General features: G+C 37.0%; 1 protein-coding gene across 1 annotated transcript; it reads right to left on the reverse strand.

Moving 5' to 3' along the window:
- Window positions 1-25976: 25976 nt before the first annotated feature.
- Window positions 25977-29877, reverse strand: RNR2A (ribonucleotide reductase 2A). Its single transcript, XM_079001427.1, has 9 exons — window positions 29610-29877; window positions 28877-29037; window positions 28348-28396; window positions 28130-28256; window positions 27700-27765; window positions 27373-27489; window positions 27127-27289; window positions 26450-26520; window positions 25977-26196 (listed from the first exon to the last, which is right to left on the reverse strand). The coding sequence occupies exons 1-9, from the start codon at window positions 29761-29763 to the stop codon at window positions 26082-26084; spliced, it is 1023 nt and encodes a 340-aa protein (XP_078857553.1). The 5' UTR covers window positions 29764-29877; the 3' UTR covers window positions 25977-26081.
- Window positions 29878-72089: the final 42212 nt, after the last annotated feature.

The following is a 72089-nucleotide window of genomic DNA, read 5'->3' on the forward strand; positions in this document are numbered from 1 at the left end:
TATAACTCTAAGAATTGTTTTGGAACGAAGTATGACTCATCTTCTTGATTTAACCACTTCAACAATTCAAGTTCCTCTTCTTAGTCATAAGAATGCACTAAGATTTTCCTTAGAGAACTAATTTTGATATGGTTTCTTAATCATTAAGATGATCACAAAACTGATACTAAAGTACTCTCCCATCTTTTCAGATTTGAGAAACTTTTATCCTTCTGCCTAATTTGATTCTTCTTATTCGTTCTGCCTTACATTGAACATCTTCCAATGTTTCAGAATTATACTTAAACTTGTAAGTATAACCATATTTACTGAGCTTCAGTAAACCATGATGAATAGTCTTATCGATCTTTTGTGGTGGACTTAATCAGTGCACAAGAATGTGTACTCAATCCCTTAGTCCTTTACTTGACTCACACATCCATGTGACCGAGTAATTAGTCTTAACTTTTCCAATACTTGAAAGTTCTCATTCATCATGCTATACAACTTGGATGATTCCAAGTTCCGGTCCAATTGCAACTTGGGTGATGAGAATCTTTCCTTATTTGGTAAATTTAGACATTACCACAAATGAAAGAATCAATTTCATATTTCCACTCTTGCTATTAATGGAATCATATAAGCAACAATTCTTCCTCAAATGCCATTGTAAGGATATTTTAAAACAAATAAAATCAAAAATTTCCTTTTATTTTAAAACTTTTCGGAAAAACTTATCCTTACAATCCATATGAAATCTTGTTGTTATCTATTCCTAAGCAATATCTCATAACTCCTAAGAAGCAGCTCAAGAATCCGATCTTCAAACTACGCGATCAGATTCAGCATATTCTTTCTTTAAGTTCCTTTACTTTTCTTTGATTCTTAAAACATCAACATGTGGCCCAGTCACATCATGTAATAAGAATCTCAGAATAGAAACTTAGCAGAGTTAGATAGTGGACTTTACCTAAAGTAGAGTCAAAGTTATTGACTTTAACACCCTTAGGTAAATTTGGCATATTCGTAACCAATGCCCCTTCCTTTGGCAATATAAACATATGGACCCTTTGGTAATGGTACACGGGACTATCACAGACTTAGCTTTACTCTTCACCATTTGGTCAACCCAGTTGACTATGGCCGATCCCTTTCCATTGGGAAGAGAGAGCTTTACTAGATATCCAATGTCATCATTGTCAATGTCCATAAAGTTTTAGGAAGTTGATCTTATCAAATAGATAAGATCATTAAGGGTCTTTTCATAGTCTATTTCATAGGTGTTCCAAAAGAACTCACTATGTGACTTAGAAAGTAGTTGAACCACCAACTTTCTCAAGACTTTGACACCCAACTCTCCCGGCTTGTCAATATGTGACTACATCTTCAAGATGTGATCACACCTAGACCTTGCCTTGCCAATAGGGCTTGAGTGACCTTGAACTTGTGGGTTAGGGAGAATAATTGGAGGAGGTGAAAGAAGTATGATTTCCAAGGGACATCATCTTCATTTAGGAAAGCTTGTTTCAAGAGATTTGGGAAGATCATAACTGTCTAAACCAGACATCTTTTGGGAGATATTCAAGATAGTTGATCTTAAGTCCTTAATATGACACCCAATATGAAATATTAAGGCTAGGACCCAACAAACTATTTTATAACTTAGAAGAGGTATGCTGTAATCAGAGCTATAAAATATTTGAAGGTAGGTGAATGACGATTCACCAATTTCCACCAAGATAAACGAAATGTATTATAAGGTTTTAATTGGTTTTGAAACTCCTAGATCTTTGAGATTCATTGAACCGTTCAATGGCATGTTTCAATCTCGAGTGTGCCCTTCAGGTTTTGTGACTGGGATGCCGAGGATCACAAAACAAGGTGTGAAGTAACCATGCAAATTACTTGGTACCCTTAAGTGTTTACCCCTCAATCGATGTGCCGGTTAACCACACACGCTCCATCGATACTATGATAAACATTAAGTTACCCTTTACCTACCTTGTTAAATACGAGTTAGTGTGCCGGTTAACCACACATGCTCCACTAACCGACTTAAACAAAGTGCAAAGTGTAATTTCATGGATTAGCACCTTATTCACAATTTCCTAAGTAACTAAGATTGGGTATTATTAAGAGTTTAGTTACTTAGTATTTATCATTAATACTTTTAATGAAGGGAGAATTCTAGTCATGTCAAACCCGTTCGGCTAACGACCCTCCACCAGTCAAGCAAGAGGTGGGTGAGAGTGGACACCCATTAAGTTTCCATTTTATAGGCAACAACCTTATACCCACCTTATAGACCGGCTTCGTGAATGAGGCGTACTAGCGGTAAGACTGACTTTACTCTTATACATATATATATTATTAACTTATAATATTATAAAGTATAAGGGTTGAATTTTAACTCTTTAAAATTCTAAGGGCTAACTTTGAATTAAAGTATTCATAAGTGAAAACTTTTCAAATTCCAAAACTTGAGGGCAAGTTTTGAAACTATTCAAAAACTAATTAATTCCATAACTTATGTGTTTAAAGTAGTTTTAATCCAAAAACTCTTCAAGTTCCATAACTTGTGGACAAGTTATGGAAGACTTTAAACTAATAAAAGAATTAACTTTTCTTTATTTTATAACTTATGGAATTAATTAAGGTTACACTCTTTTTTTTTATTATTATTTAATGAAGAGACTCTTGGTCCTCCATAACTTGAGGACAAGTTATGGAGTCATAAACCCATTTAATTAGAACTAGACTCTTCATTTTTGTAACCTTTGCCAACTATTATGAGTTTTATGAAACTTAAATGTGACTTTTCATATAACTTGAGGACAAGTTACAAAAACACATTTTAGAATCAACTCTTAGATTAATTTGGATTGAAAACAACTATTTCACTCACCTTTTCTATTAATCTAAGCAACTCATAAGAACAAGATAATTCAAATCAAACTTTTTCATGTAATTAGTATAAACCTTAAACTAATACAAAACATGAATCTATTGACAATTATCTTTGAAATTGGATTAGCATGAACATTACCACATCAAAAACAAGTTTATAAGTCCAAAAACATCTTAGGGTAATGTTCATAGTCCAATTCCAGCCAAAAAAGTCGAATTTATGCTGTCTGGGGGTCCAACTCGTCAAGTGCGCGAACCAGCTTGGCGAGTTGGATGCTTTTTGCCTTGGAGTCGGCGAGTCCATTCATGGACTCGATGAGTCTGCTGGGCAGACAGCATCAAAACTCGATTTTCCAGCTTCTTTTGCAAGTATAACAATAAAACAAGCCTAGGCTCTGATACCACTATTGGGTTATGTGCATTCTAACACTCCTAAGTGTACATGCAACCCTAAATACCTTGGATCTATGTTTTCTCTATTATACATGCAAATAAGAACTTCCAAGGTATTATCCTAATCTAGCATACAAAACAATGAGTGTAACAAGATAGAATACATACCTCTTTGATGTAGAAAGTCTTCATGAAGCTTGAGTGCCTAGTGCCCCAAGTGTGACACCTCAAATGGTTCACACAACACCAAATACACTTGGAATAACTTGAGAGAAATCTACACTTCATGAAATCGGCTAGCCCTTCTATTACTCACACTAGTCGCCGATTTTGTCAAGAATAAGATCTTTATATAGTGTTACAGTTAGGGTAAACCCTAATTGTCATGACTTTCCATTTCCTTGGATCCATGGGTTCAAATACACCATGGAGCATCCATGGACCATCCTATGGGTTTTAGCCCAACTTGATTATCCACGGAGCATTAGCCCACTATACAAGTATGGATGATTTACACAATCAACCCATATATTTAATTAGTCTTCTTTTGATCACTTAATTAATCCTAGATTAATTCTTGATCAATACTAATTAAATAATCTTATTATTCTTATTATTAATATACTAGAACTTATAATATATTAATAACCATAAGTGTCTTATTTCTCTCATTTTAGTCTATCCAAATGCATGATGCCATCCAACCTAAATGGACCATGCCGGGTCGGGTCAAGTCTTACCAATTATAGTTATGGACTTAGACATTAATCCAAAAATGTTCCACCACGTCATGAACACCCTATCTAAAGCAAATACATAACAGTTGATTCATACCTTGATCGGATGTTTCAATGAAAATTCAGTTTCATGTAGTGTTTAGGAAGAATGAGAAAGAAGTGTGATCATTAGTGAAGATTATCAAGCTTGTATCAATAACTCCAAATGTTTTGTTTGAAGGAGTTTGGCAAAACGTTCGATTCAATGTTCTGAGGGTGAACAATGTGTTATTTGACTTGACCATTGCGGATTTTCCTATAATGAATGTTAATAATATAATCACAACTACAAAGCATATGGGTGATTTGATCAAAAGCCAAATTCCAAACAAATCCACATAAATCATTGGATATGGGCATATCAAATCTTTTTTGGATGCTTAATTTTAACACTTAGCCTTGAACGATATTGATCTCTTCACAATTTTCAACAAAAAATTTAAAGTTCCCAATGCTTTGTTTAAAGGAAAAATGAGCATTGAAGATTTTGAAGACGGAGAAATCACTCACGATCCATTGGGTGTTGTGTTTCTAGGAAGAGGAAGGAAAGAAGGAAGAAATATGATTTTGTTTCATACTAATTATGTGGAAAGATACTCAAACCAACATCTTTCCAATATCATGCTTCACATCAAAAACTATCATAAGAATGAGAATGAAGATAGAGGGGAGACTAAAAAGATCATCTTATGGTACATGGAGGTTTGGAAAGTGTTGCTACAGACTGTAGATATACTACTCACAGTTGGATTATTCATAATTAATCACAAAGGGGGAGAATTTAGAGTCAATATATGTTGTTAGATGACGAACCATAAGTAGTGTCTTTGAAGTCGAATTGTCTGTAAATAGTGATTGTCATCTTGACTTTGTTATGTAATGTATTTACTAGGCCCTTTAGTGGTTCACATTGTAATGTCAAGTCCTAGTATTTTTTGTTTCTATGAGTACCCTATAAGTAAGGTGAGTACATTAGGGAGTCATAACTTTTTGGGCATTTATACGCATGATGTTTCTCTCACTGTGATTCTCTTGTACTCGTTTTGGAAAGTAATTGAGTTGAAACTAGATCTTATTTACATCATCTTGTTCAATCTTACTCTGATTTTCACTTCAATTGATTAAAACATAATTTAAACATCTTTACAGTAATGGAAACACGTATGTGTATGGAATTTGATTTTCTGTTTTTGATAATATGTTAGCGAGATTTGAGACAATTTGGAGATCGCATTTTTCTTCCATTTTAGAGATTAATATTGAATCTAATTTTTAATTTAGTATTTTCATACTCAGTTTCCCACATGAATTATGTGCTTCCATTTTCTTGAGTTTCGATCCATCAAGTTCTTTAACATTCAATAGGATTTCAAAATCATGAACATAGATGAAGAGAAATGCAGGCTCTGTAGGTATAATTCAGAATATGGAAAGTACACAGCGTAAGGAAAGTTTGATGTTTAGTCAAATTTGGAAGTTATATATATATATATATATATATATGTGTGTGTGTGTGTGTGTGTGTGTATACATATATATATATATATATATATATATATATATATTTTTGTGTGTATGTTTAATTGTTTTATTCTTCGAATAATAAGCTTGAAAGTTAAGAAAAAAGTTCTTTTCCTCACTTTTAAATATTCCTTCCCCTGTATGTTTTTTCTATTACTGTTTCTTTTTTCTTATTGTTAACTCATAACAGAGGACTAAAAGATATGAAACTTTCATTATTTAAGAAGACTAAACCAGCATTTGGTATCAAAGTGAATCTGGTGTGATATTGAACAAAGAAGGATCTATTACTCTTCAATAGCCAATGTTATCTAAGATAAATTACGCAACATGGTCAATTAAGATGAAGATTTTTATGCATGCTCAAGAGCTGTGGGAAGCCATAGAGCCAAAGTACCCACAAAATCTGGTGAGTGTGAAGAAAGATAGGATGGCAATGGCTGCCATCTACCAAGCCATTCCTATAGAGGTTCAGTTGATGATTGTGGTGAAGAAAATATCAAAGGAAGCTTGGGAAACACTCAACATGATGTAATTGGGAGAAAATCAATTCAAATTAGCCAAAGTTCAAACTCTCATAGCCGAATTTGAGATGATGAACATGAATGAATTGAGATTGTAGATGATTTTTCTGCAAAGATCGGAGCTATTGTGAGAAATATTTATGCTCTTGATCAAACCACTAAATAATCTTATATTTTAAAGAAGATTTTACGAGCCGTACCATCCAAATTTTGTTAAATTACGTCAACAATTGAAAATTTTGGAGATCTCAACGAGATGGATTTTGAAGAGGTGGTTGGAAGATTAAAAGCTCATGAGATTCATATTAGGGTTCATAATGAACCCGAGGAAAAGAAGCTCTTGTTAACGCATGAAGAGTAGACAAAACAGACAAAGAAGAAAAATAATGAAGATCATTCAAAATAATGGAAAAACAATTATAACAATAATCGAGGTAGAAAAGGACAAGGATAAGTAAAAGGTGGTTATAACAATTCCAATGACTCCAACAAAGGACCAGGTGGTGGCAAACAACAAAATAAAATTAAGAATGAATCGTGTCAACCTCATGATAAATCTAAAGTTTAATGTTATAATTGTCAAGAATTTGGTCATTACGTTGTTGAGTGCAAAAACCCACGTCGTGAGAGGAAGCACGAAGCCAGCCTAACTCAAGGATTGAATGATCATGAGTTGTCACTTCTGCTTGCAGAGCAAGTAAACGATGAAGCTCACTTGAATGAGGAAAAAGTAACTCCAATGCTAAGATCCATTGAACAAAGTCCAACCCAATCAAAAGTGTGGTATCTTGACAATGGAGCAAGCAACCACATGATTGGCAGAAAAGAAAATTTCAAACCCTTGATCTATCTACTACAGGTTATGTGAAATTTGGTAATGGGTCTAGAGTTTGAATGGAGGGGAACGGTTCAATTATTTTCAAACAAAAGAATGGTGAAAGTAGATTACTGAAAGAGGCATACTATATACCAAGGTTGTGTAGTAATATTATTTGCTTGGGACAATTAGCTCAACATGGAGATCGAATTGTGATCCTTGGATTGTATTTATGGATTCAATACTACAAGGAACACCATTATTAAAATTTCAAGAATCAAGCAATCGTTTGTAGAAGGAGATACTTGATGAAGAAGTTTTGATGTGATTACTTGCTGAACAAGAATGGTGGAAGGATTACCCAAAATTGAAGTTCCTACAAGCTTGTGTGAAGCTTGATTGATCTCCAAGAAAGCTCGAAAATCATATACAAAGCACGCCAACTTTAAAGCAAAATAACCACTAGAAGTCGTGCATGGAGATCTCTGTGGTCTGATCACACCACCGACACTGTTACTTGTTGATGATTATACACGATTTATGTGGGTTTATACATTGAAAATCAAGGATGGTGCTTTAATTGTTTTTAATAAATTTAGAGCACATGTTGAAGTTGAAACATGTTTAAAATTAAAAGTATTTTGTACTGATTAGGGTGTGAATTTTTATCGACACAATTCACTACATATTGTGATGAAACCAGATTAAAATGCCACTATACATCAACTTATTTCCCACAACAAAATGGTGTTGTTGAAAGATGCAACTGGACAATAGTAGAGATGGCGAGAAGCAATATAAAAGGAATGAACATTCTATAAGTCTCATAGGGTGAAGCTGCAAGTCACTCAGTCTACATCCTAAATCGAAGAACCACAAAACATTGAAAGAGTCAACACCTTATGAGCTATGGATTGGTCGAAAGCCAAACATTGATCATGTGAGAGTTTTTAGGTGTGTTTCTTATGAAAAAATAGTAGGCACACATCTAAAAAACTCGATGATAGAAGTAAGAAGCTAGTACACTTGAGAGTCGAAAAGGATATAAAAGGTTATCTACTACTTGATCAGGAAACTAGAGAAATTCGAGTGGGAAGAGATGTGATTTCCAAAGAAGATGTTACGTAGGAGTAGGGTCCTACAACAAAGTTCAAAGCCATGAAGAATGGAACATTCAATTTTGATATCATGCTTGATATTAAAGATGAACAGGAATAAGATATCCATCCGAATTTTGATGAAGAATATACACAACAAGGTAGCCTGGTTACACCTCAATCATCACTTGATAGTTCATCTGAAAGTGAAGCTCCACAAAGATATCGAAGTTTGGCCGATATTTATGAAGAAATTGATGAACTTTTGTTTTTACAAGATGAAGAGGAGCCGGTAAATTTATCAAGTGCAAGTGAAAGTGAAAAATGGATGGAAGCTATGAAAAGTGAGTTAAGTGCAATTGAGAAAAAAAAACATGGAGTTTAGTCGAGGATCCAAAAGATACAAGACCCATAAGTTTAAAATGGGTATACAAGATTAAACGAGACCCAAATGGAAAAATATTGAAGTATAAAGCAAGGCTAGTTGCTAAAGGCTATGTACAAAAATATAGCATAGATTTTGATGAAGTGTCCATACCGATTGCTTGTTTGAAAACCATTCGAATCATACTAGATCTTGTTGCTTCAAATGGATGGAATGTACATCACCTTGATGTAAAATTAGCTTTATTACATGCCAAGTTAGAAGAAGAAGTTTACGTGACACAACCGAAGGTATCGTGAAGAAAGATAAACTAAAAATGGTGTACAATTTTGCAAAAGCATTGTATGGTTTGCGCCAAGCTCCACGAGCTTGGAAAATTTTCATATACCAATGTATGAAAGATACGGGGTTTGAAAGGTGTCCATAACAATATGTATTTTACACGAAGAAAAAGAAGTGAGAATACTAACAATAGTGTCTATATTGATGATCTCATTGTAACTAGAGAGACAAGGATGAAATAATGAAGTTCAAACAACAAATGAGCAAAGATTTTGAAATAGGATGACCTTAGGATGCTAGATTACTATTTAGGCATCAAGGTTAATCAACATAAAAATGGTCTCACATTGAGGCAAACGAATTATGATAACACCACCTAAGGAAAGCTAGAATGTTTGATTATAATCCTTGTAGGTACCTCATAGAGTCAAAGCTGCAATTGACTAAGGTTGAAGAAGGTGAAATCGTGAACCCTACCTCATATCGAAGCATCACAAGAGGGATAATATATCTTACTCACACTCGACCTGACATAGCTTACTCTATAGGTATTGTGAGTTACTTCATGGAGAAACCAACCAAGCAACACCAAGTAGCTATGAAACACATACTAATGTATGTTAATTGAACTGTGGACCATGGATTATCATATACAAAAGGTAGTAAGAATGGCATGATTGGATACATTGATAGTAATCTAGCAAGAGATGTTAAAGACAGAAGAAGTAAAACCGAAATGGCCTTTTACTTGGACAACAATCTAGGTACTTAGATTTCACAAAATCAAAAATGTATTGCATTGTCACCATGAAAGGCGAAATTTATTGCAGCTAATAATGCAACATCTCAAGGGATATGGATAACTTAGTTGCGTGGTGTGTTGACTGGTAGAAAATTTGATCCATTCGAGTTAAATGTGGATAACAAGTCAGCTTTGCATTTGATGAAAAATATGGTCTTTCATGGAAGAAGTAAACATATTGACACAAGGTTCCATTTCATTCATGAATGCATAGAAGGACGCGACGTTATAGTAAAGCATGTAAGTACCAATGAGAAAAAAAATTGATATCTTAACCAAACCTATGAGCAAATTGAAGTTTGAAAGCATGAGAAAGTTTCTTGGAGTTGAAGAGATAAGAGTTTCTGTATTACATGGGAGAATGTAGGTGTAATTCAGAATATGGAAAGTACACAGCGTAACAAAAGTTGGATGTTTAGTCAAATTAGGAAGTTTACTTGGTCAACAAGTCTAGGTACAGTTTACTTGTATATATATATATATATATATATATATATATATATATATATATATATACACACCTTAAAAAGCATTACTAGATTTTGCTGAATTTTAAGAGGTACAAGCTTTTAAGCATCATATACAATAATGTTATGCATCGGAGAATAATAAATCTTATCCGGTCAAAGACAGATTTTGAATAGGTCTTCTAAGCTTATCTTCAAATTTAATGGATTAAATATGAAAAAGTCAAATAAGATGATGATGATAAGATTTTGAATGGGTCAAAGTTTGACCAAGTGTTCCTCATATCCAATTGAATCGGTAAATACTAAATCTTATCCGGTCAACACTTATGAAAAAGTCAAATAAGATGATGATGATAAGATTTTGAATGGGTCAAAGTTTGACCAAGTGTTCCTTATATCCAATTGAATCGGTAAATACTAAATCTTATCCGGTCAACATTTATGAAAAAGTCAAATAAGATGATGATGATAAGATTTTGAATGGGTCAAAGTTTGACCAAGTGTTCCTTATATCCAATTGAATCGGTAAATACTAAATCTTATCCGGTCAACATTTATGAAAAAGTCAAATAAGATGATGATGATAAGATTTTGAATGGGTCAAAGTTTTACCAAGTGTTCCTCATATACAATTGAATTGCTAAATACTGAATCTGTCAATAATAATGAAAAAGTCAAATAAGATGATGATAAGATTTTGAATGGGTCAAAGTTTGACCAAGTGTTCTTCATATCTATTTGAATCGGTCTAATACGATGTACACGTTATAAAGCATTTCATATAAACTGGAAGAGGCGTATCGATCTAGCATCCGTCTATCATGAATGCCTTGCCATTGACCGCAAAACCTTGGTTCTCTCTCATGCTCGCTGCCTCCTCCTTTTGTTTTTCTTTCTATTAAAATCGAATAAGCCCAAAAATGTCTTACGTTTAATCCTAGCCCAGGTATAAGAAATCTCTATCTGTTCATCATTTTGTTTAACAAATTTTTTATGTCATTTTGTTGATCCACACCCGTCGCTTTGCACGGGTAAACGGTTAGTACTTTAATAAGTATTTAGCATGTTTTGCTGAATTTTAAGAGGTATAACCCTCAAAGCATCATATACAACACTTTATGCATTCCAAAAATCATCAAGCTTATTCTGTGGACACTTGATAAGATCAAAAAAAATATATTGATATAAGGAGATATCGTTAAATCTTATCCGGTGGTCAATCAGCCTTTGAATTGGTATTCCTCGCTCTCAGCCAAATTAATCGGTCAACACTCAACCCTAACTATACTTTATATAACATCTCCTCTCTTCGGTCACAAGCGCACACCAGAAACCAGTCGCCACCTTCATCGGATCATTCACCACCTCCACTATCTCCACCTTCGGTCCTTGCAGGAAAAGAAAAGTAATGTGGTCTTTTTCAATTGCATTCCTACTTAAGCCACCCTTATGCAAAAGAGATCACTCATATTTTTTCTTGAGGGGCCTTTTCTTTCTCTCTTATTTTATCCTGATTTCAAATCTGAAAGACATCAGTCTCCCTTCTCTCGCTAGAAAACGCTAGTGGGCCACCTGCATAATGGATCACCATCATTGCCGTGGTTGCGGTTTCACACTATCTTCGGTTACATCTCTTTGGTTGTTACCAACGTTCTAACCCATCTTCGTTCCAAGTTCTATGGCTGGAGATTGCCTATTTCATACTCAGAAGCCGTTCGTTACCGCAACCACAGAAACCCTATCGACTCATTCCTCACAAAAGCTTCTCCCTTCACCGCATTTGCCTCCATCTCTCTCGATCTAGAAATCATACAGAAAACCCTAGAACCGCAGTTGCTTACTACCGACATCGCCATTATCTATCGGTATTACCACAGCCGGAGCACCTCACCATCATCTCTCGATTTGAAAAAAGTAAGTGACAAATATAAGTTTTTTATTTTTATTTTTCTTCCTTACTAAAAAAAATTTGTGTAAACGTGTGTGTGAATGTTTTTGTTCACAAGGATCAATAACGAATCATATCTCTCTTTGATCTCTAGATTTACTAACCCATTAAACAATCACCACCAATGTCCTCTTCCTTTCTCTCTCTCTCTCTCTATTCATAAGAAAAACACTAGCTTTGTATGTGTGTCTATATATTTATGGGCTGGTGTTCTTCACGGCCATTCTCACCCTAGATTAATCAAAAGCAAAAATATTTGCTAATCGATTTTGATTTTTTGTCTGTCTCCCCTGTTTTGATAAACAAGCATGTTTGTAAAATTTGATTTGTGTGTTTATGTTGGCATTGCAGCTGCTAGGTGTAATGATCCATCAGCTAAAAATTTACTTGCTTTAATGCTAAATCAGCTTCATCATTTTTTGAAGTAGACTCGATGAAAGCATAAATAAATTGCAATGATGTTCTTGATGGCACTGATGTAAACTCCAAAACTTCTTCAATATCATACATTATATCCTCTTACATTTTATCAGTATATTACTAATATATACATCTATTAATCTCGATTACAACTCTGATGGTTTTTTGTTCTTTTATCTAGGGTAGGATCTAGATCAAATAGAGATAAACCAGCTGGAAAACCACATCAGACCAATGCCATTGTGATGTGCCCTTCACTGTATCATATAATTGACTAACTTGCAAGCGAGGTATCTAAAAGTGTAATAATATATTTTTATCTATTGTATAAAAAAATATAAATTCTCAGGTGAAGTTAAACTTCTTAGCGGTTATAGATAAACCGGATAAAAAAGCACATACAACAACTATAATCAGATTGGACCAAGATTTTTTTAAAACTCAAAGGGATAAGACTGAACCGAGCTTTTTTTGATTGTTTATTTTCATTTAATGATTAAATAAATTATGCTAAATAGCAACATACTTTGTCTTTTTGAAAAATATAGGCAATGTGCCCAACTAACCAAACGCTTTTTAGTTTTGCTCCTTAGTTCAAGGTTACATATTGATTTTTATTAGTACTAATTGTAAAACCAGTACTTTAATCAAAATGTTAGTTTTGTATTTTCACATGGTGTGGGATCTTTTACTACCGGTCCCAACTTTTTTTATATTTATATGTTTGGTTTTGTAGTGTCTATGTTGATCAATTATATTACTGAATAAAGTGGCAGTAAAGTTAAACGGATTCTCAAAGTGGAAACAGTGGATTCAGTGATTGTGAAGTCCAACGAACAGGTTGAAGCTTCTTAATAAACTAGATGGATTTGAAGTATCAAGCAAGTAATGCCTTATGTGATGGAGTACTTTTGAGTATTGAGGCTTAATGGTCTGAAATTCGAAATTCAATGTAAAATAGAGTGCTTCTGAGATTCTGCAAGGAATACCTTGGGTCATTATTGAAATCCCTCCAAGATGGATAGTATGCATAATAATGGGCCAGTATATCACCCTATGCTAAAGTTGTAAACAATATCTAAAAGTCTAGAGATGTTTTAGTTTGTGTATACAATGATATAATGTTTAGCAACTGTCTTATATGACCTATTTTAAAGTAGTTTCATTTAAGCATTTGAATTGTATATAGTTGGTATTTGTAAGATAAAAGTGGTAATTATATCCATAAGAGTTTTGATTGTAGGTTTTCACCTAATTAAAAGTTGTACGTAACCACTCCAACTGAGATAATAAAAGTTGTTTGTAACTACTCAAATTGATATTCTTAAAGGCTTTTAGATTTTTTTTTTTGACTAACCTAATTTGATTTTTAATTCTCAAGATTGTTTTATAGTTATGAATTATGTATAATAGTTTTTTTTTAAGAAAATAGGAAACGGTATTTAAAAATATATTACTTTTTTTAAGTTTCTTGATTAATCGACTTCATATAAAATTCCATACTAACAATATATTATTGTTTTATATTGATAAAAAATATATCGAATTATTTAACTTTAACTTCGTAAATTATACATGTAGTAAACTATAATTAGATATTTTTATATATTTGTTTTTTCCACAATATCTTATTTTATTATGGTCCAACATTATATTATAAAAATCCATTTACAAAGAACAATACCATAAAAATATATAAGAAAAAATAAAAATTGATGCTATATATCCACACATTAATTGAAAATACAATGTTTTTTAAATATCATAATCATGGAAGAAGATTAATGATCAAAGAAACTTTTATTTTTATTAAATTTTCACATAAAAGGTCTTCATAGTTTTAAAAGCAACATTTTAATCCAAAAATTTAACAATTACGTTCCTAACTCCATAAGTTTAAGCAATGTTGTAGTTTTGGTGTCTATGTATCATATCCAAGTATTATATGAAAAAAATTATTTTTTCGTTTATTATAATTTGGTTGTTGTTTAAAAATAAACAATTATAACATTATATTATTGTGGATGGGTCTCATTTGAATGGATTGAGTCATATATTTAATTATTGTTAGTGAACATTTAACATATATCCAAGTGGGTTTTGTGTATGAGAGATTAAGAGTTTTAAGATTGTCTTGAATCGATTTTTTAACACACACTGATTTATTTCATGTAGTAAATAATTTGTGCAAAAGAACTCATCATCTCTAGAAAACTAATCTATAAAAATAATTATCAGCATCCGTCGTTTGGCACGGGTAAACGGCTATATATATATATATATATATATATATATATATATATATATATATATATATATATATATATATATATATATATATATATATGTGTGTGTGTGTGTGTGTGTGTGTTTTATAAGCTTGAAAGTTAAGCAAAAAGTTCTTCTCCAATCTTTTCAATATTCCTTCCCATGTACGTTTTTTTGTTATTGTTTCTTTTTTCTTCCTATTAACTCATATGAAAGGATTAAAAGAGAGTAAACTTTGATTGTTTAAGAAGACTAAACCAAGAGGCTCTAATAGGTCAAACATTCAAACATCGCTTTAAATCAATGTTCAATCAATCATCACCATAAAAATCCTTCAACTAACCTAAAGATTGAATCAAATCATATGAAAAGGATCTTTATGGTTTCAAATTTATGGTTCGAAAGATCAGTACTTGAGAGCTCAACAAAAAATATAGGTTACCGAAAGCCAAAAGGGCAAATAAAATACTTTGCAGGCCCAGATGGAGTTATAAAACAATGAGATTAGTTGATGATTTGGATTTTAATTTAAGAATTATGAGTTACGTTTGTAACCCTATTGAAATTATTTTGCTGTTTAATTTTTTCAAAGAACTTTATACATAATTAATTACCTAATATTATATTTATAGTATTCATAGTGAAAGTGACATTTAGGAAAATTATAAGAACATATGAATACTTAAATTATTCATAAAGAAATATTAGAAAAATAAAGCATGCCGTTTAATATGAGTTTTTTTAAGAACGGAAAAAATTAATTAATTCCATTTTTTTTTTAGTAATGTATACAGATGATTAAACTTTTGATTTTTAACTATATACCGAATTAATTAATTTAGCCATCCAAACTAACGTGGTTCACGATAAATCATTTATTTTTTTTTATCATATTATTTTGGATTTTATAAAATTATTAATTATTCCAACTAGTTCAACTAGTTGAAGGTTTTCGATTTGTGTAGGTTTAAATTATATAGTTATTTACATTAACTATGAAATGATAATTTTTATATTATGTTCATATATATAAAGTTATAAGTTTTTTGACCGGTAAGAAAAAATCAACATATATTGTAATCAAATTTCCAATAACCTCTACACATGGTTTATGAATAAATAAAATAAAATTATTGATTTAGTGTTACTTTTAATTATTATTATGGTTAATTAACTTAAAAATTACTTTTTTTGATTTAGTATCATCTTTAACTATTGTTATGATCAACAAACTTTAGAACTTAAGGAAACACATTACATGAATTATTTAAAAATCTAAAGTGTAAGAGAAAACAAAACATATAACATAAAAGTTAATGTTTGAAACATATTGTTATGAAATATTATTTTGTAGGTCTCGTCGGGTGTATTTTTTTTTTTTTTTTTTTTTTAAATTCCGTTAGGTAATTTGAATGGTAATATAATTTGAAATAAATATTTATTTTAAAATACTTTCAACAAATGGCTCATGACTATTTTTGATAAATATTAAATAAAATAAAAAATCATTTTCATAAATTAAATCATTTTTAATGATAGTTTTTTTTTTTTTTTTTGTATTATCACTATCCTATCTAGCATTCAATATCATGAATCAATTATTTTGTTAGTATTCATTGACCGTTTAAAATGTAGTATTTAGACAGATTTTTTTTGAAGTATATATGTTACATTTTTATTTATGTTATGAATTTAATATAATATTTAAATTAATAAGTTAATTATATAAGATTAATAACTATTAAGTGATAGTACTAATGAGAAATATGTTTAAAAAGACAAAAGTTTTAAATGAATATGATGCAAAAATGAAACTTATCTTGAATTATATTTATTTGGATGACCACAATTATAAGATATTAAACTGCATATTTAGTCCTTGTGGTTTTCAAAAACCTTTGGATGAGGTTCAAAAAGTTTTCAACTTGCATCTAAGATCCAAAATCAAAGTTTTTCTGAGTTTTTGGTCCCTGATACACTTGAAAAGACGATTTTACCCTTTTCATTTTATTTTTCTATTTTCTTTATTTATTTTGGTATTTAAATAATTAAAAAAAAACTAAAATCTCTCTCTCTGGTTTGCATCTTACCATACAAATACTACCCCTCCTCCTTCTTCATTCACGACCAAGAAAATCCACCGGAGATGGAGCCGTTTTCCCGACCACCAACACAACAACAATCCAAACACCCCCTCCTTTATATCTCCTTCCCTACTTCGACCCCCTGTCACCTTCCCATATACGCTTCTCGTCATTCTCGTCAAGCAGAAACCTGGACACAACAGCAGGAGGTTGTCGAAGCAACCTCTGCCACCCACGGCCACCACTGCTTGTGGTCGTCATTACCCTCCTACCACTACAGTTTTTGACCACCACCAAACTCTCCCATCCTCGCTCGCCATCCTCGTCGTGTGCTGCCAGACACAAAGGGAATGAGGCAACGGAACTGCTATCGCTAGCCACCCGTCACCGACCATCACCTCGTTGCTGCCACTGTTGTGAACCATCGCCACCTTTGAATGTTGCTTCCGTCAACCCTCTCTGTCCAGCCACCACTCTAATTTGAATGTGATTGCCTTCCCCCTCTTATTTGTTTCGTTCGATCGAGACAATAGACTCACTGTGATGAGATTGTTTCCAATCGATGTGGCCGCTTTGCGTTAGAATATATGTGTCTGTGTGTTTGGGTTTCAATTTCTTTCTATTGCTTGATTTTGGCTTTTGTTCATCAATTTGGGGATGTCAAAGATGAAGTCCATGAGATTTTTGAGAAGACGAAGAGAGAGAGAGAGAGAGAGAGAGAGAGAGAGAGAGAGAGAGAAGAGAGAAGAGAGAAGAGAGAAGAGAGAGAGAGAGAGAGAACAGTGGGTGGGGTGGGGATACTTTTTTTTTTCCTTTTTCTTTAATTTTTAATTAAAACAGCATTAGAATAATTATAAAAAATACAAAAAAGAAAATAAAATGACATAATCGTCTTTTTAAGTTTTTTGGACCAAAAACCCAGAAAAACTTTGATTTTGGATCTTCCATGCATGTTGGAAACTTTTTGGACCCCATCAAAAGGTTTTTGATAACCCCAAGGACCAAATTTGTAGTTTTGTCATATATATATATATATATATATATATATATATATATATATATATATATATATATATATAACATTTTCAATTAGTTCATACTTATGGTATGATTATTCATTATTAAATAATAGGTAGTTAAATTTGTTTTAAAAAAATTATTTAATCAAATAGCTAATAAAAGTTGAAACTTTCATAACTTTTTAAATTTATATTTAAAACTATAGTCAAATTATTTAGTTTTACTATATTTACTTGAATATTTAAAATTATTAATTATTACAAATTAATATTAATATTTTCTATTATTTTATATTTAAGGTGTGATTATTGATTATTAAATAATAGGTAGTTGAATATATTTTACAAAAAATATGTTAATTAGTTAGGTAGTTAATAAAAGTTGAAATTCTCATAACTCTTCAAATTTCTATCGAAAACTATAATTAAGGATCTTTATTATTTTCTCATTTTTTTGAATGGCTGATATAAATATATACTAAACTACTTTTAAATTATTCCATCTATGTCCACAGTGGGACTTGAACCCTCAACCCCAAGGAGGGTGGACAACACCGGATACCGTTGGGTTAAGTGCAATAATTATTTTTTAAATGTTATTATTAGTTTGCGAATGACCATTGGATTCCCCATTCTCCCATAACTCTCTATCATTATTTAGCATTAGTAGCAACTATTTCAATATCTTTTATGATTGTAATAATGCACCATCATAATGTCCATTCATTTTTCATCTTATTTTGTTTGTATAAATAGTGAGTCATATGTATTAGAAAGTTGATGATTTCATCACAAGTATTAGAATAAAAGTTCTCTCCACTCTCATATCTTTCTTTACTCTATAATTTATCTGTAACGCTCGTTTTAGGTATCAATTACTTTCAGAATTTTAGGATTTTAGACTGGAACTCGACGAGTTGGGGAGCTCCAACTCGTCGAGTAGAAATCATTTTGGGACGCGGGATTTAGGATCTACTCGAGGAGTTGGAAGGCCCAACTCAAAGAGTAGACGCTGTAAAGTAAAACCCTAACTTTCAGGGCTCTGTGCCCTTTATAAAGAACTTATGGCTCATTGTGGGCGTCCCTCGTCGTATTTACAGCCCAAAGAAACCCTAATTTGAGTCTTATACCTTATTTAGTGTGTGAGAGAGCTTTAAAGAGTGATTTTGGTGTGGTTGTGAAGGAATTTGGAGATTGAAGAGTTTGTAGTAAAGAAGGAGTCAGTAGATCCAGCATTTACTCTGTTTTAGCAACCATCTTGAGGTATGAAGTTGCTACCTTGACCACTATTTGCTTAGATCTCATCTTGTGAAAATATATTGTAACTTTTGGTGCATAATGGTGTCATTCTCGAGTTTGAACTTTTCAGGAAGATATGGTTTCAGATCTGGACACCTCTAGGCCTCCATGGACATAAAGTTGCTTACTTTATCTAGTCTAGGCCCTTTTCCATTCACTAAACCTTATATCAACCTTAGTTTGGTGTTTTAGCCTCTTGAGGCCTTGCATGGAGTCGAACACCTGGAGTTCGAGAGTTCCTTTCTTGGAGTCAAACTTATTTTCGACTGTTGCTGCTACTCTTTTGCGTTCCGGAAATTGAGGGAGAATGCAAGTCGAATGTATTTCGACTGGTGTTGGTTGATTGGTGTGATGTCGAACATAGGTTCAACATAAGACAATTGAGTCGCTTGATTTGTAGAACGCAATTTCGATGTGTGGCTTGATAATTCATAGTGTGAAATCAGTTTCGATGTACATCTGGTAACAATTGGGGAAGAAAACAAAAAAATTCATTTCGAGTCCCTTAACTTTCACCATTTTCGGAAAATTCACCAGTTTTCGAAATTAAGATAGAATTTTGTGAGGAGTGAAGAATTTTTGTTTTGCATCCCTGAAGTTTCAATGAATTAGCAAAAATTACCCAGTTTCGACATTGGGCTGATTTTCTGTGACATAGGAAGAATTTTCAAATTAGTTCCCTGCAGTTTATTTGAATTGACACTTTATGCCCAGTTTCGCATTTGAGGCAAAGTTTCGAGTTTAAATCAATTTTAGCACTACGAGTCCCTACAAGATTACGAAGTTGATAGTTTTTACCCGGATTTTCGAAATTCTTGCAACTCTCACCCAAAAGTCGAATATTTTCACAAAATTTGGAAAATTTTCTTGGCTTTTTCATGATTGTTTTTTGTGCAAGTTATTTGCGGTTGCATTTTTAGCACATATCAAGGGGGACATTCGTCAAGTTTATTCCTCGAGTGCTTCTCGTCCATTGTGGGTTTTGTAATCACTTGTTGATCATAAAAAAAGGGAGAATGAAGAAATTGTATTTGAAGCTTCTCGGGTATTCATTTGCGGATTTAAAGACTGGTGTTACTCTGAGGGGGGTTGGTCTTGATCGTGCGAGCTCGTTTGGAAACTGAAGTCGGGACATCCAATCCTAATTTTGTGGGGGACAATGTTAGGGTGCAAAGTTCTCCTTGGATTTGGAGTGTAGGCTTTTCCTTCCTGTATTGTGTAATGAGTTATCTTTCCTATAAATAGGAAGTGAATGACACTCATTTACGTAATGAACTTTCGAGAGATTATATTATTGAGAGCATTTTTACATTACCCACTTTGTAATATTCACTTGATCTAATGAGAGCTTAACCAGATTATTTACTCCTTGTGTCAATGTTTCTTGAATGATTCACTAGATCTTTTCAATTCCGCACATGTCATCATAATTAGGATAACTACACGTTCATCATTGAACAAAGTTGGGTATGGAAGTCCTAGTTTCATAGAAATAATTCAAGGGGATCTATTTGGACCAATTCATCCACCATGTAGATCATTTAGATATTTTATGGTTTTAATTGACGTGTCAAATAAATGATCACATGTGTGCTTGTTGTCTAATCGTAATTTGGCTTTTGCAAGATTACTTGGATAAATAATCTGCCTAAGGGAACATTTTCCCAATTACCTAATTAAGCAAATTTCAATTGACAACGTTAGAGAATTTACATCATAAGCTTTTAATGACTATTGCATATCGATTGGGATAACTATTGAACATCCTGTTGCATATGTTCATACACAAAACGGTTTACCTGAGTTGTTAATCAAACGCCTTTAATTAATTGCAAAACCATTACTAATGTATTCTAAACTTCCTACATCGACATGGGGACATGCAATTTTACATGCATCATCACTTATACGCATCACGCCAAGTTGTTATCATAAGTTCTCTTCCATTCAATTAGATTGGAGTCGGGAACCAAATATTTCCCATCTAAGGATGTTTGGATGTATAATTTATGTATTTATTTCTCCACCTCACTGCACACAAAAATAGGTCCTCAAAGAAGAATGATAATTTATGTTGGATATGAATCTCCATCTATAGTAAAATATTTAGAACCATCAATTGGAGATTTATTTACAACTAGATTTGACGATTCTCATTTTGATGAATCAATTTTTCCATCATTAGGGGAGAAATAAAGAAGTTGGGGAATAAAATTTCTTGGAATGAATTATCACTTTCAGTTTTAGATCCTCGTCCAAGTCAATGTGAACTTGAAGTGAAAAAAAAATAATTCATTTACAAAATGTAGCAAATCAATTGACAGAATAATTTGCTGACCCTAAGAGAGTACCAACGTTTCATGTACTAGCTGTAAATGCTCCAATTAGAATTGATATCCAAGAAGGAAAAAAAATACAACTACCAATGAATCTAAGGCACGCCTGAAGCATGAAAGACCAACCAGTTCCAAAGATAAAAAAAAACCTCGAAAATGAAACGCAGCAAATATAATTGATAGTCCAAAAGAGAAAACAAAATCTCTTGAAAAGATTAGTGAAGCTCTAAAAGATCTTAATGACACAAAAAGAGAAATTAAGCTACTTGAAAATTATAAAAATGAAGAGATCTCAATAAATTGTGTCATGACAGGAATAAGATGGAATTGAAATAAGACTGTCGTTGACGATAATTTTTCATATCATTATGCGCATGAGATTATGGAAAAAAAAATGAGGATCTTGAACCTGAATCTAAAGATGAATGTAGAAATAGGAAAGATTGGCCAAAATGGAAAGATGCATTCATTAAAGAGCTTAATTCTCTTACACAATGAAAAGTTTTTGGATCTGTAGTCCGTACACCAACGGAGTAAAACCAGTTGGAAACAAATGAGTATATATGCTTAAAATAAATGATAAAAATGAAGTTGTGAAATATAAAGCAAGACTCATTGCATAAGATTTTACCCAAAGGCCCATAATTGATTATGAAGAAATACACTCTTTTGGTTGATGTAATTACATTCCGTTATATAATAAGTATGGAAACACATGCAAAACTGGAGAAATCCTAGAAGGGTTTAAGGTGTCAGAAGCACAAACTTCTAATTCTCGAGAAGTATATTCAGTAAAATTAAATTAATCTTTGCATGGATTGAAACAATATGGCCATATGTGGTTCAATTGTTTAAGTGCATTTTTGTTAAAAGAGGGCTACAAAAACGATCTATTAAGCCTATGTGTCTTTATAAGAAGATCTGGATCAGAATTTTTTATAGTTGTTGTTTACGTAGATGATTTGAACATAATTGGAACTCTTGGAGAATTGGAAAATGACACTTCTGTTTTTGAAAGAAAAATTCGGAATGAAAGGTATTGGTAAAACAATATTTTATTTGTGTCTTCAAATTGTGCACACCAAAAATATGGAGTTTTTGTACATTAATCTAATTATCTAGAAAATGTGCTTAAGAGGTTTTATATGGATAACTCACATCCATTAAATAACTCGATGGTGGTAAGGCACTTAAATGCCAAAAAGGACCAATTCCAAACTTCTGAAAAACATGGAAAACTTCTTGGTCCCAAAGTACCATATCTTAGTGTTATTGGAGCATTAATATATCTTGCTAATAATACAAGACCTGATATATCTTTAGTTGCTGCATATTCTAACCATGCAGATATTATAGCAATTCATAAAGGCAAGTCATGAATGTATTTGGTTAAGAAAGTTAACTCAACACATTCACAAGAATTATGGCCTAACTTCTAACATGGATGTTCCAACCATACTATATGAAGATAATATGACTTGTATAGCTCCATTCAAGGAAGGATTTATCAAAGGAGACAGAACCAAACATATATCACCCAATTTCTTTTTCACTCATGATCTTCAAAAAGAGTGTGACATCAACATCTAAAAAATTCAATTAAGTAACAACTTTCTCGATTTGTTCACTAAAGCACTTCCTACATCCAAATTTGAAAAGATGGTATGAAACATTGCTATGCGACACTTCAAGGAAATCAAGTGATGTGCTGATTAGGGGAGTTGGAAACATATTGTACTCTTTTCCTTAGCTATGTTTTTTCCACTGGGTTTTCTTAGCAAGGTTTTTAACGAGACAATTTTTTATATTATCTATTATTAATTATGTACTTTTTTTTCCTTAATAAAGGGTTTTTCCCATTATGTTTTACTTATTAAGGTTTTAACGAGACATGATATAATCGTCATTCAGGGTGAGTGTTATGAAATATTAGTTTGTGAATGACCATTGAAATCTCCATTTTTCCCATAACTCTCTATAATCATTTACAGTAGCGGAGCTAGATGGGTCGTTAGGGGTACAGTTGTACCCCTAAAATAAAATTTATATATAAAAATATACATATTAATTTTATGTATATATGTAAGCTTAACTACCTTGCACTCCCAACTCGAAGTGTTAAACCTTGCTGCTTGCTTTTTTTCTTCTCATAAATCAAAGTGATTGCTACAAAGAGTTTAGAGACAATAGTAAGATCGGTATTTGACCATCAATTCGAAAACTTTTATTAAAAATACAATTTCAAGAGGCTTCATATTTTATATAAATTTTGATGGTTCAATTGTTATTTTAAATTTCGATTATGCTTGTACCCCCATATTAAAATTTTTGGCTCCGCCACTGATTATTTAGCATTAGTAACAATCGTTTCAATTTGTTTTATGAGTATAATAATGCACCATTATAATGTGCATTCATCTTTCATCTTATTTTGATTGTATAAATAATGAGTCATATATATTAGAAAGTTGATGATTTCATCATAAGTATTGAAATAAAACTTCTCTCCACTCTCATGTCTTTCTTTACTCTATAATTTATCTTGTTATTTGATCATATTTTATAACATTAAATAAATTCTTATATGCTTATATTATTGGTAAATTTTAAGAGTTTTCGAGTTAGAACATATTTTGCTAAGAAAAAACTCAATTTTAAAGTCTTTATTCTCAACTTATTTATTGAAATGTGTGTTAGATTATGTTATATTTTTAATACAAATTGAATAATATGTTATAACTGGTGACTTCAAAACTAAGATAAATAATTTATCTTTTACCATACTAATTTGAAATTTTCTAATTTATTAATTTTTACAAATTAATATAAAACTTTTCAATTACATTTATACTTATAACATGTTTATTGTTTATCAAGTAATGGATAATTGAATAGCTTTTATGAGAACAAAATAACATTTTAACAAATTAAATAGCTATTAAAAGTTGAAACATCATTTTTCAAATATCCAATTGATACTATAATTAACTATTTTTTTATTATCTCAAAAGTGCAATACTTTGATTAAATAAATTCTCATATGCTTTTATATTGTTGATAAAATTTAAAAATATCATATTAAATAAATAATGTATCATTTTTGTCAAGATAAAGCTTCTTTTTTCTAACAAAACAACTCAATCTTAGAGGTTATATTTCAACTTATTTACTCAAAGATTTGTTAGATTATGTTATTTTACAATACAAGTTAAAATGGTAAAATAAAAGAATAATATAAAACGGCATATAATTAAATTAAAGAAATTGATCCAAATATATATATATATATATATATATATATATATATATATATATATATATATATATATATATATATATATATATTGTATTCGAAGAATTACAACATCTAAATCATTTATAATTATAAAATATGTATTTTATTACAAACTCCGTCAACTTTTTCAAATATTTTAATTAGTGATTTCTTCCAAAACTCTATACAATTTTAAAACTATATAAATTCTACATGGAGTTTAATATCTATAAAATTTTAATTAAAATTTTAATAATAATAAGTGGTTTTTGAAAGTTTTCTATACAGTTTTAATATTAATTAACAATAAAAATAACTAATAGTAAAATAATGTTACTTAAAATGAATGGTTTAAACTCTAAAGAGTCAACATGGTCGAAACTAAATATTGTCAAATAAATAAATATTATTTAATTAATTATAACAATAGTTAAATGTAATACTATTCAAGAATCATATATAATTTATTCATGTGCAAGTTAGTTGTGGGTAAAAACACTTAAGTAATATTATTTAAATAGTTGTAATTTTATATATTAAACTAGCATAAATATTATTATTTCATGATATTAATATCATATTTATTTAAAAAAAAACATGTGTTTGTTACGATTACAATTATATAGTTTTAACTTGCGCAATGAGTGGACTTATCTAGTGGTATTATATAGGAGAAGGTGAAATGTTAGATGTGTGAAGAGACTAATAAAAAATATAATAAAAGTTAACTATTTATCTTCAACCACATGTACAACCATATAAAAAAGGACGCAACCCTAAGTTAACAAACTTTAAATCTTTATATAAGCTTTAGAGATTAGGCAGCAAATAATTCATGTATATGATTCTTCAACCAACCTAGGGCAAATCCGTGATCTTGCATTATGAATAGTGATGTAAAGAATTACAGCTCACAAATCTTGGATCATGATTTTCAAGTATGAAGGCATAAATTCATATGCTTTAAAGGGCAAACAAAAAGACTCGACTTTACTTCTATGGCTTAAAATTATCAGTAAAGTATATTATAAATATATCTTTAGTTTATACATGGGGACATACTTGATCTTTAATTTATAAAACTACACATATTTCATCTTTTCATTCAAATAACTAAAGTCTTTTTAATCTTTTTATCAATAACTTAAGTCTTAACTCAAAACGAGATGGGCTTTTTCTGAATAGTCATGTTGGACTAAAATATGTCCAAGGAGAAAATTCAGAAATCGAAAAAGACCAAATACTTAAATGTTGTCTATTAATCAATAACTTGGGTCCAACTTTGCTTCACTGTTCTTCATTTTTTATACTTTATATATTCAACAAATAATTATATATTCTTAATGAACTATATGTAGAATGAAACATCACAAAGTTATTTTAAAATTTTGAAGTCATCTTTTATTTCAAATATAGCTTTACCCAGCATACCTTAAGAACAAACGTACAAATAACAAATAATTAAATATTCTTCGCGCAGCTAGAAATCTGCATCCATTTTAAAGACGAAATTTTGACCACCATCTTGAAGGTTTGACATTACAGACGCCTTTTGATAATCCCCCACCCTTCTCTCAAAGAAGTTCGCTTTTCCTCTGTCAATCATCATAAAAAACAAACCCACCAACAATTTTAATGTCAACTCTTGTGAAATCTTTTAACAGTGTTGACACTGTGTATTGGACTTAGACTGATTTCACTACGACAAATATTGCAATTATCTGTCGTACCCAAATTAAAATGTTAAACAAGGTGGGGGCAAAGATTCCTCTTGATATTTTGTTAGTGCAAAAGACGTATATGCCCTCACATGGTCACGAGAAAATGATTCTTGGGACCAATACTTACTGAAGTGAGATGAACTCCATCCAATCAAATGGATTTTCTACATTGTACTTCCTTTGACAACCCAACGCAACCTATAAGCATTAGAAAATCAACCAATGAAATTATAAAACCACATGACGGTCCTGTTTGTTACACTAGCCAGGACAAAATAGAACAGGTTGTACTGCTTTTCGACTAAATTGGACTGTGACTGTGGCTGTGACTAGACTAGACTAGAGTAGAATAGACTGATGTCAATAGAATCAAAAGTATAATTTTTTGTCCCATCCAAAAAGGTGAAACAAGGTGGGAAACCGACTTGCTCTCAATCTCTTGTATAAACAAAAGACGTAAATGCCCTCCGCATCCTCATCGAGTAAAATTTCCCTAGAAAGCTTGTCAAGTCTAGTCCACATGGATTGGTACCGATCAACAACGATCTGTTGGACCCATCCATGGAACAGTGGTCTGATGGCCGGTCCACGAAACTATGGTCTGTTGGAGTGTTGGAGCGAGCAGTCCAGGACTGTGGTTTGCTGGACTGGTCTAGGGACCAGTCCAAGGTGAATGGTGGTCTGGACCGGTCCAGGGAACGGTGGTCTGGACCGGTCCAGGGAACGATGGTCGGTGGTCTGGACTGGTCCAAAGAATGGCTTTGAAATAGACGGGAGTACTATGGCAAGAAAAATTAATCATACCAAGAGACGGTCAGCAACAAATTTTATGTATTGGCTCATAAGTGTTGCGTTCATCCCAATTAGTGCACACGGAAGAGCTTCACACACAAACTCGGTCTCTATTTCAACGGCTTCTTGCACGATTTCATATACTTTTTGCCAAGGAAGCTGCTTTCGTAATAAACTGTAAATCAAAATTATTACTTTTTTCACGATTATTTAAAAAGAATTATGTTTTGGTTGGTTAAAAAGTCAAAGGGAAATTACCTGTGAAGGAGACAAGCAAAGTCACAATGTAGACCCTCGTCTCTAGATATAAGTTCATTTGAGAAAGTCAACCCTGGCATTAATCCCCTCTTCTTTAACCAAAATATTGAACAAAAACTACAAAATAAGGAAATAAACCAAATGAATTAATACAGATAAATCATGGTATGTAGAAAGAAGAAATAATGTATAGATATCTTTTAATAAAATTATTTAAATATTACTTTGACATATCTCATTTATAATCATTATATGGTTAAAAAAATTTTTAAAGAGAATTCACTTGATTAATATTCTATATATTACAAACAATTTAAAATATTGTACCTTCCTGAGAAAAATATTCCTTCTACACATGCAAACGCAACAAGTCTCTCTGCAAATGAATTGGAGCTGCATAGAAATTAAAGCAATGCAGTTATTAAAAAAATATATATTATGATATGACAATCGAAAACATATTTTTCACAGAAAATGGAAAAGTTCAATTGAAGAAGGCCGATATAATTAATAGAGTTCATACGCAAAAAAAAATAAATAGATATTGTAATGTTCATAAGCCTAAAAAACATCTAAAACTCGATGACATTGTGATTTACCTTTCCCATGTTGGCGGTAGGACATTGGTGGGGGCCACCCCAGATCCCCACCAACCTTTCCCACAACCAATATGGGAAGGTAAATCACAAGAAAGGTGATGTCAGGCTTGCTTGCAACACAAGAAATGTTTTTCAATTGCATTAAACAAGGAGATTACCTTTTAATCCAATTCAAAGCCCAATTGGCTTTTCTTGCAACACAAGGAATGTTTTCAATTGCATTAAACAATCTGTATTTTTCCTTGGGATCCTTGATTAATGTTTCTAATAGCAAGCTATACATCTCTACAAAATCGTATTAAAAATCAATGAGATAGATATATTAAGCAAAAAAATATTTTATATTAACTAAACTTCGAAGCTTAAAGAGAGTCACCTGAATGTACATTCTCCATTGCAATTTGAAATCCGTAAAATGCACGAGCCTATCAAAAAGAACAACACAACATCTCAAATTAGTCCCAAATCCAACAAATCCCACAATTCAAAAAAAATATTTGAAAAAAAATATATTTGAGAAAATAAAGGCACACTAAGAGAAATTAAGGAGGAAAAACTGAGGGAAAATTTGAAAATTTGTTAATAGTTAAGACATAGTGGATAAAACTTCATTTTAAATACTTTTTCTGTTAAGCCGTTCTTTCTGTATTAAGTCAAATCGAAACACCTTTATATAACTAACCAGATTAAGGTGTTGTTTCTTTTTGGCTTAACAAACTAAATGGGGATATGATTATATAGTGGTGCTTCTTTTCGACTTAATAAAAACAGATGGACTTCATGTTATCCATTAAGACATCATTTTATTCTGCATCACTTCTACACAAAAGGGTAAAATGGACATTTCTTTTTTTCATATTGAGACAATTCATTTATTCCACTAAGTGAAAAAAGCATTACATTACCTCAGGTATCTGAATGTCGTTTAAAAATCTTGCAGCCAGATTTTCCAAAACAATTCCATCTGATGCAGCAAAAAAGGCTAAGATATGACTTATGAACTGCTTTTCTGATTCAGTCAACTTTTGCCATTGTTGTATGTCTAAAGAGAGATCAACCTCCTCAGCTAAACCCATCAAATATACAAAAAGAATCATTAATGTGTATACATATAAAAGAAAATTACATCCATTTAGATCCAAAATAAAAAATAGTACTAATAATTTTAATAGAAAATTACATCATTTTAGGATTCATAGTTTATGAATTTTTAGATTACAATGGAAGACCGAATTTTATTTGAGACATCTGTTTCAGTCTTTTTGACATAATTTGATATCTATTTCTAGTGTGGACAAATTTGGGTTTTCTTTCATTTCAAAATAATAAAGTTAGTCTCTCCAAAATTCAAATTTATATGGTTGTTGTTCTTTATTTGATCATCTATGTACGTTTTTTATGTAGATTAACATGATTTATATATTGAAAACCAGTATAACAGGAAGACATCATACAATCGTAATAAGAGGAACGATTTAAAGCAAGAAAAGCACCCAAATTATGAAATTAAAGTACCAAGAAACAAAGAGAATTACTTTTTATAATTCAAAGCAAGAAGAAACACCGAATTTATAGAATTTCTTGAATTGCATAAAAGAATTGTAAAGGATTGATAAAATTCGAGTTGATAAGCATTACCTGTCCAAATACTAGCTTGTGCTTTCTTGTACATCTCCCAAAGTTGATGGTATTTAACAGGAAACATACAAAATCTCTGGTTTTGCTCCATTAAAATTGGTTCTTCTTCTTCTTCTCCATTGAAGTGCTCTGTTTCATTCTTCAGAGAACCCATTTTGCTATCTCTGTTCTGGATAACTGTGTGTTATATCTGGTAAATAGGTATGAAAAGTTGAAAACCCTACAAAAACCCTTCAGATAAGTTGCACAATTTGACGGTTTTTTTCTTTATTATTTCGTTCGTTTTCGCTGGTATATTGACAAACCGTTTTGGGTGAGATTTTTCTCTGTAGTTCTAAGTAACATAAATTACCCCTCATCTTTTATTCAGTGTACATATTACCCCTAAAAATAAAATAGTTACAAAAATGATCTATACACTATGAGTAATCTGGGTATGACCGTATGGGTATATTCTAGATTCACGGATATAATAGATGCATATGTAAAGGACCCGTGATCTTTTTCAAGCCTATGTAATTTTTTACCGATAATTGGTTTGATGTCATAGTTCACAAAGAAGCTTAATTAGGTAAAATTTATGTATATTTGAATAGATAAGGAATTAGGTTTATGCTAATTTAACCCTGTACAGGAAAAAAAGAAACGTTTATACTGATTTAACCCTACATACTTTCGTCACGCATAAGCCGCTTCAATTTATAAAAGTCAACATTGATAGAAAAGTTTGGGTTATCTAAAGTGGGCCTCATTATCTAAAGCATTTGTGACTTAAATTGAAAACACGTTACTTGTACGTCCATACGTGACTTAATTCAAAAAAACGTTTTTTTATTAAATGGCAAACTGCCGAGCAAAGGAACCGACATAGTTGGAACCAGTCCTAACCGGAAATGTTGGGAAATAGGAACCGAGCCGGATCGCCGGTTCTATCGGTTCCGGTTCCTACCGGTTCTTGTCATGTCTTCAAATGTTGGAACCGGTCCTCGAGAAATAGCAACATACGGTTCCGGTTTTTGCCGGTTTCTGGTTCCAAAAATCCACAAGAATATCGTCACGGTTTCGGCCCGACCAGTTACATCTCCGGTACCGGTTCCGGCCGGTTCCCCGGTCCATATGCTCATCCCCAACAAACTCCTAAAGGCAAAACAAAATCTTCTAAACTTAAGGACTTTTGACAAAACTTTGTCAAAAGCTCTGTATTTATTTGTTTCATATTTTGTATAGAACATAATTTTTTTCAAGGTACATAGTAAATTTTATCTTGTATAAATGTTAATTAAAATTAAAAAATTAGGTGCGTCATAGGACCCACCTTGGTATATGTTTGTCCACCTCTACAACCACCCAAGTTTAAGCCTGTTGGATCAGAAACAACCCCAAACATCGTTGGACCTAGGGTTGCAGGGTTAGCCGACATTACACCTCAAAATTTCAATCAAATTGTAGATTTTTACGAATTTTCCGGCATAATCTAAAAATTATGGTGTGCTACTCATAGGATTACGTCTTGCGTATGCCACTCGCCCTTAACCCATCCAAGTTTATGTTGTATTACTCAGTAGCAACGACATTCCACAGTTCTTCAGATGTTGGATTGAAACCCTGGACACAAACTTGAATAAGAAGTCGCACAAAAATGGAAGGTAAATGAAAAAAACAAAGATATGAGAATTCTTTCACATCTAAACATCATTTAAGTGATTTTTCATAGATGGAATTGATGGGTATTATGCAAAACATATAAATCTTATGTATTCATGCAATCTTAATACTTGATTTATGTTTTCTCTAATTGAACATACAACTTTGAACAACAAAATAGAAACCCTAGAATACTAGCATATTTTCAAAAATACAAATAAGGTTAAGAGAAACATACATTGATTGTTATTTAGTAATAAATGTAAATCCCTCTGTTGTTGAAGCCTTGAGAGCAAGCATCAAAAATGTCATGCCACTAGTGGTTCACACCCAACACTAGCAAAGCTTAGTGAGTTCCTATAAATACCGAATAACATACATATCAACGGGCCCAATCCCCACATTAGCCCTAACCCATAATATGGGGCCCAACCCTTCATACCAATGGGCCCATCCCTATATATTAATAGGCTCAACCTAACATACAAATAGGCTAAGCCCGATATATCAATAAATAAGCCTATACCATCATACAATGCAAGAGTGACAAATACAACTATCATCTTACATAGTATAGTGAGAAGACTCACCTCGATCCATAGACAGACAAATCTCACAGTCGAGCTGCCGAAACTAAAAATTTTCATTTTAAACCATTAACTCCATACAACCATTTGTTCTAAAACCAATCAGAGTGAATTGTATTTTCCAAACATCAGAGTAAAACAAATATAATCAGTGCGGAAAAGCCATCAGGGGATGTTGTGCAGTCAAGCCGCGCCCTTCCCTTTGGAACTAGAAGTACCTGAAAATGTTTAAACCACAAAACCATAAGCATAAAGCTTAGTGAGTTCCCCAAAATACCACATACCATACATAAGATATGGAATGCTATGCACCAACTATATTCTTACAATCATTAACATGTCGTGGGCCACATCATGGTCTTTCCTGGCCATGCCAAGGGCCAAAACCCGGGTCTTACAAACAAGTGCCAAGTGTCACCTCCTAGTCTTCTATACAAGCATCACAAAGACAGCTAGCATCCTACATATACCTGATAGGGTCCAAACTGGTCTTGTTTACAAGTTGTCGGGAGCCATATCTAGGTGTTTCATATAATTGACAAGGGCCACGACTTGGTCTTCTAACATAGTATAGTGAGAAGATTCACCTTAACCCTGAAGACAAGATAAACCACCCACTCGAGCCAAAGATATCAAACATCCCTTGCTACACATATCCACAATAAAACGCTAATTAACAATTAAGGAAATGACTGACACACGAAAGGTCTAGGCTCAGAAATAAACCTCCTTTGGGAAAAAGACCATTTTTCCCTTCCTATACTAAGTCCCTACACGGTTGGCCAAAATTCAAACTGGTCAAAAAGTCAACGGTCAACGCTCAGTTGACTTACGCCCTGCATAACTAATCTATGCCCAGCATAGAGCTACGCCCTATGTAGGGCAAAAACCCCAATCTTCTAATTTAACTTCAAACATCCATAACTTCTTTGTTTTAGTGAAAATTGTTACCGTTATTTTTAGGACGTTACTTTTCATCTATTAATCTTTAAACAAAAGATTGTAAAGCATGAAAATGCATCAAGTATAAATTAATAGTTGATGAATAAACATATTGTACTTATACATAAAATAGTAATCAAATCATACAGCATACCAACAAACGCTTCTTCATCCGCAACACAACATTCGATGTTCTACACATAATGCATTACCCACATATTTGAAAGCAAAGGACACTGATCACATAAGGTGGATATATAACTATATAAATGATAGTCATGTAAACAACAACTAAACAACAAATTGCAAAATCGAAATAACCATAACTAGTTCTCTACATCTTGAAATTGTTCTTATTGGATTAGGTGTCTGTGACATCCCCATTTTTCACGGCTAGAAAAGACCGATTTTGTTTATGCTTTATAAAAATCAGAGTACTTCTTTTAATAAAAATGTTGCGGAATTTGTTCCCAGAAAAACACGATAAATACGTTATTAAAAGATTTTCGAAGAAACGTATTTAATTCATTTTAAAACGTTTGAGATGTCATCGTTAATACAGAAACATAAGCATAAACAGAACTTACATTTATTTACACTAGTCATCTACATCTCTTTAAATCTCTCAGTGTAATGTGACTTCATATCAACACCTGTGATATAAATAAACTGAGTGGGTCAGGTTGGGAAACCTGGTGAGTACATAGGTTTCTCAACCCACAATAATATAATTATTATGTTTAAACAATCATGCAATTAAACCCCATTACCCATCCCCATTATATTCTCTATTCTTAAGGATCTACCCTAAGAATCAGCTTATTCCTCGTTCATTCGTTCCTAAGGATCATCCAAAGGAATCGGCACGAAGTCTATCATTGCCATGGTTTACACAACGGGCACTAAGTCTACATAGTCGCCAGGGTTTAGGCACTAAGTCTGCATAGTCGCCAAGGTTTAGGCACTAAGTCTACATAGTCGCCAGGGTTTAGGCATCAAGTATGCATGATTACCAAGGTTTAGGCACCAAGTTTGCATGGTCACCAAGGTTTAGAGTACACCGGGTGAACACATCGTTCACAACACCTACAGGTTGTGATCCTGCTAGTTTTCCATTGGACTGTCTAGAATAGTCCGTGGTTGTCATCCATACTCTGCTGAATGATGGGGACATCGTTTGGGAAAAAGACTTCTCACATCGTACACCTCTCACCCATACCTCATGGTCTATATCACCTCTCAACTCATCGTCCAACTCATATTTCATCTATTATATCTACCCATGTTTTACCCCAACATTTTCATAGATATAAAATACATATATAGTTTAAATCATTTAAAACATGTATAAAACCTTTCACTGAGCATAGACAGCAAGTAAACAGACAATATACACACATAGCACGTAGTAAATACTTCATATCTATGTGTAAGTTGAAGGGGACCATGCACTCACTTGAAAGGTGGTGACTTAGTACTCGAACAGCGCTTCGATACTCTCAAAACAATTTTTCCTTCGATAAAACCTAGTATCAACACCACTAGGGTTTAGTCTAACAATAACCACGACAAATTAATAGTCTGACTATTATTATTATTATTATTATTATTATTATTATTATATAAGCGTTAAATAACACTCAATATAACTCATAATAATAGCCCAAATAATTATTTTAAGGACCTAATAAAATTACTATAATTATTTGGAAGCTATATTAAAAATTGCGTAAGCGTAGCTCACTAACAACGAATTTTATCGAAAACCGGAACTTTATTTGGAGCAGCGTTTCGAAACCGAAAGACCCTTTTTCTCGGGACTCCAGGAGCCTCGGGGCTTCCTTCGGGTGCTAGTGAGGTTCCCTAGAGTTTAGAAGTGTTTAGGACACTTAGAGAGAGAAAGAAGTTAGAGAGAGTGTGAATAAACATGTGAAAAATGCAGAACCCTCGCCCCTTGTTTATACCCTGCGAGGCCTCGGACTACGCTGGGCGTAATCCTTGGCTACGCGGAGCGTAACTTCGGATAGGGTCCAGCTGCATCCAGCTGTCTCGCACTTCGGATGAGGATAAGGACCGAGGGTACGCTGGGGCACGCGGGGCGTAAGGCGAAGCGAGGCGTGATCCAAAGGGCGCTCTGTGATCGGCGATGGACGGCTGCGATGAGGCCACATCATCCATCTCACATCAGATTTTGCAATTTGCATACTCGACTTTAAAAATTCGTAACTTTCGCGTACGAGATCCGTTTTCGACGTTCTTTATATCCACGTGAAGGTGGGAACGTACTCTACAACTTTCGTTTAGACTCCGTCGGCTAATTTTGAATCGATTTTAAATTTTATATTATTAACATGTTGGGACATGATTGGCCCGTTAAATCCTCATAACTTCTTCATCCGACATCCGTTTTCGCCCATATTTTTCTCGTTATGCTACTCTTGATGAGATTTCGATTCTCGTTTAGGTCGTGTCGGCTAAAAATCACTCAATCTAATATTCGAATTTCGGGTTGTACACCACTAATCTGGAACTTCGAAAAATCATAACTTCTTCATACGAAGTCAGATTTGGGCGTTCTTTTTATCGATGTTCTTAGTTTAACGTATTCTACGACTTTCATTTATATCGCTAAGGCTAAAACTCGCTCTATCGTAAATTCACTATTTACGCTTCCCGGTGTCGTGTCGGTTTCGTCGCGAAACTTCGACGGGTCATAACTTCTTCGTTATAACTCGGATTTCGGCATTCTTTATATGTACGGAAACCTTGTGACATATACTACAACTTGGTTCATACTATTTATTCTAAATAATCTTTTGTAGAAAAGTCGTTTTCGACCCCTATTGTCTCTAAATTGACTAGCCTGGATCTATGGGCGTTACAATTATCTCCCCCTTAGGATGATTACGTCCCGGAATCATCAACGAAATAGGGCTCACATGATGACTCCATTCGTCATCTATTCATCTTAAGTCATAACTTCGATGTTTCTTCGAACGAGTATCTAACTCTTAGACTCCTTGACAATAGGCGGTGCTCGATCTTGCATCCGCTCTCTATCTCACGTTAGACTCCAAATTATGACCTTCAAGTCACAATGTCAATCCTCAGTTGATATGAACTTAAGATAAGTTCTTTTATCACTACAATGGAACGATGTGTCATATTCTAATGACCTATCATCGTGTGATGCATTGCTTGGACTCAGGTCGTTTAGAGTCAAATTCCGGAACAGTCTATACCTTCCTTAATGTTCTAGTCACATCTTAAAAGGTAGCAACTCTAGCAACCGTCGCAATACTTCTACTGATCGCTTTGACTAATTCTTCCGGCTTAAGTTGGTGCTACATCGAACTTGGTTCTCTGAACCACGTAACATACTTATCGTAGTCGGACTCAATTCGATATGACCACTCGGGTCAGAATATCAACAATCTTTTTAGTCATTACCGAAACGATGGTAACGACATACTTGAATAAAACGGAATCAATTATTGGCTTCTTGGTAACCTTGTGACTTTCCCTGATCCAAGCGTGAGTCTTGTGCTTCCGGTAGTATATGCATCTACTACCTTTCATACCTACTCACACTCATCCCAGGTATTGTCTCGCAGTCCCCAAGTCACCATAAAAGAAAATCACATAACAGTTTAACACATCAGATAACAAAACGAAGGTTTTTTTTATTTCTTGAAACTATTACATAGGTGTTCAAGTTCGCCCTAGACTATGCCTCTAATAGGCTACATCATACAATATTATGGCTACTGCATAACTCGATCTTCGGATATGAAGTCCTCATCCTTGATTCCTCGCATGGTTTTCTACTTCATCGAGGATCATGTGAAATGCCCTTGGCCTTGGTGGCGTGTTTGGCCTTGCTGCCTCGTTTTTCTTTGGGCAATCCCTAGAGATATGCCCTTCTTTGTTACATCCATAACACACCTTCTTGTTGGACGTACACTTGCTGGCGTAATGCCCTGTCTTTCCACATTTGTAGCAAGTTACCTCCTCGCTACATTTCCCAAAGTGCTTCTCTTTACACTTCTTGCATTACTTGGATTCACCTCCTCCTCCTTCTTCAGTTTTTGAGAATTTCCTTTCTTTGTTGGATTTTGAAGATCCTTCATGCTTCCTTTTTTCTCCCGCCTTGTCTTTTTATAGACCCCTTTCTCTTATCTGGGTCTCTACATTCTTAGCTGCTCTAACAACTGTTTTCAAGGTAGTTGCCATTTTGACCATTGGGCCGAAGTCTGTGGGCAGTCCGTTAGCAAACCTATCAATCTTTAAGAGTTCAGTAGGCACCAAGTAGGGAAATAGCTTCATCCTCTCGGTGAATGCGATGGCATACTCATCAACACTCCTCTTCCATTTCTTCAGGTTCTGAAACTCGTTGTTTAGGTCTATCAGATCTATCTCTGAACAGTACTGCATTTTCAACTGTTCCAAGAACTCCTCCCATGACATCCTTAGGGCTTCTCCTCGTGGCATCGTATCTGCCAATAGCTTCCACCAGCTCAAGACTCCAGTTTTCAGTTGTCTTACTGCGAAGACAGTCTTCTGTTTCTCGCTACAGCTGCAGCTCCCAAACACCATCTCCATCTCAGAGATCCAATCCATAATCTCAAACGGCTTCGGGCTTCCTGAGAGACTCGGTGGTTTTGCACCCAAGAAATTCTTGTACATTTGCCCATCCTTGTCGTTTCTCCCCTCCCGGCCTTCCCTTCGTTCGCCTTGAGTCCCCACTTGACTCGCTTGGCGGCTGTAGTTCCCTTCCTCAGTTTGTTCGGGAATCAGCTCGGGTTGCTCAATGGGCATAGTAGGTTCGTCCCTATTTAACATCCGCCTCATTTCTTCCCTTTGTTCAGCCAACATAGTCTGAATCATGGCTTGTACTCCAGCCATGGTGATTGGCTCGGGTACATCTTCTACTACAATAGGTATTTGCTGAATCACCGGGGGTTGATTCCTATTCCCATTTGCATTCCCAGCTCCACTGCGGGTTCTTGCCATTTTGGTCTATACACTGAATAAGGTGATTCTAGATCTTAATTTAGGATTGACGTCTTAAATCATCCTTATCACTCCGAAACGTTTATATGCTAGTTCTAATATCGTATTCGTATGTTTAGAATTCTAAACACATAAGGTTTCCAGATCCGGTCGGCCACAGACCATAGATCCGATCAAACTATAGCATAACAAATCATTTAGCACATAAAAGAAATTTAGGCATCATTCCTAAAATAATCTAGTGCTCACACCTCACAATCATCACTTAGCATTCTAAGTTTAAGTCTAGAAATTTCCTACAAATTCCTAGTTCGCTTAAACTAATGCTCTGATACCAACTGTGACATCCCCATTTTTCACGGCCATAAAAGACCGATTTTGTTTATGCTTTATAAAAACCAGAGTACTTCTTTTAATAAAAATGTTGCGGAATTTGTTCCCAGAAAAACACGATAAATACGTTATTAAAACATTTTCGAAGAAACATATTTTATTCATTTTAAAACATTTGGGATGTCATCGTTAATACAGAAGCATAAGCATAAACAGAACTTACATTTATTTACACTAGTGATCCACATCTCTTTAAATCTCTCAGTGTAATGTGACTTCATATCAACACCTGAGATATAAATAAACTGAGTGGGTCAGGTTGGGAAACCTGGTGAGTACATAGGGTTTTCAACCCACAATAACATAATTATTATGTTTAAACAATCAAGCAATTAAACCCCATTACTCATCCCCATTATATTCTCTATTCTTAAGGATCTACCCTAAGAATCAGCTTATTCCTCGTTCATTCGTTCCTAAGGATCATCCAAAGGAATTGGCACGATGTCCATCGTTGCCATGGTTTACACAACGGATCGCATTAGTCTTTATTATTTTTATTATGTTTAGGTTCGGAAGAACCTTTATTTGCCGAAATGGCTACGGTGAAAGTTGTTTTTACACAGCACTAGGAAGTTACACACGGTTGCACTAAGTCGAACCATGATTGATAGAGGCGTCGAAGTTGGCATACATCGACATGACATAGAATGAGGGTCGATAGGGTCATGTGCTGAACTGGCACACCAGTTCTTGGCGTCACGTGTTTCGTCCCGTGTATCACTGTCGCGGATACTGGGACCGATAGAGTCGACGCGGAACTGTAGAGGGTCCTGAGTGTTTCCGAATAGGGTACCTTTCATGTATGGATTCTCACAAGGCCTTTCTATAATCTCCTAACATATACTAGTCATGTATAATTAAGGTGGGAAGGACTGTTGACTGAGCGACCCCGCCTTAAATCCACAACCAAACAAGGAACAGGAAATGAGGCAGCATCACTCATTCTAGGTCTATCCATCTCAATTATACATGGTCGTAACGTATATATCTAGCCATTATAGTTTTACCTGATGAAATTTTAAATTTTATAACAGTGCTGCGACTTTCGCCTTAACGGGGAAGTAATTACATTTAGAATTAGCCTTTTAATGTTTTTGGTTAGTTATCTGAGATTGAGAGACGTACTAAAAATCTACCGGGTTCCTTGATGCCTCTCTCCAAGCGTTAGAGTTAGACTCCTCCTGTGTCCTTGTCTTTTCTTTCCATTGGGCAATCTTGCTTTAAGTGCCCAATCTCACCACATAGGTGGCATACTGGATAGATCGTCCCATTGATGGTTGATGTAATAAAATCAACCGGGGTTCTGCAGACGCGAGCGGTATGCCCCCATCATGTTGCACCTTGTACAACAGAGTTCCCGACATATACCATGATGATGGTAGCTGCATTTTCCGCAACGGGGGAGGTTTCCTCGGTATGGTCTCCTAGGTGTAGGGATGGAAGGGTTGGCAGGGGTATTGACTGTCTCAGCTCGTTGCCCTTCGAAAGGTCCTTGAGCCGAGGTACTTCCTTCCTCGTTCTTGAGCTTTCTCTTTAGTGGAGTTGGCTGAGGTTCTTGGGTGGTTGGGTATTCAGGTGTTGGTTGCTGCTGTCCATTTCTAGGATCGGAAATTCCGATAGGGCTCTTGCTAACATTAGCGTTGTTAGCATTCAGATGAGCCATGACAGCTGCTACGGCTGCCGAGGCTGCAGCTTGGAATGTAGCTTCATCGAATAGGAGAGTAGGTTTCTTGCCAGTGGATTGGGTTACGCTTCTTCGGAGGCATGGTTTTCCTATGAGAGACGATGGTTAACCCTTAGACGTATCAATCCTTACTACATTAGGCATAAATTTTTCCCGTGCCTCGGATATTGGTTGTCTGAGTGTCGACCTACATCCCTATGATGTGGTCCGGGTATTCAAGGTAGGAGTATGAGTATCGGAAAAGCCATAATATGGGAGTCGTTCCTACTAAGTTACCTTTATACTGGGAGAGGTTCACTCTCCGACTTGGAAAGATCTGAGAATAGTTCGGAACAAAGACCGCGGGAAGAAAGGCTCATGAAGACTTATGGCTAAACACTCTCAATAGAGGTATGGGGATCCGCTCCAATCGTATTACTTGCAACGGGAAAAGGCCATTTTCCTAACACATAGCGTGAGTAGTGTGATCACTAACTTACTAAATTGTATTATCTTATAGGTGTATTAGCGTGACGAACACGAGGAAAAGACACTTCTCGGGTTCCATGTACTGGCACCCTCTGTCTACCTCGTATCTTTGACTGGGACTGGCGTTGGTTTCCTTCGGGTAGTTACCTAAGGTCCTCTTCTCCTATAGACATATTGAATTTCTACTCTGTCTTACTTCCGATTCCGACTCTGGGTGTCATCACTTCATGATGGATGACTGGAAATCTCGGAAGTTTAGGCGAATTTCCCACCATGTCCCTAAAAAGGTATAGGCACTCGGTGGTTTCAATAGTCTCGTCTTGGTTCATTTATTTCCAAACTGGAAATCTTCTCAATGAATCTCTTCTGGGTCTGAATCAACTCTTTTGTCAAATACTGAAGTGGATAGGGTTTTCTACAGGGTTCGTGCGAGAATGGAAATGTCTAAAGAATCCTAAGATATTATTAACATTTCACTGGGTGATCCACATCGAGTCCTGCTACAATTACATAGGGTACACAAATCATATATAGCTTAGATCCGATAGGCCTTCGAATATGTGATACTACTCTATATCAACATCCCAACGAGGAAAAGGAAGTAGAGCGAAACCACACATTCTTAGTCTATGGGATCCTTATTATATATAACCTTGGGAGTATACCCTCTGTAATTATAGGTATATCAATAAGGGTCTTTTGAGTTCTCCACACAAGGTTATCTATGGATCCTAAAATACCCTTATGGTATTTTAATTTCTTGTTTGTTTCTTATCTTCTGAATATGATTCTGGGATCAATGTGAGTCTTTTAGTATTCCAAAATACTCCCATGGTATTTTAAACTTTATGTTTGGCTCTAGCATTCCTAGTTGGTAAGTTTCAGACCTGTCGCAACACCACCATCACTCCCAAGCACACATTCATCACATTTCGAATAAATGTAGTTGATCAGGTTACATTTATTCCAGCTTACGATTACATAACTGCCCAAGTTTGACGGTAACGCTCAACATTCGAAGACTTTTATATTCTTGCTCTTCTTGTGATACTTTGTTCGAGTGTTTAGATTCTGGGTGTTCTTATACTTTGGTAAAATATGGTTATATTTTAATGTATAATTCTTGGTCAGAGTGTTTTATCCCTATGTATTTATAGGCTGTATATATTTTATGATTTGATATACTTAGCTCACTATAAAAAATGCTCTGATACCAATCTGTCACACCCTAAAACCGGAACGGGGGAAACGTTCTGGGGTGGATGACGTCATTTCAAGTATCACAACATATGCAATATAGTAATCAAAGTACAACAACCATTGCATTAATAGTAATAGTTTTACATAAGTTACATTTCATAGAGACATTAAAGTAATACAGAAACTAGTATAAATGCAGCTCGGTTCTAGACTGACTTCGCCAAAAGCTCCTGGGTGTACCTATCTATTGCTGACCTGAGAATACAAGTTATTTTGAAAGCGAGTATCAACATTTTTATAAATGCTGGTGTGTTCATAAGTATTTAGTGTCATTTATGTAAGTAAACATTTTATTCAAAATAACTTTATGAAAAGTAGTAGTTTAGAATCTACAGTGTATTAGCGTCCTTTCTAGAAAATCCTATATTTTCTAAATAAAAGCAGTCTTCTACGAAGACTCGAAAGAGTTATGTTGTAAAGAGTAATTTTCCCTTAGATACTGTCATTACCAAAATACGGTATTTGACTTTAAAGAGAGTAAGAGAGTATCACTAGTAGAATACTAGGGGAAAATAACATATGCCTTAGCAGAAATACTGCTGACTAAGGAAAAAGAAATCATAGACTCCAGGAGAGTATCAAATGAATGATACGCCTGGCCCAGTCTAACAAAAGGAAATATAGACCCCCGACGGTATCAAATGTACGATACGGATAGCAAGATCTAAAACAAAGAGACACAGACCCCATACAGTATCAAATGAATGATACAGCTAGCAAGGTCTAAAACAAAGAGACACAGACCCCGAACAGTATCCAATGAACGATACAGTTAGCAAGGTCTAAAACAAAGAGACACAGACCCCAGACAGTATCAAATGAACGATACAGCTAGCAAGGTCTAAAACAAAGAAATAATCCTAAGATTGTTGTTTCAAGCATACAGTGCTATTTCTCGTTACCTTAAGGCCATGAATTATAAGGTAAACATGGAGATACTCGTAACCATACTGATCGACACTAGAGTACTTGACGCCCTGCGAGCGTCAAAATAAATGTGACATTTGTCACCCCTTGGCTTGGTAGGCCATGGACTGTAGCTAGCAGTCAGGGTGCAGGAGTGTCAGTCCCATATAGATCTATACACACAATGCTCGCTCTCCCTACAGGAGACTCTGGTTACCAACTCGACGACGGGGAGATCCGTGTCTTGAAGATGCATCTCGTATTCTGAATTCTATTAGAGGCGCTGGAGAAATGATGTAGACTCGCGTGTGAACTGACTCCTGTGGAATTCTTGTACTAGAAAGAGTAAATAGAACCTCCTAGCTATTCCTATAATAGTTACTAGTGCCTCTGATCTATGAATGATGAATGGAAGGATGCCCTTGCTACCCAAGGGAAATGAACTGGCCGATGTAAACCTTTATGTCTATATGTGTATACATGATATATAATTAATGTTTAAACAACCTTCGGACGGATATCCGATACCCACCAGACCACATCCCAACGAGGAAAAGGAAATAGGGCGAACTAGCCTTCCTAAGTCTTTTAAACATTATTTATATAACTATACAAGTACAGGCATGCATTTAACGAAGCAGAAGTATAGAAGTATAGAAGAAAACTTTGATGAAAACTTTGGAAAACCTTTACACATATGAAATTTACGACTTGAAGTCAGTTTGTAAAACAAGTTTGAAAACCGTTCATAAACACATTTAGAATATAATTTGATAAAACAATATAAGTAAAGAAAACCTTTGTTTAAAACACTGCTGTAACTGGTTTAGAAGTAAAACATACAGCACGAGAGACATTTTGAGAAAAGATTTAAACAAGTAAAGATGTTTTAGAAAACCATCTATAGTATTATACTTGGTAAAACAGCTGAAAGTGTGATAAATCCTTTTGCATGCGGCTTATCAATCACATATGATTGATATGATAACTGGCATGTTTTAACTTGTATTCCCCCCATAAAAGCATGTAAAAACATTTAAAAGGTTAATTCAGGGGTATGAACTCACCTGTTGTAAGTGGATCGAACGAAAGTGTCGGTTGGGTGCTCGGTGTCGAGTAAAGACTTGAACACACTTAGTGACCAATTAACATATGATGACACATGTTTACATAAAATTAGTAAATATAATACTAATTAAACACGTATACGCATCTAAACATGTGGAAAACACTTTGGTTAAGTACTAAGGGTGTACCGGGTAGTATCTAAGGGTGTGTATGGCCTAGTTAGGGAGTTTACTCTTCAAGAGTAAACTCTTTATAGAGTTTACGGTCCTAAGACCATATCCCCATGAGTTTACGGCCGTAAACTCATGGTGGGGGTGTTCTAGGATGTTTCAAGGCCTTATATCACTTGTGGAATTATGCTAGGCTCAATTATAGGGCTTATGAAGGGTTTAAGGCCTCAAAATGACCATTTTAGGGAGTTTACGGCCCTAAAACAAGGAGTTTACGGCCGTAAGCTCCTATATGCTCAGTCCTTTGGTGTATTAAGGTCTTAAATGGTAGAGAATAAAGTTCTATGCATTTTTCCATGTCAAATGAAGAAGTTAGGGCATCATTTGGCCTCCTTTTGGGAGTTTACGGCCCATGGACCAATCCTAGGGGGGTTTACAGCCGTAAGCTCCTAAATCCTTGGTTTAATTGATGTTTAATGCCTTTACTGCAATGGGGGTTGCTTCTAGACATTTTCCCAAGCCATAGGAGGTGTTTGAGGGCAATTCTAACACCTTAAAGGGTGTTCACGGCCTATGAAGAGGGGTTTACGGTCCAAGAGTGTTCTTTGGCCGTAAACTCATGTTTACTCTCCATAATGCAAGGTTTTAGTGTTCTAAGCTCGAAGGTATAAGTCTAAAAGTCATATCTAAGACCTAGGGTGATTTGGAAGGGTTTTGGGGCTTCAAAACCCCACTTAAGGGTGTTTACGGTCCAAGAGTGTTCTTGGGCCGTAAACACATAATTTGGCCCCTATCTGATGTCTTAAACATGAATTTGCATGTTAACTAAGCTACACAACAAGTTAGGATAGATTACTTACTAGTTTGGGGCTCGAAACGGACGTTTTGGATCGAAAGCAAGTTGTAGAGAGAGAGAGTGTAGAGAGAGAGTGGAAAGTCTCAAATGGACTCCACTCACCCTTATATAGGGGTTTGAGTTGGGGCCCAGTGTGTAACAACCCGAAGTTATCCATCGCGAAACCCAATTCGTCCGTAAGACCTATTTTTAGCAATTCGTTTCCAATTTCGTAATTAAATTAAGTCATTAATTTGAAATTATTATTATGACTTAATGAGTGTCCCAACACATTTAGAACTCATTTTAGCACCCCATTCTAGTAATCGGAAAATTTTTAGAATCAACCATATCGGGTTACGACAACTTTATCGGGTGCGACCAAAAGCCACGTCTAACGTCGGTATCGGGTAGAATTCCACCGTGTCCAAATCTTAGACACTATTTAAAGATGATTAAGCTTCAATTTGAAGCCTTTGCCCTCTCTCACTACTCTCTCTCTAACCTCTCTCCTCAATCCATATTCAAGGTCCCAAATTATTGATTTAAGGCTCCAAATCCTTGAGGTAACTTCCCTAACTTGTTATTCAACCTCCTTAGCCTTCAAATCCGAATTTAAACTTTGATTTTGGACCTCAAACATGAGTTTACGGCCAAGGAGCATTCTTGGGCCGTAAACACCTAATAAGAGGGTTTTTATGCCTTTAAACGCATCTAAAACACCATTGAGACTTAGATATGGCTTGTAGAATTATGGGACTGGACTTAGAACACCTTGAATATCAATTTAGAGGAGTAAACATGAGTTTACTACCCAAGAACATGCTTGGGCCGTAAACTCATTAACATGGAGAGTAAACTCATTTTAAAGTGTTAAAATGCCATATAAACACACCAATAGCCTTGGGATAAATTCTAGATGTAACCACATACGAATTCGGAGCCTAAAACATAAGGAAAATACCCCCCTAAGGAGTTCACGACCATAAGGTGGATTCATGGGCCGTAAACTCCTAAAACCATGTTAAATGATGCCTAAATTTCACCACTAGACTTGTAAAATAGCTTGAAATCACATATGATTAATTGAGGACCAACAAGAAGCATTTTAGTTATGTATCCAAGAGTTTATAGCCGTAAACATAGATTTTACTGCTGTAAACTCCTCATATGGTCCCTAATTTACTCAAAACACGTTTCCATGCCATGAAACCAACCCTAGAAATTCCCTCTTAATTGATTCAAGCCATTTAGCAACCAAAAGCACCCCACCATGAGTTTACGGCTGTAAACTCATGGGGAATGGTGCATTAGGGCCGAAAACTCTAGTATGAGTTTACTCTTGAAGAGTAAACTCAATATCCAAGCCACATGTGTCCTCGAATGCCACCCGGGTTCTTCCAAACACTTGTAATGAAGTGTTTTCGCATCTAGAAGTATATGTCCCTAACAAATAAATTAATAAAGTCCTAATTAGATACAAATGTGTATCTTTTCATAATACATAGGAATCTTGTGCGTTTGCAAACCCAGAACTGACGTTTAGGATCCAAACTGATGCGTTTCTCAACCGGTGAGTTCATACCCCTACCCTTTTTCCGTGTTTTTCAAGTGTTTTTCAAATGTTTTCAGGGGGGGGGGGGGGAATACAAGCAAAAAGTACAAGGAAATCTTGTACTTAAACTTAATTTCAGTTCAAATGTTTCGTTTTATGTATGCTTCTAATATCGAAAATCTTGTTAACTAATGGTTCGAATTGCAGGGTAAACTATCAGACTAAATGTAAATTCCTTTAAAAGTGATAAAATCTATGTTTCATATTATGTTTTGCAAAAGAAATCATACTAGTCTTAAACGAATACGAATATAACCAATAGGATAGTACGAATATGAATACGAATATAACCAATAGGATAGTACGAATACAAATACGAATACGAATACGAATACAAATAAAACCAATAGGATAGTACGAATACGAATACGAATACGAAATAACGCCTTTGGATGACACCAAGACTTCGAATATACAGTTAGTGTACGCCTTGAGTGTCACCAGAGTTTCGAAATTAATTCGAAAGTACGCCTCTGGACCTCTACTAAGTTTCGAATACATCCGCCTTAGAATGTCGACAGAGTTTCGAAAACACGTCTAATGTACTCTTTTGGAAATCACCAGAACTTCGAAAATACTGCAATGTATGCTTCTGAGTGAATCCAAATATTCGAAAACACAACTAAGTATAGTAGATAATAGACATTCGAATGTAGGATAACTAAGATATCAGAATACTTAACTAATACTACAAGTATGGTAGTTACTAGTACTTCGAAATCTAAACTAAGAACCAACCTCGACACATAGGAAAATATGGGATTTTCCTGGGATAACGTAACAACATGTAAACGAAGTAAGTAACAAATGGATAGCTAAACTATTAGGAAAATATGGGATTTTCCTGAAATAACGTAGCAACCCTTTTTCGAATTGGTAACAAAACATAACTAAACTGTTTTTCATAAGAAAATATGGGATTTTCTTGGATGATAACTTTTTCAGAAAACAAAGGAAACTCATTCTTTTCAAAACTAAACCGCTTATGAACTCACCAACTTTATGCTGATTTTCAAACCGCTTGTATTCTCAGGTCAGCATTAGATAGGTACACCGCCATCTTTTGGAGAGGACGGAGCGTTAGAAGACTCGTCTCTACTTTTGTTTATATGATATATGTACATAACACTTGTATAACTTTTCTTTCAAACAGATGTAAACAATTCTATGTAATGTAATGTTTTGTGTTACTGTTTTACTATGTACATTGGATTTGATACTCAACGTGGAGTCCGCCCCGGAAATGTTTCCGCCTTCAGTTTTCGGGGTGTGACACAGTGGAAATCTACCCGATACTGACGTGAAACGAGGCTTTCGGTCGCACCTGATTAAATGGTCATATTTTGACTTGGTTGAAACTAAAACTTTTCAAGGGATTAATGAGGGTGTTTCTAATGTGTTCCAACCCTTAAGAAGTCATAATAAAAGGTCCCAATTAAATTATCCTAATCAAAAAAGGTTAATGGAAAATTTAACAAAGCGGGTTTTATTAACGGACGATGGGGTTAAAAATGACGAGATAAATTTCGAGTTGTCACATCATCCCCCCGTTAGAGGGAATTTCGTCCCGAAATTCAGGTTTAGGCAAGGAAGTAATCATGAACAATCGGGTAGAGGTATGAGGGCACTTCTTATTCGGTTGGTCCTCGCACTCCCAAGTGAACTCTAGCCTTTGCTTGTCATTCTAACAAACCTTCACTTACGGGATGTGGATTCCGTCTTGTGCAGTTAGCGATTCCTACAGGTTCGTCTACGAAGTTAGGGTTCTCAATGGTTTCTATCAAGATGAGTGGGATACAAAGAGTGACGTCAGGCAAACACTTATCAAGTCTAAGAAGTGGATTTATTTGGGGTGAAACTTGTGGAATTTCCAAAAGTTGTAGTGGTCTGACGAGGGTTGGACCAATCTTTGTAAAGAATCTCGGATGGTCCTAAGCTCTCGGAAGGGTAAAGCTTTTCAGTACTTAGAACATAGTGTACTTCTATGGCGAGATCATCACTGGCGTGATCGCCATTCTGAAGTTCCAAACGTTCTCTCATACTGGAAGTGTAGTCCTTCAGGTTGGTTCTTAGAAAGCTCGGGTTGTCCTTGGATTTGTGTTTCCGTCAATTGGTTTTCAGAGGTTTTCTTGGTCATCGGATGGATTGCATGTCTACGGGTATTTGTTTGCTGTAGAGTGGCTATCTCAATCTTGTGCCAAATGAACCTGCACTTCTAATCCTTGAGATGTTTCTAACGGAAACTCTTAGGGTCGGGGAGATAGGGTTTCACCAGACGAGTGCTTAGAAAGTTTTTAAACTTATTATCGTCTAGTTGATGCTTTCACGACATGATTCTTATCGGGAAAGAATCATGCTCCTACTTGCTTTGCTATTTCATGAATAGCAGGCTCTGCTCAGGGCTAATTCAATCCTTAGAGATTTTCTGAGGTGTTGGACTATCTCGGGAGGTGGTTCTACTATTTCTGAGTGAGATAGTATTCTTGGAACACCTATTAGTCCAGTGAATCTCTAAGACATACCCTATTCTCTAAGGCGTTGGTTTATTTCAGTTGCAGAAAGCGCGTGCTCTTGTATAACCCATCGACTAACACCTAGACTGGTGTCAAGTCTATAATCTCTTCGGGATCTGGGTTATAATGCTTAACGCAACCTACTTTCGCACTTAAATCAAGTATTCTTGGCTGCGGAGGTTATCCTGTGTTTCTTGGCATTCTAGTGTTCACTTCGGAGAATGCAATCTATTGTCTACAGGCGACGGTGACTTCTTCCACATGAGGGGGCAGAGTGTCCTAGGCACTACTCGTCGGTAACGGGGTGGACAAAGTGCCTGAGTAGTGCGAACATCTTCTGCAACTACTCTTCCGGTGGTTCCGAGTTTTCTCGATCTAGGTCAAATATAGTGAGTATAGGGTTCCGTCACTCGGAACTTTAATCTCCTCATCCACTCTTCCCAGAGTTTAACGTATCGTAGCTTCCAGGGTTCCGGGAATCCGCTGAGATGCGTAATTCGGGGAATTAAGCGTGAATGGATGGTCGTAGTCAATGTCCTTGACTCTTACGACTCAGATTTCTTTACCAACTGAGGGTGTTAGCCACTATGTTAGCTTAACCGGGATGATAACAAATTTCGGATTTGTGGTCATTATAGTAGTTCAACCTGCAGTGGTTCTCTTGACTCTAGTTCCTATTCTATGGAATAGGATGAAGGGTTTTGCTATGAGGTTCGTGGTAGAGCTCATACTTGGCTTAACCACTAATACTTGGTGTATGCAAGCCGTATATAATTGAGGTCGGCAGGATGTTCAGTTGTGTGACTCCACCCCAGACCCACAACCCAACGAGGAACAAGGAGTAGGGAGGAATCACACATCTTAAATCTTTTTGATCTCAATTATATACCACCCTTATGCATATACTCAATTATAGTAGTCTGTCCCATGAGTTCTATCCTCTTGATTCACGAACCCGACTGTGATGTGCGAAGGGTCCTTCTGGGGTTCTACGGAGTAGGCTTCGGGTGGTTATCGTCTTCTGGAATACCTGCAGTGTCTTTCGCTTCGGGTTCTATCTGTCTAAGAAGGGTTGGTTAACAGCGTGTGGTACCCTTCTCCTGGGTAATTCGGAAGGCTTGAAATAAGAGTGACGACTGATGGATCGCATTAGTCTTTATTATTTTTATTATGTTTAGGTTCGGAAGAACCTTTATTTGCCGAAATGGATACGGTGAAAGTTCCTTTTACACAACACTAGGAAGTTACACACGGTTGCACTAAGTCGAACCATGATTGATAGAGGCGTCGAAGTTGGCATACATCGACATGACATAGAATGAGGGTCGATAGGGTCATGTGCTGACTGGGCACACCAGTTCTTGGCATCTCGGGTTTCGTCCCGTGTATCACTGTCGCGAATACTGGGACCGATAGAGTCGACGCGGAACTGTAGAGGGTCCTGAGTGTTTCCGAATAGGGTACCTTTCATGTATGGATTCTCACGAGGCCTTTCTATAATCGCCTAACATATACTAGTCATGTATAATTAAGGTGGGAAGGACTGTTGACTGAGCGACCCCGCCTTAAATCCACAACCAAACAAGGAACAGGAAATGAGGCGGCATCACTCACTCTAGGTCTATCCATCTCAATTATACATGGTCGTAACGTATATATCTAGCCATTATAGTTTTACCTGATGAAATTTTAAATTTTATAACAGTGCTGCGACTTTCGCCTTAACGGGGAAGTAATTACATTTAGAATTAGCCTTTTAATGTTTTTGGTTAGTTATCTGAGATTGAGAGACATACTAAAAATCTACCGGGTTCCTTGATGCTTCTCTCCAAGCATTAGAGTTAGACTCCTCCTGTGTCCTTGTCTTTTCTTTCCGTTGGGCAATCTCGCTTTAAATGCCCAATCTCACCACATAGGTGGCATACTGGATAGATCGTCCCATTGATGGTTGATGTAATAAACTCAACCGGGGTTCTGTAGACGCAAGCGGTATGCCCCTTTCATGTTGCACCTTGTACAACAGAGTTCCCGACATATACCATGATGACGGTAGCTGCATTTTCCGCAACGGGGGAGGTTTCCTCGGTAAGGTCTCCTAGGTGTAGGGATGGAAGGGTTGGCAGGGGTATTGACTGTCTCAGCTCGTTGCCCTTCGAAAGGTCCTTGAGCCAAGGTACTTCCTTCCTCGTTGTTGAGCTTTCTCTTTAGTGGAGTTGGCTGAGGTTCTTGGGTGGTTGGGTATTCAGGTGTTGGTTTCTGCTGTCCATTGCTAGGATCGAAAATTCCGATAGGGCTCTTGCTAACATTGGCGTTGTTAGCATTCAGATGAGCCATCACAGCTGCTACGGATGCCGAGGCTGCAGCTTGGAACGTAGCTTCATCGAATAGGAGAGTAGGTTTCTTGCCAGTGGATTGGGTTACGCTTCTTTGGAGGCATGGTTTTCCTATGAGAGACGATGGTTAACCCTTATACGTATCAATCCTTACTACATTAGGCATAAATTTTTCCCGTGCCTCGGATATTGGTTGTCTGAGTGTCGACCTACATCCCTATGATGTGGTCCGGGTATTCAAGGTAGGAGTATGAGTATCGGAAAAGCCATAATATTGGATTCGTTCCTACTAAGTTACCTTTATACTGGGAAAGGTTCACTCTCCGGCTTGGAAAGATCTGAGAACAGTTCGGAACAAAGACCGCGGGAAGAAAGGCTCATGAAGACTTATGGCTAAACATTCTCAATAGAGGTGTGGGGATCCGCTCCAATCGTATTACTTGCAACGGGAAAAGGCGATTTACCTAACACATAGCGTGAGTAATGTGATCACTAACTCACTAAATTGTATTATCTTATAGGTGTATTAGCGTGACGAACACGAGGAAAAGACACTTCTCGGGTTCCATGTACTGGCACCCTCTGTCTACCTCGTATCTTTGACTGGACCGGCGTTGGTTTCCTTCGGGTAGTTACCTAAGGTCCTCTTCTCCTATAGACATATTGAATTTCTACTCCGTCTTACTTCCGATTCCGACTCTGGGTGTCATCACTTCATGATGGATGAATGGAAATCTCGGAAGTTTAGGCGAATTTCCCATCATGTCCCTAAAAAGGTATAGGCACTCCGTGGTTTCAATAGTCTCGTCTTGGTTCATTTATTTCCAAACTGAAAATCTTCTCAATGAATCTCTTCTGGGTCTGAATCAACTCTTTTGTCAAATACTGAAGTGGATAGGGTTTTCTACAGGGTTCGTGCGAGAATGGAAATGTCTAAAGAATCCTAAGAGATTATTAACATTTCACTGGGTGATCCATATCGAGTCCTACTACAATTACATAGGGTACACAAATCATATATAGCTTAGATCCGATAGGCCTTCGAATATGTGATACTATTCTATATCCACATCCCAACGAGGAAAAGGAAGTAGAGCGAAACCACACATTCTTAGTCTATGGGATCCTTATTATATATAACCTTGGGAGTATACCCTCTGTAATTGTAGGTATATCAATAAGGGTCTTTTGAGTTCTCCACACAAGGTTATCTATGGATCCTAAAATACCCCTATGGTATTTTAATTTCTTGTTTGTTTCTTATCTTCTGAATATGATTCTGGGATCAATGTGAGTCTTTTAGTATTCCAAAATACTCCCATGGTATTTTAAACTTTATGTTTGGCTCAAGCATTCCTAGTTGGTAAGTTTCAGACCTGTCGCAACACCACCATCACTCCCAAGCACACGTTCATCGCATCTCGAATAAATGTAGTTGATCAGGTTACATTTATTCCAGCTTATGATTACATAACTGCCCAAGTTTGACGGTAACGCTCAACATCCGAAGACTTTTATTCTTGTTCTTCTTGTGATACTTTGTTCGAGTGTTTAGATTCTGGGTGTTCTTATACTTTGGTAAAATATGGTTACATTTTAATGTATAATTCTTGGTCAGAGTGTTTTATCCCTATGTATTTATACGCTGTATATCTTTTATGATTTGATATACTTAGCTCACTATAGAAAATGCTCTGATACCAATCTGTCACACCCCAAAACCTGAACGGAGGAAACGTTCTGGGGTGGATGACGTCATTTCAAGTATCACAACATATGTAGTATAGTAATCAAAGTACAACAGCCATTGCATTAATAGTAATAGTTTTACATAAGTTACATTTCATAGAGACATTAAAGTAATACAGAAACTAGTATAAATGCAGCTCGGTTCTAGATTGACTTCGCCAAAAGCTCCTGGGTGTACCTGTCTATTGCTGACCTGAGAATAAAAGTTATTTTGAAAGCGAGTATCAACATTTTTATAAATGTTGGTGAGTTCATAAGTATTTAGTGTCATTTATGTAAGTAAACATTTTATTCAAAATAACTTTATGAAAAGTAGTAGTTTAGAATCTACAGTGTATTAGCGTCCTTTCTAGAAAATCCTATATTTTCTAAATAAAAGCAGTCTTCTACCAAGACTCGACATAGTTATGTTGTAAAGAGTAATTTTCCCTTAAACACTGTCATTACCAAAATACGGTATTTGACTTTAAAGAGAGTAAGAGAATATCACTAGTAGAATACTAGGGGAAAATAACATATGCCTCAGCAGAAATACTGCTGACTAAGGAAAAAGAAATCATAGACTCCAGGAGAGTATCAAATGAATGATACGCCTGGCCCAATCTAACAAAAGGAAATACAGACCCCCGACGGTATCAAATGTACGTTACGGCTAGCAAGATCTAAAACAAAGAGACACAGACCCCAGACAGTATCAAATGAACGATACAGCTAGCAAGGTCTAAAACAAAGAGACACAGACCCCGAACAGTATCAAATGAACGATATAGTTCGCAAGGTCTAAAACAAAGAGACACAGACCCCAGACAGTATCAAATGAACAATATAGCTAGCAAGGTCTAAAACAAAGAAATAATCCTAAGATTGTTGTTTCAAGCATACAATGCTATTTCTCGTTACCTTAAGGCCATGAATTATAAGGTAAACATGGAGATACTCGTAACCATACTGATCGACACTAGAGTACTTGACGCCCTGCAAACGTCAAAATAAATGTGACATTTGTCACCCCTTGGCTTGGTAGGCCGTGGACTGTAGCTAGCAGTCAGGGTGCAGAAGTGTCAGTCCCATATAGATCTATACACACAATGCCCGCTCTCCCTACAGGAGACTCTGGTTACCAACTCGACGACGGGGAGATCCGTGTCTTGAAGATGCATCTCGTATTCTAAATTCTATTAGAGGCGCTGGAGAAATGATGTAGACTCGCGTGTGAACTGACTCCTGTGGAATTCTTGTACTAGAAAGAGTGAATAGAACCTCCTAGCTATTCCTATAATAGTTACTAGTGCCTCTGATCTATGAATGATGAATGGAAGGATGCCTTTGCTACCCAAGGGAAATGAACTGGCCGATGTAAACCTTTATGTCTATACGTGTATACATGATATATAATTAATGTTTAAACAACCTTCGGACGGATATCCGATACCCACCAGACCACATCCCAACGAGGAAAAGGAAATAGGGCGAACTAGCCTTCCTAAGTCTTTTAAACATTATTTATATAACTATACAAGTACAGACATGCATTTAACGAAGCAGAAGTATAGAAGTATAGAAGAAAACTTTGATGAAAACTTTGGAAAACCTTTACACATAAGAAATTTACGACTTGAAGTCAGTTTGTAAAACAAGTTTGAAAACCGTTCATAAACACGTTTAGAATATAATTTGATAAAACAATATAAGTAAAGAAAACCTTTGTTTAAAACACTGCTGTAACTGGTTTAGAAGTAAAACATACAGCACGAGAGACATTTTGAGAAAAGATTTAAACAAGTAAAGATGTTTTAGAAAACCATCTATAGTATTATACTTGGTAAAACAGCTGAAAGTGTGATAAATCCTTTTGCATGCGGCTTATCAATCACATATGATTGATATGATAGCTGGCATGTTTTAACTTGTATTCCCCCCATAAAAGCATGTAAAAACATTTAAAAGGTTAATTCAGGGGTATGAACTCAGCTGTTGTAAGTGGATCGAACGAAAGTGTCGGTTGGGTGCTCGGTGTCGAGTAAAGAATTGAACACACTTAGTGACCAATTAACATATGATGACACATGTTTACATAAAATTAGTAAATATAATACTAATTAAACACGTATACGCATCTAAACATGTGGAAAACACTTTGGTTAAGTACGAAGGGTGTCCCGGGTAGTATCTAAGGGTGTGTATGGCCTAGTTAGGGAGTTTACTCTTCAAGAGTAAACTCTTTATAGAGTTTACGGTCCTAAGACCATATCCCCATGAGTTTACGGCCGTAAACTCATGGTGGGGGTGTTCTAGGATGTTTCAAGGCCTTATATCACTTGTGGAATTATGCTAGGCTCAATTATAGGGCTTATGAAGGGTTTAAGGCCTCAAAATGACCATTTTAGGGAGTTTACGGCCCTAAAACAAGGAGTTTACGGCCGTAAGCTCCTATATGCTCAGTCCTTTGGTGTATTAAGGTCTTAAATGGTAGAGAATAAAGTTCTATGCATTTTTCCATGTCAAATGAAGAAGTTAGGGCATCATTTGGCCTCCTTTTGGGAGTTTACGGCCCATGGACCAATCCTAGGGGGGTTTACAGCCGTAAGCTCCTAAATCCTTGGTTTAATTGATGTTTAATGCCTTTACTGCAATGGGGGTTGCTTCTAGACATTTTCCCAAGCCATAGGAGGTGTTTGAGGGCAATTCTAACACCTTAAAGGGTGTTCACGGCCTATGAAGAGGGGTTTACGGTCCAAGAGTGTTCTTTGGCCGTAAACTCATGTTTACTCTCCATAATGCAAGGTTTTAGTGTTCTAAGCTCGAAGGTATAAGTCTAAAAGTCATATCTAAGACCTAGGGTGATTTGGAAGGGTTTTGGGGCTTCAAAACCCCACTTAAGGGTGTTTACGGTCCAAGAGTGTTCTTGGGCCGTAAACACATAATTTGGCCCCTATCTGATGTCTTAAACATGAATTTGCATGTTAACTAAGCTACACAACAAGTTAGGATAGATTACTTACTAGTTTGGGGCTCGAAACGGACGTTTTGGATCGAAAGCAAGTTGTAGAGAGAGAGAGTGTAGAGAGAGAGTGGAAAGTCTCAAATGGACTCCACTCACCCTTATATAGGGGTTTGAGTTGGGGCCCAGTGTGTAACAACCCGAAGTTATCCATCGCGAAACCCAATTCGTCCGTAAGACCTATTTTTAGCAATTCGTTTCCAATTTCGTAATTAAATTAAGTCATTAATTTGAAATTATTATTATGACTTAATGAGTGTCCCAACACATTTAGAACTCATTTTAGCACCCCATTCTAGTAATCGGAAAATTTTTAGAATCAACCATATCGGGTTACGACAACTTTATCGGGTGCGACCAAAAGCCACGTCTAACGTCGGTATCGGGTAGAATTCCACCGTGTCCAAATCTTAGACACTATTTAAAGATGATTAAGCTTCAATTTGAAGCCTTTGCCCTCTCTCACTACTCTCTCTCTAACCTCTCTCCTCAATCCATATTCAAGGTCCCAAATTATTGATTTAAGGCTCCAAATCCTTGAGGTAACTTCCCTAACTTGTTATTCAACCTCCTTAGCCTTCAAATCCGAATTTAAACTTTGATTTTGGACCTCAAACATGAGTTTACGGCCAAGGAGCATTCTTGGGCCGTAAACACCTAATAAGAGGGTTTTTATGCCTTTAAACCCATCCAAAACACCATTGAGACTTAGATATGGCTTGTAGAATTATGGGACTAGACTTAGAACACCTTGAATATCAATTTAGAGGAGTAAACATGAGTTTACTGCCCAAGAACATGCTTGGGCCGTAAACTCATTAACATGGAGAGTAAACTCATTTTAAAGTGTTAAAATGCCATATAAACACACCAATAGCCTTGGGATAAATTCTAGATGTAACCACATACGAATTCGGAGCCTAGAACATAAGGAAAATACCCCCCTAAGGAGTTCACGGCCATAAGGTGGATTCATGGGCCGTAAAATCCTAAAACCATGTTAAATGATGCCCAAATTTCACCACTAGACTTGTAAAATAGCTTGAAATCACATATGATTAATTGAGGACCAACAAGAAGCATTTTGGTTATGTATCCAAGAGTTTATAGCCATAAACATAGATTTTACTACCGTAAACTCCTCATATGGTCCCTAATTTACTCAAAACACTTTTCCATGGCATGAAACCAACCCTAGAAATTTCCTCTTAATTGATTCAAGCCATTTAGCAACCAAAAGCACCCCACCATGAGTTTACGGCCATAAACTCATGGGGAATGGTGCATTCGGGCCGAAAACTCTAGTATGAGTTTACTCTTGAAGAGTAAACTCAATATCCAAGCCTCATGTGTCCTCGAATGCTACCCGGGTCCTTCCAAACACTTGTAATGAAGTGTTTTCGCATCTAGAAGTATATGTCCCTAACAAATAAATTAATCAAGTCCTAATTAGATACAAATGTGTATATTTTCATAATACATAGGAATCTTGTGCGTTTGCGAACCCAGAACTGACGTTTAGGATCCAAACTGATGCGTTTCTCAACCGGTGAGTTCATACCCCTACCCTTTTTCCGTGTTTTTCAAATGTTTTCAGGGGGGAATACAAGCAAAAAGTACAAGGAAATCTTGTACTTAAACTTAATTTCAGTTCAACAGCCATTGGGAGTTTACGGCCCATGGACCAATCATAGGGGGGTTTACGGCTGTAAGCTCCTAAATACTTGGTTTAATTGATGTTTAATTCCTTTACTTCAATGGGGGTTGCTTCTAGACATTTTCCCAAGCCATAAGAGGTGTTTGAGGGAAATTCTAACACCTTAAAGGGTGTTCACGGCCTATTAAGAGGGGTTTACGGTCCAAGAGTGTTCTCTGGCTGTAAACTCATGTTTACTCTCCAAAATGCAAGGTTTTAGTGTTCTAAGCTCGAAGGTATAAGTCTACACGTCATATCTAAGCCCTAGGGGTGATTTCGAAGGGTTTTGGGGCTTCAAAACCCCACTTAAGGGTGTTTACGGTCCAAGAGTGTTCTTGGACTGTAAACACATAATTTGGCCCCTATTTGATGTCTTAAACACGAATTTGCATGTTAACTAAGCTACACAACAAGTTAGGATAGATTACTTATAAGTTTGGGGCTCGAAACAGGCGTTTTGGATTGAAAGCAAGTTGTAGAGAGAGTGTGAAGAGAGAGAGAGTGGAAAGTCCTAAATGGACTCCACTCACCCTTATATAGGGGTTTGAGTTGGGGCTCAGTGGAAATCTACTCGATACTGACGTTAAACGGGGCTTTTGGTCGCACCCGATTAAATGGTCGTATTTTGACTTGGTTGAAACTAAAACTTTTCAAGGGATTAATGAGGGTGTTTCTAATGTGTTTCAACCCTTAAGAAGTCATAATAAAAAGTCCCAATTAAATTATCCTAATCAAAAAAGGTTAACGGAAAATTTAACATAGCGGGTTTTATTAACGGACGATGGGGTTAAAAATGACAGGATAAATTTCGGGTTGTCACACCAAGTCTGCATGGTCACCAAGGTTTAGAGTACACCGGGTGAACACATCGTTCACAACACCTACAGGTTGCAAGCCTGCTAGTGTTCCACTGGACTGTCTAGAATAGTCCGTGGTTGTCATCCATACTCTGCTGAATGATGGGGACATCGTTTGGGAAAAAGGCTTCTCACATCGTACACCTCTCACCCATACCTCATGGTCTATATCACCTCTCAACTCATCGTCCAACTCATATTTCATCTATTATATCTACCCATGTTTTACCCCAACATTTTCATAGATATAAAATACATATATAGTTTAAATCATTTAAATCATGTATAAAATCTTTCACCGAGCATAGACAACAAGTAAACAGACAATATGCGCACATAGCACGTAGTAAATACTTCATATCCATGTGTAAGTTGAAGGGCACCATGCACTCACTTGAAAGGTGGTGACTTAGTACTCGAACAGAGCTTCGATACTCTCAAAACAATTTTTCCTTCGATAAAACCTAGTATCAACACCACTAGGGTTTAGTCTAACAATATCCGCGACAAATTAATAGTCTGACTATTATTATTATTATTATATAAGCGTTAAATAACACTCAATATAACTCATAATAATAGCCCAAATAATTATTTTAAGGACCTAATAACATCACTATAATTATTTGGAAGCTATATTAAAAATTGCGTAAGTGTAGCTCACTAACAACGAATTTTATCGAAAACCGGAACTTTATTTGGAGCAGCGTTTCGAAACCGAAAGACCCTTTTTCTCTGGACTCTGGGAGCCTCGGGGCTTCCTTCGGGTTCTAGGGAGGTTCCCTAGTGTTTAGAAGTGTTTAGGACACTTAGAGAGAGAAAGAAGTTAGAGAGAGAGTGAAGAAAGGGGTGAAAATTGCGGAACCCTCGCCCCCTTTTTATACCCTGCGAGGCCTCGGACTACGCTGGGCGTAATCCTTGGCTACGCGGGGCGTAACTTCGGATAGGGTCCAGCTGCAACCAGATGACATGCACTTTGGAAGAGGATAAGGACCGAGGGTACGTTGCGCGTACCGAATTCCGACGCAGGGCGTAAGGCGAAGCGAGGCGACTTGGCGTGATCCGAAGGGCGCTCTATGATCGCCGATGGACGGCTGCGATGAGGCCACGTCATCCATCTTGCATCAGATTTCGCAATTTGCATACTCGACTTTAAAAATTCGTAAATTTCGCGTACGAGCTCCGTTTTCGACGTTCTTTATATCCACGCAAAGGTGGGAACGTACTCTACAAATTTTGTTTAGACTCCGTCGGCTAATTTTGACTCGATTTTAAATTTTATATTTTTAACAGGCCGGGACATGATTGGCCCGTTAAATCCTCATAACTTCTTCATCCGACGTCCGTTTTCGCCCATCTTTCTCTTTTTACACTAATCTTAATGAGATCTTCGACTCTCGTTTAGGTTGTGTCGGCTAAAAATCACTCGATCTAATATTCGAATTTCGGGCTGTACACCGCTAATCCGGAACTTCGAGAAATCATAACTTCTTCATACGAAGTCTGATTTGGGCATTCTTTTTATCGATGTTCTTAGTTTAATGTATTCTACAACTTTCGTTTATATCGCTAAGGCTAAAACTCGCTCTATCGTAAATTCACTATTTACGCTTCCTGGTGTCGTGCCGGTGTCGTCGCGAAACTTCAACGGGTCATAACTTCTTCGTTATAACTCGGATTTCAGCGTTCTTTATATGTTCGGAAACCTTGTGACATATACTATAACTTGGTTCAAATTATTTATTCTAAATAATCTTTTGTCGAAAAGTCGTTTTCGACCCCTATTGCCTCTAAATTGACTAGCCCGGATCTATGGGCGTTACAGTGTCTAAGCCCATAACTATAATTAGTATATGCTTGAATTGATAGTAGCGTAGTCCTTTTGGGTTGCCCTCATAACTAGCAACTAGACATTATGTATTTTGGAGACAGGTTGGATTTATTATTTGATTAATAAATTGAAATAACTAATTTGTTAATATATTATGGAAATAATATATTGATTAGAAATAGTAATATTTAATTAATAATTAATAAGAAATTAATTGGAATTAAAAGAATTAATTAAAACCGCAGGGGCTAAAGTTCATTTTTTCAATAGTTGAGCAAGAGGTTCCAAAACCTTCCTAGGGAAGGCTTGGATGGTTTTTCTAAGGATAACATAGGGTTACCAGTTTATCTCATGTGGATAATTAAGGAGGTGGATAAGTACCATATTTGAATTAATAATATTATATTCAAATTAAGGTTATCTAGGGCATCCTATCTGCACTATAAATAGACCCCTTAGGCTTATGATTTTCGGCCACTTGAAACCTGAAGGAATAACTGAAAATATTAGGTCTCCCTCTCTTGTATCCTCTCTCATCCTCTTGCTTGTTTGGGTGTGATATACTAGAGGCGTGACACTTGTGACGCTTGCTCTCAAAGTTTGAAGAAGACTACGATTTCATTGTTATTACTATATAAAAATCAAGGTATGTTCTCTTAAACTTATTTTATAGATTTTGAAAATATGCTAGTGCAATTAGGGTTTTCCATTTGATGTTCAAAAGTTGTATGTTCAATTATAGAAAACATAGATCATGATTTGGGGTTGCATGCACACATAGGTTTTTGTTTGTTATGCTCAAAACCCATCAGTGGTATCAGAGCCTTGACTTGTTTTTTATTGAATTGGTTACAATTGTTTGAATCCGATCAATTAGGTTTTATTGCAATTAAACCCTTTTGGACTTAGGGTTTTCGAAATCAGGTTTTCTTGAACACTAGATTTTGAAAATTTAGTAAGGGTTTTAACCCTTTCCCTTGCCCCACAAATTTCGAAATTAGGGTTTGCTTTTAAACCTCAAGAATTTTGAAAATAGAAAGGATTGAAATCCTTGCCTTCCTCCCCAAGATAAGCCAAATTCGAAAATTAGGGTTTCTGGTACGATTATCTTATTTTTGGTAATTATGTCCTTATTTGATTAATTGGATAATTATAAAGTTTGCTTTATCCCTCCCATGATTTTCGAAATTTAGGGGGAGAGGATTAGGTTAAATTATCTTGATTAATATAATTAGATAATCCTCAAATTGATTTAATAAATTATTTAAATGTTTAATTAATAAATAATTATTAAATCATTTGTTTTTAAAATTTTAAATTTAAATTAAATTGTTTAATTTTGCAATTTAAGATTTAAAAACCCTAGTATTTCGAAATGTTTAAAATATACCTTATACTATATCTAAAATTAAATGTTTAATATTTACTATATGTATATGACAAGCTAGTCGAACCGCTAGTTTGCATCATTCACAAAGCCGATCTATAAGGGGGTATAAGGAAACTGCTTATAAAATGGTAGTTGATTGAGTGTCCACTCTCACCCACCGCTTTCTTGATTGGTGGAGGGTCGTTAGCCGAACGGGTTGATATGACAAATAATTCTCATTAATAAGTATAATGAATTATAAAGTAACTAAATTCTTTTATTAAATTCCTAATCATAGTTACTTTAGGAAAATTATGAATTTGACGCTAATCCATGAAATTACACATTGTACTTTATAAGTGGTTAGTGGAGCGTGTGTGGTTAACTGACACACTAATATGGACTAATAAAGGGTGGCAATGGATGTCCCGTAAATTATCATTGATTAATGTAGCGCTTGTGGTTAACTGGCACATTAATGAGATGATAAATGACATCGAGAGTACCGAGCTAATTTGCATGGTTATTCATATTTGTTTATGATCCTCGATATCCCAATCATAAATGGAAGAGCATAATCGACATTAAACATGGCATTGAATAGTTCAATGAATCTCAAAAGATCTAGGAATTTCATTAAAAACCTAATTTGTTCAAAATTTCATCTTTTGTGAATCGTAAAAACTAAAACTTGTCTTTCTTCTCTTTAATATGTTTACTCCCAATGATGCTTTTATTTCCTCTCCAACAACAACTCCTCCAATAACAGCTTATCACTTATGAACATCTGCTCGAGGGTTACTTTTGATGGCACCAATTAGAATGATTGGATGTGGCAGGTCAAAATGGCTCTACGTTTCGAGGACAAAGAGTATGTGCTCGAAAAGGAACTTCTTGAGATCGATGAAGCCAAAGCTACTACCACAGAACTAGTTGATTATAGGAAACACTACAATGATGCAACCAAAGTGACATGCATCATGGTGTCGACTATGACTCCTAAGTTATAAAGGTTCTATGAGGATTACTAGCCATACAAGATGAACAAGGACTTGATGGAAACGTACCATCAACAAGCATTTCAAGAAAAGTAGGAGGTAGTAAAGTCCCTCATCACTAGCAAGATAAAAGATGGAGAGTCCGTCAATACCCACGTGAAAAGAATGCAATGGTACGTGGAGTGCTTGCTAAAGCTTAATGTGAACTTTGATGTGGTATTAGCTATTGATATAGTCTTGCACTCATTCCCCAGTTGTTATGATCAGTTTATCTTAAGTTATCATTTGAACAACCAAGAGACCAGATTGGCTCAACTTCATAACCTCCTGCAAACTACTAAAACGGGAATGAAGGGAAAAATTGTTGCCTCCACCCTTGATGCTGCTCCAGTCCTGGCGATTGGGCAAGGAAAATGGAAGAAGAGGAAAGGTCCTCCAAAGCATAATTGGAAAGGATAGTCCCAACATGGGTCCTCAGGAAATGGACCCAAAGGAAAAGCCAGTTCTGATGTTCCCCTGCCTTTGATCCTAAAGAGGCTAATTGCTTCTACTGCCACGAGAAAGGTCATTGGAAACGAAGTTGCACGAAATACTTGCAAGATATAAAGGATGGCAAAGTGAATCCAACCTCGACAGGTATTTACACTATCATATCTAATAACTTATCATATTCTCGTTATTGTGTCCTTGATACAGGATGTGGCTTCCATATTTGTTCTAATTTGTAGAGGCTAAGAAAAAGTGAGGATATGGAGCATGGTAGAATGAACTTGATCATGGGCAATAGGCGATCTTCACCTATTACCAAGATTGGTGTTTATAGCTTAGTGCTTAGTAGTAGGTTAGGATTGGATTTGTTAAATTGTTGCTACTCATCAAAGATGACACAAAACATCATTTCATTTCATGCTTTATATAAACAAGGTTTTAGATATTCTTTCAATGCTGAGAATGGATCTATTTATGCTTTCAAAAATGGTGTATTTTAGTTTGAAGCTTTACCTTGTGATGGTGTGTATGAAACTATGATGGTTGTAGACAATTTAGGTAATAGTGTTTTACAAATTGATTTGCTTAATGGTTTAGACAAATCATGCTTATGGAATTGTATCTGTAACATCCGGATTCCCAGGTATCTTATTTTATGTATTTATATTGAATTTTAGAAAGGGACCCGGTGAGTGGACACTGAGAATCGTCAAGTGGTATCACGCGTGTTCTGGTTTGGTTTAATGAAGGACTCGGCGAGTCCACGCTGTTTAATGAAACCCTAATTTCTCGGGTTTGGAACCTATTTAAGGACCCTTATAGCCACCATTTGAAGCTACCAAACCCTTCAGAGAAACCTTAATAGTGCTTGAGCGTTTGTGAGAGAGAAGAAGCCATTATTGGACCTTTGTGGGTTTTTTTTTGCAAGAAGAAGTTGATTCCAGCTTAGAGGAGGCCAAGGAGGTTGCTTATTTGTGGATTGCAAGCAAAGGAAATCATCCTTGAGGTAGCATATTGATCCTTTTTCTGTTTTGTTTAAGAATCCATGGATCTAGGGTTTTCTATACCCTTTATTGGGTTGATTTGTTGGGAATAAGGTCCCTTATCATGTTTAGATATCAAATCTGGATCCATAGTGGTCCAGAGAACTTATTCCATCTTGCTTTATGAGGAGTTATGGAAGAAATGGACTTAGGATGTTGTATTTTGGGCTAAATCATCAAGTAGTGTCATTTGGACGTTGCCTGAGTATCAAGTTCGAACCTTTTCGTGTTTCTTGAGCTTAGGAAGGTTAGATCTATGGATTAGAGGAACAAATCTAACCTCAGAAGGTCATTTGAGTGTGAACATGGAATGAACTCGCAGAGTCCATGAGCGGACTCGACGAGTCAAGTCGGGGTTGCCCCGCGATTCGTGACAAGTGTAACTCGTCGAGTTGAAGAAAGACTCGACGAGCCAAGAGAGACTGAAAGGATTCAGAGGACCCACATGGACTCGCCGAGTCACCTTTGTGCATTCGACGAGTCGGGTCAAAGTTGACCGTTGACTTTCGTTGACCTTAAGGTTCTGGTCAATACTGATTCAGGAGAGTTCAGGGAAGGGTAGAATGGCCTTCTACCCATTCTGTAGAGATGAGAGAGTATTGATCGGGAATGTTATTTGAATAATAGGAGGAGGCTAGGTCGGGACGTTGAGCACGAGAGTTTATCCGAGTTCATTAAGGTGAGTCTTCTCACTATACTGTACCTGGGAGGGTACCTAGGTCTGACCGGAAGGTCTTGTATGCTATGATGTATGTGCTATATGCGCTTATGTGATATGTATGTGCTATGTATGTTATGTATGATAAGGCCCGGAAGGTCAAGATGATATTTTTGTATGTGCTATGTATGATATGGACCGGAAGGTCGATATGGGTAGGACCAGAGGGTCTACCGGGATTTGGGACGGAAGTCCCCTGAGACACATGGATCGGAAGATCCTAGAAGGTCATAGTCTGGAAAGGCGTATGTGGGGTATGTGGTATTTTGGGGAACTCACTAATCATTTATGCTTATAGTTGTTATGTTATGTGTTTCAGGTGCGAGCGAGGATCGTGGGAAGGCGCCAGCATGATCCGTACAAACTTATAGAGTTTATGATTCTGAGATCTTAGGACATGTTTTGTTATGTTACAGTGGACACATTATGTTTTTATGATTATTGTGTGAATGAAAGTATGTTTTAAAATGAAAAATTATTTTGAAAATTTACGTCGTTACAAGTTGGTATCAGAGCCTTGGTTTGAGGGATTCGGGTGCATCTTCGAATGGATCTGAACTCAAACTGAGGAATTGAGGAAGTTTTCATAAAATAAACAATTTTTCTAAGAAAGTAAAAGATTTTGAGAAAGGCAGAAGGAAGCAGTGTGTACGATCAGCCAGCGCCTGAACGGTGATTTCCCAAAATACCCTTACATTATGTTTTATGAGATATGTTATGATATGTTATGCATGCTAGAGTAGGCTAGGTATTCATATTAGGACTAGAGTGGCCTGATTTGTGATGCCTTAGCCTAGGAAGGATTTTGCCGCTATGTGATGCTTGAGAGCGAGTAGGTAGCAATGAGGAGCTGATGAGAGGTTATCGAAGGGTAGCCTATGCCATTGAGATACAGAGTGCCTGTGATCTAGGATCCACAGAGGAGGACTTAGAGTGAATGTTGATGCAGTGTGGACGGTAGTATAGGGCCTGTACTACTGAAGACACCGGAGCAGTGCGCACCCTAACTAAGAATCCTTTGGGTACCAAGGAACAAGTGGGGTGAGTTATCGAGTGCGAGTATACTCGAGTGAGTCTCTGATATTGTTTATGTTATATTTCAGAGACATCATGGTTCGGACACGTCACAGACCTGAGCCGAGTGGCGTGAGTGACGAGGAGCTTCGTCAGAAGATCCACGACGAGGCGGCGGCGGCGATCAGGGCCGAGATTCCGGAGATGTTTGGGTCTATCAAGACCACATTGATTGAGACTTTTGATGAGTGGTACGCCGCGGTGACTAAGGCTGCTGCTGCTGCAGCTACTGCAGCTGTGGCTGTTGCCAGACCTCAGGGAGGTGACTCGTTGTTGCTTCGAGAATTCAGCAACACGAAGCGATCGGAGTTTGATGGGACGCAGGATCCGATCGCTGCGATGAGATGTATTGTTGATATCGAGGGATGCTTCTACACGTGTTCATGTCCGGAGCATTTGAGGGTATGGTTTGCGTTCAACCAGCTTCGATTGGGAGCGAAGGATTGGTGGAAGTTCGTGACGGCGAGCTTCACTCTTGCATATATTTCAGCGGTGACCTGGGAGAGATTCACCTCCATGTTCAGAGATGAGTATGTTCCCCCGGTGCAGAGGGAACGGTTTGTGTAGGAGTTCTTGACCCTCAAGCAGGGTACTGATTCGGTTACTGTGGCTACCAGGAAGTTTCATGAAAGGGCAATGTTCTGCCCTGGGTAGGTGTCCACTGAGCAGGCACGCATGAGCCGATATTTGGGCGTTTTGAGGAGGGATGTACGGGAGTTCGTGTCAAACTCGTCTTACCAGACGTTTACTGAGCTCCAGGAAAATGCCCGGAAGAGGGAGATTGAGTTGGAGACTCAGGCCAGGGAGGAGGCTGAGTCTCAGAGGATAGATCGGTGGCCGGCACAGTCTCAGCCGGCAGCCAAGCGGGCCAAGTCCGCTGATACGAGATCTAGAGGCCAGAAGGGCCACAATTGAGGAAAGTGCGACAAGGGACCTGATGGGGTCTGTCCATCGGGTGCTTGCTACAAATGCGACAAGGAGGGGCATATCGCCAAGGATTGCCCCAAGGGATTTATGGTTTGCTTTCATTGCAGCCAGACTGGCCATCGGAAGGCCGAGTGCCCGCATTTACATCAGGGATCAACACAGGGATCCGCACCTGCTGCTAGGGTTACCGAGGTTCGGCCAGTGAAGGCCGAGGCACCGAAGGCTCGCGGGAAAGGTTTCCAGTTGACAGCGGAGGAGGTCCGCGTAGCGCTTGATGTAGTGGTTGGTATGTATTCTTATTCGTTTTACGCTAAGTTGAGACATTGTGCTTATATGATGATATGCGTAGGTACTTTTCTTGTGAGTTTTGTACCTGCCTTAATTTTATTTGACTCGCGTGCAAGTCGATCATTTGTGTCAATAGCGTTTAGTCGGCACATCAGTAGCAGACGAGAGGCATTGAGTCGACCTCTACGAGTTTCCATAGCTGACGAGCGCGTGGTGTATGCTTTGGAGGTGATACGAGGATGTGTACTCGAGATCTTCGGCGTTGAGTTTCTGATAGATCTGGTCCCGATAGCGATGGGGGACGTGTGTGTCATAGTGGGCATGGATTGGCTGATCCGATTTGGGGCCGTTATAGACTGCGAGCGACAGATGGTGACGATATGAGACCCTAGAGGGGGAGTACTTACGGTATACGGTGAGGGTACTCGTTTTGAGTCAGCGTTTTGTTCGGCTGCTAGAGCGAGACAGAGTTTACAGCAGGGCTGCAGTGGGTTTGTAGCCTATGTAATGGATACACGAGGGGCCGTTGAGGGGCCAAGTTCGGTGGATGACGTTTCGATAGTGCGTGAGTTCCCGTATGTTTTTCCCGAGGAGTTGCCGGGTGTGCCTCCCGAGAGGCAGGTAGAGTTTCGCATTGATTTGGGTCCGGGGGCAGCACCTATCGCCAAGGCGCCTTATCGCCTTGCGTCTCCAGAGATGCAGGAGTTATCCTCGCAGCTTCAGGAGATGCTGGGGAAGGGGTTTATTCGACCGAGTAGCTTGCCATGGGGAGCGCCGGTCCTTTTTTTCAAGAAAAAGGATGGTTCACACCGGATGTGTATCGACTACCGGGAGTTGAACAAGTTGACGGTCAAGAACCGTTATCCATTGCCGAGGATCGACGATTTGTTCGACCAGTTGCAGGGAGCGTCTTGTTTTTCCAAGATTGATCTGAGGTCTGGATATCACCAGATGAGAGTGCGTGAGGAGGATATCCAGAAGACGGCGTTCAGGACTCGTTATGGGCATTACGAGTTCGTGGTGATGCCTTTCGGGCTCACTAATGCACCAACAGTATTCATGGATCTCATGAACAGGGTGTGTAGACTTATGCTAGATTTCTCGGTGATCGTGTTCATCGACGATATACTGGTGTATTCGAGATCTAGAGAGCAGCACGAGGAGCATCTGAGAGAGATTCTCGGAGTATTAAGGACCGAGAGGCTTTATGCCAAATTCTCCAAGTGTGAGTTCTGGTTACGAGAGGTCCAGTTCTTGGGGAATCTCGTCAACCAGGATGGGATTTTGGTCGATCTAACCAAAATTGAGGCGGTTATGAGGTGGGAGGTGCCAAGGTCACCCACCGAGATTAGGAGTTTTCTGGGATTGGCCGGCTACTATCGAAGATTTATTTGAGATTTCTCCAAGATTTTTGTGCCTCTCACCAGGTTGACCCAGAAGGTTGTTGCTTTTTCATGGGGTCCGAAGCAGCAGACCTCATTTGAGACACTTCGCCAGAGACTATGCGAAGCCCCAGTGTTAGCTCTCCCGGAAGGGATGGAGGATTTTGTGGTGTATTGTGACGCATCGATATCGGGATTGGGTACAGTACTCATGCAGAGGGGGCATGTGATAGTGTATGCATCGAGGCAGCTGAAGCCTAATGAGACGAGGTATCCCACCTACGATCTGGAGTTGGGGGCAGTGGTGTTCGCCCTCAAGATCTGGCGTCACTATTTGTATGGGGTTCGGTGTATCATATACACGAACCATAAGAGTTTGAAGTATTTGATGGATCAGCCCAATCTGAATACACGTCAGAGGAGATGGTTAGATGTGGTAAAGGATTACGATTGTTAGATCCTGTACCACCCGGGCAAAGCTAATGTTGTAGCTGATGCGCTGAGCCGAAGGGCGGAGAGTGCCCCAATTCGAGGAACTTGTATGAGATTGACAGTGATGAATCCGATGTTGGACACCATTCGGGAGGCCCAAGCTGAGGCCGTGATACCAGAGAACCGCAATAGGGAGCGGGTGATCGGGCAGGTGTCCGAGTTCGTGACGGATAGTCTAGGGCTGATGACCTTTCAAGGTCGGATTTGGGTGCCGTATGCAGGCAGGTCACGTACCATTCTGATGGAGGAGGTGCATAGATTGAGGTTCTCAATCCATCCCGGGGCCACGAAGATGTATTTGGACCTGAAAAAAGATTATTTGTAGCCCTGTATGAAGAGGGATGTCGCGTGGTTTGTTGAGAGGTGCTTGACCTATCGCAAGGTTAAGGCCGAGCACCAGCGTTCGCATGGCAAGTTGCAGCCGCTTGAGGTTCCCCAGTGGAAGTGGGAACATATTTCCATGGATTGCATCACCAAATTGCCAAGGACCGCAAGGGGTGTCGATGCAATTTGGGTGATCGTCGACCGGCTGACAAAGAGCGCACATTTCCTTGCTATCAGTGAGAGCTCTTCTGCCGAGTGGTTGGCAGAGTTGTAGGTGAGGGAGGTGATATCACGTCATGGGGTACCGATCTCGATTGTGTCAGATCGGGATGTACGTTTCACTTCCAGGTTCTGGAAGAAGTTCCACGTGGATTTGGTTATGAGGTTGCATTTCAGTACCGCCTACCACCCACAGACGGACGGACAGAGTGAGCGGACGATTCAGACGCTCGAGGACATGCTCCGAGCATGTGTGCTGGACTTCGGAGGAAGTTGGGACACGTATCTGCCATTGGCTGAGTTTTCGTACAACAATAGCCACCATTTTAGTATTGGTATGCCTCCGTTCGAGTTGTTGTATGGGAGGAGGTGTCAGAATCCCATTTGCTGGGGAGAGGTAGGGCAACATGTGATGGGTAACACTGAGATAGTACTTCAGACGGCAAAGTTGATACAACAGGTTAGACAGAGGTTACTGACGACTCAGAGTCGTCAGAAGAGTTATGCGGATCGGCGACGATCCGAGCTGGAGTTCTAGGTGGGGGACTTCGTACTCCTGAAAGTATCTCCTTGGAAAGGAGTGATCCGATTAAGGAAGAGGGGAAAGATGGGGCCCTGGTACATCGGTCCATTCAGGGTGACCGCAAGGGTGGCCAAGGTAGCATATCGGTTAGAGCTACCTGCGGAGTTGAGCCAGATTCATGATACCTTCCATATGTCGCAGTTGAGGAAATATATAGCCGACGAGTCGGCGGTGGTACCTTTAGAGGATATTCAGGTGGATGCGAGTCTGAATTATGCAGAGAGGCCAGTCGCGATCCGGGATCGGAAGATCAAGGTTCTGAGGAACAAGGAGGTGTCACTAGTGCAGGTCAAGTGGCAACATCGGAAAGGGTCCGAGCTAACCTAGGAGCCGGAGTTGGAGATGCGGGAGTAGCATCCAGAATTGTTTGCCGAGCAGGACTTCGAGGGCAAAGTCTGATTCTAGTGGGGGAGAAATGTAACTTCTGGATTCCCAGGTATCTTATTTTATGTATTTATATTGAATTTTAGAGAGGGAATCGGCGAGTGGACGCTAAGACCCATCGAGTGGGATCGCGCGTGTTCTGGTCTGGTTAAATGAAGGACCCGGCGAGTCCAAACGTGGACTCGGCGAGTCCACGCTGTTTAATGAAACCCTAATTTCTCTGGTTTGGGACCTATTGAAGGACGCTTATAGCCACCATTTGCGGCTACCAGACCCTTGAGAGAAACCCTAATAGTGCTTGAGCGTTTGTGAGAGAGAAAAAGCCATTATTGGACCTTTGTGGGTTTGTTTTGCAAGAAGAAGTTGATTCCAGCTTAGAGGAGGCCAAGGAGGTTGCTTATTTGTGGAGTGCAAGAAAAGGACATCATCCTTGAGGTAGCATATTGATCCTTTTTCTGTTTTGTTAAAGAATCCATGGATCTAGGGATTTCTATACCATTTTATCGGGTTGATTTGGTGGGAATATGGTCCCTTATCATGTTTAGATATCAGATCTAGATCCATAGTGGCCCAGAGAACTTATTCCATCTTGCTTTATGAGGAGTTATGGAAGAAATGGACTTAGGATGTTGTATTTGGGGCTAAATCATCAAGTAGTGTCATTTGGACGTTACATTAGTATCAAGTTCGAACCTTTTCGTGTTTATTGAGCTTGGGAAGGTTAGATCTATGGATTTGAGGAACAAATCTGACCTTAGAAGATTATTTGAGTGTAAACATGGAATGAAGTCGCCGAGTCCATGAGGGGACTCGACGAGTCGAGTCGGGGTTGCCCTGCGATTCATGACAGGTGTAATTTATCGAGTGGAGGAAAGACTCGACGAGCCAAGAGAGACTGAAAGGATTCAGAGGACCCGCATGGACTCACCGAGTCACCTTTGTGCACTCGACGAGTCGGGTCAAAGTTGACCGTTGACTTTCGTTGACCTTAGGGTTCTAGTCAAGACTGTTTTAGGAGAGTTCAGGGAAGGGTAGAATGGCCTTCTACCCAGTCTGTAGAGATGAGATCATGAGAGAGTATTGATCGGGAATGTTATTTGAATAATAGGAGGAGGCTAGGTCGGGACGTTGAGCACGAGAGTTTATCCGACTTCATTGAGGTGAGTCTTCTCACTATACTGTACCTGAGAGGGTACCTAGGTGTGACCGGAAGGTCTTGTATGCTATGATGTATGTGCTATATGCGGTTATGTGATATGTATGTGCTATGTATGTTATGTATGATAAGGCCCGGAAGCTCAAGATGATATTTATGTATGTGTTATGTATGATATGGACCGGAAGGTGAAGAGCGTACGGACCGGAAGGTCGATATGGGTAGGACCGGAGGGTCTACCAAGATTTCGGACGGAAGTCCCCTGAGACACATGGATCGGAAGATCCTACAAGGTCATAGCCTAGAAAGGCGTATGTGGGGTATGTGGTATTTTGGGGAACTCACTAAGTATTTATGTTTACAGTTGTTATGTTATGTGTTTCAGGTGAGAGCGAGGATCGCGAGAAGGCGCCGCCATGATCCGTACACACTTATAGAGTTTATGATTTTGAGATCTTGGGACATG

Source organism: Lactuca serriola, chromosome 5 (genome assembly GCF_051521515.1).
Source record: "Lactuca serriola cultivar US96UC23 chromosome 5, Lser_US96UC23_V15, whole genome shotgun sequence".
NCBI lineage: Eukaryota > Viridiplantae > Streptophyta > Magnoliopsida > Asterales > Asteraceae > Lactuca > Lactuca serriola.

What these genes read in the sequence shown, in the direction of transcription:
- RNR2A (XM_079001427.1), bottom strand. Translation starts at nt 29,763, where the DNA reads ATGGGTTCTCTGAAGAATGAAACAGAGCACTTCAATGGAGAAGAAGAA. An exon ending in TTTGCTTGTCTCCTTCACAG is followed by an intron (nt 27,290 to 27,372) that starts GTAATTTCCCTT and finishes TTTGATTTACAG; the next exon opens with TTTATTACGAAAGCAGCTTC. An exon ending in ATGGAGTTCATCTCACTTCA is followed by an intron (nt 26,197 to 26,449) that starts GTAAGTATTGGT and finishes GATGATTGACAG; the next exon opens with AGGAAAAGCGAACTTCTTTG.